The sequence below is a fragment of the Chenopodium album genome, chromosome 21, assembly GCF_948465745.1.
Source record: "Chenopodium album chromosome 21, dcCheAlbu1.1, whole genome shotgun sequence".
Taxonomy (NCBI): Eukaryota; Viridiplantae; Streptophyta; class Magnoliopsida; order Caryophyllales; family Amaranthaceae; genus Chenopodium; species Chenopodium album.
In genome coordinates, this window is record NC_137854.1 from 38,926,844 (window position 1) to 38,982,283 (window position 55,440).

Sequence of the window (55,440 nt, forward strand, 5' to 3'; positions counted from 1 at the left end):
AATACCTTTCATCAATAATTCAATATAAAGCTATATATGTTATGCTATATATTATATTATATTATATTATATATATATATATATATATATATATATATATATATATATATAGAGAGAGAGAGAGAGAGAGAGAGGGGAAGGCTCATGTAAGAACCCTCCTTTATATAAGAACCCAATTTTATATAAGAACCAATCTCAGTCCTTTATTAGTTTTGATCTAACCATCTAAAATGATCCTTAGTAATGGCATTTTTGTAATTTTGACAATTTCGTATTTAGAACGTAGAAAAAAAATTTAGAACATAGAAAAAAATTTAGAACATAAGCTGAAAAAATTTAGAACATAAGCAGAAAATTTTAGAACATAAGAAAAATAATTTAAAAGATAGCAAAAATTTAGAACATAAACAACTAAAATATTAGAACATAAGAAAAATAATTTAGAACATAAGTTGAAAAAATAATTTAGAACATAAGTTGAAAAATAATTTAGAACATAAGTTGAAAAAATAATTAATAACATAATCTGAAAAAAAATAATTTAGAACATAGGAAATATTTAGAACATAAGCTGAAAAAATAATTTAGAACATAGGAACAAATTTAGAACATTATTAAAAATAATTTAGAACATAAGTAGGAAAAATTTAGAAAATAGGAAAAACTTTAGAACATAAGCTGAAAAAATAATTTAGAACATAGAAAAAAAAAATTGAACATAAGCTGAAAAAAATAATTTAGAACATAATCTAAAAAAAAATTTAGAACATTATTGGAAAAAATTTGGAACATAAGTAAGAAAATTTTTAGAATATAGGAAAAACTTTAGAACAAAAAAATTTAGAACATAGGAAAAAGTTTAGAACATAATTAGTGTTCTTACATAAGAAACGGTTCTTAAACAAAAGTTCAAAAAATAAGTTTACGATGCACATGAATATATAATTATAAGGGAAAATTCTACTATGGTCCATTTCATTTGGACTACCACTATACTTAATTTTCATTGGTTGATTTTTTAAGCTTGGTCAAACCTTAAATTTGGAGATTTCCTTTTGTAAATCATTTTTTATTTTATAAAAATTAATTACCTAATTTACAAAAATCAATTTAATTTTATTTTCGAAATTTATTTGTTAAAAACATATTATAAGTAAATCAAATAATAAGATTAAATAAAAAAAACGATTAAATTAAAAATAAACAAAATCATAAAATTGTGTTCATCATGTTCTTTATAGTTCATCAATGTTCTTCAACTTTTTTCATCCATGGATGTGATTAAACATGAACCACATGATCTATGTCCATTACCATTCTCTCGCGCATCGAAAGCGATTTACAGTATGGCTCGATTTAAAAAGCAAATGCAAAATTAAAAATTTACAAAAAATTTGTCTTTGTTGCGATTATGGGATTCGATTGAAATCCCTGAATAATAGGTTTGGATTGTACAATAACAGTCAAAGTTTTCCAAAACGATGATTTATGTAATTGAAATCATAATTTTTAAGGTTTTACGGTAATCAGGGTTTGTCATGAAAATCTGAAAAAGAAACCGCATTATTCTTTGGTCGAAACGTTGTTTGATCGAAAAAACACGGAAAACGAATTCAAAATCTTGTTTGTGATAAATGTTTAACCCAAAAAATTAAGGATAGGACATTACCTGTTATTAAAATTGTAATTATTAACACATATGGCATTAGGTTCTTTTGGACATTACCAATTACTGATTTATAATTCACTAACATTTTGTAATGTTATTTATTGGTACGGAGTAGTAAATATGAATGTGGTTTTCACTGGACTACCACAGTATCATGATAACCAGGTTTGGTACAAATGGTAACTAATATATATTATTGTGGTTTGCTTTATGTATGCATATACTTCAATATTATATTAGATTAAAGACTTTTAGAGAAACTAACAATTTTTTTTATTTTGATTGTACTCCCTTGTTTGATCCCAAAAAACGTGGATTCAATATAGACCTTATTTATGGAAAAGGAATTCACCAAACATCAAATAGGGATTTACCTGCGAAAACAAATTAAATAATTATTGGATATGGTCATAGAATGTTTTGGACATTACCAATTCTTAGATTATAATTTTTGCTATATATCTTTGTAATAAAGTTAATGTGCTTGTTCAAAATTGAAATAAGTCCATTATTCTATTCCCTACTTAGGACATTACCAATTTTTAGATTATAATTTGCCCAAATGGGTAGTTGCTTGGTTGTTATTGAAATGAACCGTAGTTTATATTTGTTTTTTTTTTATTTTTATTTTTGAATAGCAACCGTAGTTTTTATTTATTCATACATGGTTTGGCCCAAATTGTCTTTTACTTGTAAAAATTAGTTTAAATACAAATAGGTAATGACAATTTAATAAATATGCTAAATCAGAAGTTTATTACATGTAAAGAGCTACGCGGTTAAATCATGAATTGAAATTTTCAAATTAATTGGAATTAAAAATTGAAAAATGCTCACATGTATGATTTTCGGTTGTTAGTTATAAAACTACAATTTATATCCTTGACCTAATTCTATAAACATAACCACAAAAAGGAAAAAATAAAAAAAAATATAAAAAAAACATTAAAAAAAAAATGGGGGATTCACTACACTCTGGAGGTTTATCATCAAGTTTTGGCGGATTCATGATGAAATGTAGATGTGGTGTTCTCTCTAAGATCCGAACAGTGACCAAGCGTAACCACAACAGGAAAGGAAATTTCGTGGATATGGAAAATTTCCGGTAAAATTTCTAAATCATGTCGTCATTTGTTAAATCGTATGGAGATTGGATAGTTATTTAAATAATTTATCTAATGAATATGAATACATGTAATATTTTGTTCATTAGGTTTCTAATTACGAATTAGGGTTTTTTAATTTGCATAAATCGCAGGATGCTGATTGTGGATTTTTGGCAAAGTTTTTAAGGAAGATTGCTTATGTTTTTTTTTTTTTAGTAATGATTGAATCATAATTGCTTTTTAAGAAATCTACTTTCCATAATTATTCACGTGATCTTGGCGAAATATTTTATTTTTTGACGAATCTTGTCAAAATAATATTAGAATTATTAGTTTATTACTATTTCACTTTGTATGGAGTATATGATAGAATGCTCACATGTATGATTTTCGGTTGTCAGTTACAAAACTACAATTTATATCCTTGACCTAATTCTATAAACATAACCACAAAAAGGAAAAAATTAAAAAAAAAAAATGGGGGATTCACTACACTCTGAAGGTTTATCATCAAGTTTTGGCGGATTCATGATGAAATGTAGATGTGGTGTTCTCTCTAAGATCCGAACAGTGACCAAGCGTAACCACAACAGGGGAAGGAAATTTCGTGGATGTGGCAAATTTCCGGTAAAATTTCTAAATCCTTTCGTCATTTGTTAAATCGTATGGAGATTGGATAGTTATTTAAATAATTTATCTAATGAATGTGAATACATGTAATATTTTGTTCATTAGGGTTCTAATTACAAATTAGGGTTTTTTAATATGCATAAATCGCAGGATGCTGATTGTGGATTTTTGGCAAAGTTTTTAAGGAAGATTGCTTATTTTTTTTTTTTAGTAATGATTGAATCATAATTGCTTTTTAAGAAATCTATTTTCCATAATTATTCACGTGATCTTGGCAAAATATTTTATTTTTTGACGAATCTTGTCAAAATAATATTAGAATTATTAGTTTATTACTATTTCACTTTGTACGGAGTATATGATAGAATGCTCACTTGTGGGTTGTTCATGGGCTCAACACTCCCCCTCACATGTGAAGTGTCCATAGTTTTTGGCCCAATATAAGGCCCTAATCGTGAGATCGTGGGCCTGGCTCTGATACCATGTTAAATACGGGTCTGGGCCACATACACCCGTCACGGGAGTGTACAAGTCCACCACTTTACAAGACCAAGGAGGTTCTACTTCAAAACCATATGGCAATGAGGGGAGTAGCCCTTAGCCTTATATTGTGGTGGTAACTCTTGAATTCTTTCAATGTGGGATTCCATTACCAGTACATTCCCCTATAGTGTTTTTTAGTGTGGGACAAGAGAATGCTCACATGTGGGTTGTTCATGGGTTCCACATAAAAAATTCTACTGTAAAATATTAATATTTTGAATTATATATGAAGTCAAATTAAACAAAATACTACCTTCGTTACAGGTTATGTGCAACGATTAGACATTTTCCCTCTCTAATTTATGTCAAATCGTTGCACATAACCTGTAACGGAGGTAGTATAATAATATGAGTTCACACTATACAATCAATATGTAATTAATTATGCGAACCTAAGTTTTTAAATATCTGCTCATTTTGAGATATAATAAGCAAATTTTGGGTACCTACAAAAGCTTTTTCCTCAAATTTCTCTTTCTTGAATCGGTTTACAACTTTACACTTATTTCGACTTTGCTAATAGCCTTGTAACGCTCATAGATTTAATGCTTCAGAAACGCGAAAAGCATCTATTGATTCTAAAATAAAATAGTGTAAGAGTTATTTTGCAACACTTCACCTTAGCCCTCTAAAACCCCAACTCTTAATTCTCATGTAATCCCCCCCCCCTTTTTTTTTCTTTTTTCTTTTGTACTATCCTCCAAATAACTTCCACCTCTCAGGGCGGAGCTACATTTTTGTATAGTGTGTGATTTTACAGTGCACTTGAAATTAATCCAAAGTTACAATATATAATCTGAATGATAGAGCATAAAACATAGAGGGCTGCCCAATTAATCTTCATGATTAACGGTTTTCGTCAATCTTTGCAGCCACGTCAACATGTTGGCTTTGAGGGAGTCCAGTCAGCAGTAATGTCAGCAGCCTAGTCACATGTTGAAGAATACACTTAGATGGATGTCGTTAACGACTCCGTCACTTCTTCTTTTTTTTCTTTTTTTTTTTAAATTGCTTAGTCTATAGATGCATTAATTGTTGGTAGGTGTATAATATTGACCATGCAAATATAAGGCTTTCACTCATATTTCTTCCCAACCAAGCAACATTTCTTGATTACAAAAATTAATTAACAAATAACTTGAGTGAGCGATTGAGAAAGGAAAGATGGTGAGGAAAATCAACATCTCAAGTCCGAACTAATGGTGCAATCGTTTGTTTAAAGTTATCTTGTAAGTTATGATTTAAATTTGTATTTTGATTGCATGTAATATGAATAAAAAAAAACCTATACTAAATGATTATTTGAAATATTTTGTAATCAATTATAATTAAAATGGAAAATATTGAGAAATTGAGATCGATGAAGTTTATAATATGTGTGGCAATTGGTCATTTATTTTATTGTGGGAAAATGCTAAATTAGATAGAAAATAGAAGTGATTGACTTGATTATCTTTTTTTGGCTTCAACACCAATATATAAAATACAAGGTAATCCTAATATGATAGGATTAGGAAACTAAAATAAGGAAAAGATATCAAAAATATTAACTAGGCTTAAAACAATTCCGTCTGTTTTTTTTGTAAAGAAACAAAAATGGGATTAAATTAATAGTTTAAATGGGACTAAATATATTTTAATGGGATTAAAAATAATCACAAAAATGGTAGCGCGGATGAAATAACTTCAAGTTAAATTAATTGTTTGTTGAATTTTAATATTAATTATTGTTAATAATTTGTACAATATAATTGATATGGTGTTATTATAGCTAAGAATTGGTTGATTGAAAGTTTGGAATTATAATTGCATTCTTTCGTGAAAAAGAATAATTAGTGTGAGCAATGAAATTTACTATAATATTCAAAATCTATTTTAATGAAAGTCAAGCAACATTTGCATGTTGATTTATACAAATAAAGAAAATAGATATACAAAGGGAATATGCCTCCTTCTTCCCAAATCATATTCTGCCATTTGTGGGGTAATTACATTTAAACAAATTTGCATGAATTAATGAACGATGAAGTTTTTAATATGTGAAAAGTTGGTTTTATATTTTGCTGTTTGGAAAACAATTTCGAGTGAATATCGTATTTAGATGGTGTAAATAAATATTTGTTGAATTTTAATATTATTTCTAAATTGTTGTACATTTACTTCTCTATCATTCTTGTGTTTATATGTTTTGCTACTTTGTTTGGATTCTAAGACCTGTTTTCTTGGTTGTTTTTGAGCATCTTGATGCTTGATCTTTTATTGTAATCTGCTTTAATTTGTATTATTTTGAACCTTGTTGTAATTTAAGTTTATGATTATTTAAACTCCTTATATAAAGAAATTTTAGCTTGAACATGCAAATAATGAGTATTACATTAGCAAAGTGTAAAAAATCAGGAAGGAAAATTTTTATTCAATCTATTGATGTAAGATGAATATATAAGAGGATTTTGCCATATGATTTAGAAGCCAAACGCGTTTAGATGGTTGGTCCAATTTCGCAATTGCCAGCTTAATTTCAAAAATACAACTGATAGGCGTGTCGTGTACCTAACAAAAATAAACCTAACTAGACCACTACTATGTAGACGGGCAAGCAAGGGTCGGATCCCAAGAGACTATGGTTCAACTAATTATATAGACTCAAGCAATTACTAAGCAAGTAAACAATTCAAATAAATGAGAATCAATAACTAAAGAACTAATTAAAACGATTAAACTAAATAATATGATAAATCAATGCTAAAAACATCCAAGATCAAGCATCACCACGAATACAATTAATGCAATAGTCGTTCTACCCCTAACATATAATTCAATTGATTAATGAGGAAAAGTAATCCCTATATAATACCAATGGTCTCTCCCGAGTTATCAATGGCTTCTCTAATTACAATCAAGCCTAGCTACTTCCGTGGAATCATGCAAATTAAAGACCTCGAGCACATTACTCTAACTTCCTAATCATCCGTTCAACTACTCCCGTGATGAACTTCAAACCCTTAATTGATTTTTTCAAACCCGTAAAAACCCAACTCCCGTTGTGATTAAAACAATGGATTAATAACAATACTAATTATCCCTAATCTAATATTGGCATGAGCACAATCAATTAAGCATATCAATTGCAATTATCATTAAAGAATTTAAAGAATTAAATCATGCATTAATCATATTCGGGTTCCGCTAGATCTTGGAATAAGGAAACTACTCACACATATTAATGAAAACAATAATGATAATCAATAAAGAAAACATAATTAACAATAATAAAATAAGAGAATTGAGAGAAGAAATCAATACTTGGAATTAATTATGAAATCTTGAATCTTGAAAGCAAAACCCTAGAAAATAATATGGAAGAATGTAATACCCAAAAAGAAGTCTAAAAATAATATCTGAAAAATGAATAAAAGTGATAAAATAAAAGATTATCTAAAACCTATTTATATCCTAGCATAAAACTAGGTATTTTTTTTTATCTAAATAGGACTCTCAAACGCCACCAAAACGAGCTGCCACAAGTGGGTTGTGGCACGAAGAAAACCGCCACAACCAGGCTGTGGAACGGGTTGTCCTTGCCTCTCCCTTGCTCCAATATCAACGCCCACAACCAGGTTGTGGCCAAGAGATTGCACGCCACAACTAAGTTGTGGAGCAGGCTGCCACAATGCTCCATTGATGCTCCATTGGTGCTAGAAACGCTCCATATAAAGAAATTTCTCGCGATTAAAATAAATTCCACGCAAATCGAGCCCTATTCCTATAAAAACAAAAGCAAACAAACCGAGAAGAGCAATATCGAAATAGGAAGAATAATAGCTCAAAAAGATTAGGAAAATGAAGAAAACACAATAAAATATGACCAAATATCACATATAAAATCATGTATAATATCATGTTATCAACAACCTGTTATATTTACCCCCTATTATCTTTCCTCATTAATGTTTCTAAAGTAAAGTGATGAAAATTGGTAGTATAAAGGAAAAGTCAGCAGCTCAACTTATTGTTAGTGATATTATTAAGTTAATTAGCACTTTTGATTTCTGTAGCTTTGTAAACTGCAACAAAGCAGCTCATATATATATATATATATATTTGAAGTATATATCTCAGTATATATCTACACATAATGGTCAAGGGTTCGATTCCTCCTTAGCCCCCCCCCCCCCTTCAAGGAACTTGTGCACAATAGCTCATTTGATTCAATTAGCTTTGTTGAATAAATTTCATTTTCATTTGATTCAAATAACTTATTTGAATGTGTTTGTTTTTCATTTGATTCATTTACCTTTGTTGATTGCAATTAACTTTCATTTGATTTAATTAGCTGTGTCGAATACATTTGACTTTTATTTGATTCAAAAAGATTTATTTAAATAAGTTTGACTAATGCATTGTTTTAATGTGTTTGACTTTAATTTTAATCAATTTTGGAGATTTATATTATGTCAATGGTCTCTTTCCTTAAGAAGGGATCAATGATACCCACACTTAAGGGTATCGAATCACTTGAATGTTTTTTTACTTTCATTGTATTCAATGTATTTGACTATGATCGACTTGATTCAATTAGATTCAATTAATTCAACTCAAGCATTTCAGTTTCAATTAATTTCAAAAGGCTTTATTTGCCTTTCATTTGATTCAATTAATTAATTTCGACAAAGCTTTGTTTGACTTTCATTTGATTTAATTAGCTTCATTGAGTGCCATTGACTTTCATTTGATTCAAAAGGCTTTGTTGAATGTGTTTGACTCTCATTTGACTTAATTACCTTTGTCGAATGCATTTGACTTTCATTTTACTCAAACAGCTTTGTTTGAATGAGTTTGACTTTTATTCAATTCATAATACATTGTTTAAATGTGTTTGACTTTCATTTGACTCAATTAGCTTTGTCAAATGCATTTGACTTTCATTTTATTCAAAAGTATGTTTGAATGAGTTTGACTTTTATTTGATTCAATTAGCTCTGTTTGTTAGGTTTTTGACATTCATTTGATTCAACTAGCTTTGTTGAATACATTTTACTTACATTTAATTTAAAAAGGTTTGTTTTAATGCATTTTACTTTCATCAAATTCAAGGAACTTGTGCACAATAGCTCATTAGATTCAATTAGCTTTGTTGAATGAATTTCATTTTTATTTGATTCAAATTACATTGAACCGTAACATAAGAAAATAATAAAAGTACCAAAACGTAATTAAAATAAATCAAATAAATATAACACCTTACAAATTTAACTACATTAATAACTTAGATGTTGATTAATATATTACGTTTTTTTTTTCTTTTAAAAAAAAATGATAAATATAACACCTTACAAATTTAACTACAATAATAACTTAGATGTTGATTAATATATAACATTTTTTTTTAAAAAAAAAATAACACCTTACAAATTTAACTACAATATTAATTTAGATGTTGATTTATACAAATAAAGAAAGTAACTATACTTTTGAAAGATGCCTCATTCTTCCCAAATAAACCAAATTACCATATTAAATTTTCTATAACACAAAAATAAATTTTACTGAAAGTCAATCAAAATTTGCATGTTGATTTAAATAAATGAAGAAAGTAAATATACAAAGGGAATATGCCTCCTTCTTTCAAAATCATATTCTGCCATTTGTGGGGTAATTACATGTCAACAAACTTGCATGAATTAATGAAGAGGATGTTTGACTAACGGAAGAATATGCTTGATGGAAGCCATGAATCCAACAAGGCGTGGGCATGTGCCGTTAAGTCCAACAAGGCGTAGGCTTACACATGCTGGAAGCTTAGTCATTGCAATTATATCCAATCAGCTGCTGGAATTAACAAGTTTATCCTCAACTAATGAAGGGGAAATACCATAAATACCCTTAGATTGACAAAAACTGTTTATCACGAAGATAAACTTGGAATTTCCCTAAAACATATTCCTGGGCCTCAACCATCAGCTTAAGCTTTTGGTTGAGTTGGTCCTCTAAAACTGAATGCTAAGTATATACAATGAGCAATTAAATAAATATTCAAGTATCTCTGTTTTTCAATCAACAAAAGGAGTCCCAAGTACTGTAATCAAAACTGTATCGAAAAGGAGTAAGAAGGTATCGTCACGTATTTATCAACCACAAGTCGGCTTCCTCAGGATTGTGAGTTAAGGTATGAAAGCTGAAAGCTGACCGGCCATGTACTCACTGTTACTCTGTTACATCAAGATATGTCCATATATAAGCAATTGTAAGTTGCAGAAACTACATTATTAGCAAGTTCCAGTAGCTCAAGGCTATCAGTCTTTAAGCATGAAGAAAGCTGTACCCTGTTAAAAGTAAAAACAGTAACTCCATACTAAGAACATATACTCCTACTCATTTGATCAGCATCAGGCACAAAACTTCATGTTGTCTAAAGAGATCTGAAGCAGTCATACATCCACTTTCATCCTTAATGGCTACTCCAAACAATATAATATGCTATGGCTGGACTGTTGCGCAGTTGCTCTGTTTGGTTTTACTCTACCTTATTGCAGGATTCCACTTCCACTTTGTTAATAAAAAAAATAAAATAAAATTTTCCATTTTTTTTTTTTTGAAAGAAAATTTTTCCAATATTATTATTACTTTTTTTTTTTGAAAGCATATTATTATTACTTCGTGTTATGTAACAAAGTGTACTTCTAATCCTTCCTCAAAAAAAAAAAAAAAAAAAAAAAAAATGCTCCCACGAGACCTTTGGTAAGCTAATCTAGCAAAATTACTCGATGGCTCGATGCAATTTCATTTGTGTTGGACAAATTTTGAATATTTGATGATCACTAACTCTTGATGATAGAACTAGTTCAAACAACATTTGGGATTAAAAAGTAAAAATATAACTTTCAAGTACTCCATATTATCGAAATTACATACTACATTTTCGTAAGAAAGTTGAAATAAACGACACTCCTCATTCAAACACTATCAACTTAATAGCTACTTTAGGGCAGAGGGAGTGTTACATATATAGTGTGCCATATATTATGGGGCAAGGAAAATGGATGACTACATTTTATTCATCATATATCATATGGATTGAAATACTCCATATAAGTACTAGTTATATGCAGTTGACTGAGTTTTGTGTCCTTAGATGGCCAAATATGCTCAAGGAGTAGTAATACCTGCAATAAAAATAAGAACAACTTTATTAATTGGCGTCTTCTGTACTTTAATTTATACTAAAAAAGAATAAAAGAGTTGTTTTTTACTAGGAAAACTAGTTGTCAACTAGTCTGTTACAACCTACTCCAAAACCTACAATATTAGATTTGACAACATCTAATTCGGTTCAAACGAAAGTAGTTTAACGAATTAAGAAAAATATAAATCGAGGAGAAAAAAAATTTACTTCCACATTTGAAATGACAAGGGACAGAACGACCATACTGTTGTACAAACCTAATAGCATAATTGACATCTATAAGAGGTGCAATTTTGGGGGTAATCTCTCTACGCACACACTCAACATGAGTAACCCTTAACCTTTGGCAACAAAAAGCACTTGGTGGAGCCCTAAACACCACTGGCTTACATGCCTTTATCAAAATATTTTTCTTTTCTAAAGAGCATTGAGCAGGGGTTAGGCCCCTACTTGCTTAACATTATAATCAACAATTAACACAACTACTAATCCTATTATTAACAAAATTAAGTTTCTTTTTGTGGTTCTATTCTCTTGATCATATCCATCTTACAAGAAATTATGGATTTTCTTTTATGGTTTGATATAATGAAAGAAACTCTCGTTCTTGTTTGTGCTTTGAAGATGTATTATTGATAGAGGTTCCCTTATAAAACATGGTTTATATAGAGGTTGATGAAATAGTTTTTTTGGTCATGTCATTTTCATTGTAATTTCTTCTAGCATAATTGTAGTGCCTCTTGAATGGTAAATTGGTAATCACACATTCGATCAACTACTACTTTTGTCCCATAAAGTTTCCCCAATTTCTTTATTTTTTTATTATCCATAAAAGATTGTCCTACACATGATCAGTATCACTCTTTCAAAACGTAAAAAAACTATGCACAATAGCACACCTTGTTTAATTGTTGAGAACTCATAATAAAATACGTAATTGATAGAGGCTTAGGCAAAATTGTGCAGATAGATTAGAACCGATGTGCAATTGTAGAGATAGAAAGAGAGAAAACAATAATAAGTAAAGAGTTATGAGGCAAACTAAGAACGTTTTAAATGGGACAAGATCATATTATTCACAAGGAGATACCGAGATTGTACACTTTATAAGTTAAAGTAGGTTTCATCTTAAAACCATGTAATAATAAGAGGGGGTAACAATTAGTCTTTTAAATAGTACATTTTATAAGTTCATTTCCATAATTTCTGCATAGTGCACAATTATGGCGGGTATGATTTTTATCCCCATCTCCACCCCCACCACCCACCAAACCAAGACCCATCCCCGCCCCACTGGGACGGGGATGAGGCGGGTCTCCTACTTGACCTGCCCCACTGACATCCCTAGTTATCATCTCAAACAAGTGGCTCGGCAAAAGCTAATATAATTTCTTTGTTTTTACTAAGATATGTGCAATACACGATTTGTTTGATATTTTTTTTTAAAATTTATAAAATTCCTAATATCTAAAGACAATATTTTATATTTAATTAATTTAAATTTTAAAATCTCATTTGCCAATTTTGCTTACGTGACATTTGAATTATTTAATTATAAAGATTATAATAATCCCTTATTTAATTGGCTACTACTATGATTTATAATTTTATGTGGCGCACTAAGAAAATTAGATCGCTTTCTAAAAACTCGGGAAAAAACTCCCCTTTATATATATACATATATACATATATACATACATACATATATATATACATACATATATATATATATACATATATATATATATATATATATATATATATATATATATATATATATATATATATATATATATATATATATATATATATATATATATATATATATATATATATATATATATATATATATATATATATATTAGATTTTTTTAGATTTTAAATAAAATACATTTATTATCATGAATTTTTTAATGTGTAAATACGTGTAAGTTGAATTTATATTGTTAAATCTTATTTATTAATTTAGCTTAGGTGTCGAATGAATTTTTTTAATTGTAAAAAAAAAAAACAAAAATTTAATTTTGTCATTAGTCGAAATAATATTTATCGTGCGGTAGATGTATGATTTTCTTAATAAATCATTTTATACATATATTTATGTGCTAAAATTGTTATATATTTAGATAAAATTCCTAATATCAAAAGATAATATATATTTAATTAATTTAAACTTGTAAATATCATTCGCAAATTTTGCTTACGTGTCATATAAACTATTAAATTCTAAAAAAATTAATAATTTCGTATTTAGTTGGCTACCACTAAAATTTATTATCCTACATGGTGCGCTGAAAAAATTAAATACTACATAGCTCTCTAAAACTTGGGAAAAAAACTCCCCTTCAAATATACTACGTATACTGTATATTAGATAGATTATAGATTTGACCTTGACCCACAGTACTGACACAAAATGAACGACCCGAACATGACTCGACCCGACGCAAAATGACCTAAACATATTTGACCCGAAATTAACTTGATCAGAAACCTAAATTGACCCGACCCAAACCCAACCCGAAATTTAGATGACCCAAAATTGACCCATCCAAAATTAACCCGACTTGTACACGACCCGAATGACCCATTTGCCACGTGTATCAAGGTGGGGCTTCCTCACAAGTTTGCCTAACCTTGTTCTTCTCTCACTCCTAGCTGCTTGTTCTCTCACATCATCAACAATGGCGGAATACAAAACCCTAAAAATCAACCCAATCAAACCAAATTCCTCCGTCTTCTACCTTTACCTCAATCGTCCATCCCATCGAAACGCCCTATCAAGAGACTTCTTCGACGAATTCCCAAAAGCCCTAAAATCCCTCGATCAAAACCCTAACGTCAATGCAATCATCCTCGCCGGCGCCGGCGATCACTTCTGCTCCGGCATCGACATCAACACCCTCACCTCCATCACCCAATCGGCGGATCGCGCTCGCACCAACGAGCGTTTTAGGCGAGAGATTAAGTACCTGCAAGCGGCGGTTACCGCACTGGAAGAATGCCGGAAACCGGTGATCGCTGGTATCCATGGAGCTTGTATTGGAGGTGGGATTGATATTATTACAGCCTGTGATATTAGGTATTGTACTGAGGATGCTTTCTTCTCTGTTAAGGAGGTTGATTTGGCAATTACTGCTGATTTAGGGACTCTTCAGAGGTTACCTGGAATTGTTGGGTTTGGAAATGCAATGGAATTGGCGTTGACGGCGAGGCGGTTTTCGGGTTTTGAGGCTAAGGAAATGGGTCTGGTTACTCGGGTTTTCGGTTCTAAAAATGATTTGGATGGTTTCGTGGCGCGCATTGCTGAGGGTATGCTGATTTTTAGCTTGGCTTTCTTAGTTCTTAGTTCTTGCTTTAAGCATTAGATTTGATAGTAGTGAATGAAAGAGAAAGGTGGCATATTTACTCATAATTTTATAGTTATATATTGGGATGAATTGTTTGAGTGACTGACTTTGATGTAAGGTTTTGTGTACATTGCTTTTAGTTTTTATGTTATGTTTAGCAAGAATCTTGTGATGTTTAGAATAAAGGTCCATTGTCAACTAATAAGCCTATACCAAATGAATAATCACTACATGGGACTGAGCAAAGCAGGATTACTTGATTAAGCACAGCACTACATGGCACTCATTAGTCCACTTTTTGTGGGTTTTGATGCGTATTATGTCCGGTGTTTTGTGAAATTCCCGTTATTCTCTAATTACTTCAGAAATCAATTTGGAAAGGTGTTGTTTGAATGACTTGTTGTGCTTTCAGATATTGTTTTGAGAGTTGAGAGTATAGGTATTCTTGTTTTTGTGTTAAAGGTATTGGGAAAGTGTAAACTTCTTGTTTGAGGCTCATTTTCAGTAGTTATATGTTATTAGTAGGCTTATCTTAAGAATGTTGAATGGTAAAAGGCATTTGGAAAGAGAATCAAGGAAATGTTAGTGATCTTGTGTACAAAGTATGAATTTTGTTATCGATGGTAGAAACTAGGAAGTAGCAAGGTTGGTTGATATAGTTCAATTAAATGCACTCTAATCATCTAGTTGCCAAAGGACTTGTTTCCAATAAAATGCTTCTTGTGCAATTCTAATATCATATTCTATGTTTCACAGAAATTGCAGCAAGATCTCCTCTAGCAATCACTGGTACTAAGGCAGTGTTACTAAAAAGTAAGGACTTCAGTTTAGACCAAGGGTTGGACTATGTAGCTACGTGGAATGCTGCAATGCTTTTATCTGATGACCTAAAAGAGGCAACCTCTGCCTTTTTCCAGAAAAGAAAGCCAGTTTTCTCAAAGCTTTGATCAGTTTCAGGGATTCAGGTCATGCTGTACTTCTTGGTTAAAGACAGTTGAATAAGCTTATTAAGCTCTAGCAGTCAGGTATACTATACTTTTAGTACCAGCTTGGAGGTCTATAATGAGATTTATGGTTGTACCAATTTGTCTTTCTGGTCCCTTGTATAGATCTTTTACATCTCATTTGTTGTAACAATCTCCTTATTGTTTGTGAGCCATTCTAAAATAAATTCCTTGCAGAATTTATAATATTTTGGGTTTTTGCTATGTATGTTCTTATATGTAGGTTTCATAGTTGATTGTTATCACTTATTAGAATTGCAGGCTGCGTACCTTGAGTCCTTTTTTCTTAATCAGCTTAAACATTGATATAGAACATATGATATGGGTGAATATCCTAGGGCCTTCTCTGTACTTGGTAACTAGTTGGTCCATAGGAATTCGGAACGTATTGATTAAACATAGCCTGCTTGGTTCTGGGAATTGCTACGCATTTAGGAAAGATTGGCCCAAGTATCTATGGGCCATGATCCAGGGCCACATGAACTCAGTCTTAGGCTCTTAGGTCATCTTCCTTTTTTTTTTTTTCCTTTTATCCCCCACCCCCACCCTGCCCCGTTTTTTCAAAGGTAGATTGGTGCTGATCAGCAAACTGAATGGTTTCCTAAAGATATGAGAGCTTAAGAAAGGGAGGATGTGTGACTCAAAGATTTATAAAAACAATACTACCTGTATGACATGGGTAGGGGTTTTCCATATATAGAACCTTACCTCTCTATAAGGCTTTTATTACAGAAAGTCAGAAATCTCTTTTGATTTTTTTTTCTTCTTTTATAAGATATGCATTGCGTGTGTCCTGCTTTCATGAGAAGTATACAATTAGTAGTAGAAGGTGGCTGCTGTGAGATTCATGACTTGCTATTGCATTTTCTTCTCAATTAGTTTGATCAGTTTCTTAAAAAAGAAATAACTTATAGTGGATTCTGTAATCATCGAACAAGAAAAAGGCATCAAATAGCTATAACTCCGTAGCAATTTGTTGCTAAGCACATATTATTTTTCTTCTCCTTCATTTTTTTTTTTTTTTTTTTTTGGGGTGAGAGGTGAGTAATTGTATATTCTTATTGATGTCTGAAATGAAGCCTGGTTGGGAAAGCTGAGGAGTTGTTATTGTCCAGCACTCGCTGCAATGAATCTGAAAGAGCTCTGTCAAATTTGAACACTGCCTGATGCATCACGGTTCCAAGTTTTGATGATCACAAAGGTTTTTCAGTAAGCACTACTATGAATGTCTGTTTACTGTATAGAGATCCGTAATCCTATCTATTGTTTTCCTTCTGCTTTACTTTGCTCTTGCATCTGCTACTGAAAAATAGGTTTTATTTTATGCTAAGAGTCCTGAAGCATACTAGACTTGTGGTCTTCTTATGCCATCTGTGGACATGTCAGTCATATGTGGAATCATCGCATTACTCGTATTTAAATGTGGAATTCCATATTGAGCAAGAGGTGAAACATTAGTAAATTATCATTTGTTTGGTACTTCGGTTAGAGGTTAAGACAGTAGTATGGCTTCACTGTTTTTGTGTTGTCTGAAGCATTCTAGGAATTTCTTCTGATTTCAAGTTAACCTGTTTGTCCAATGACTAATTACCCATTCCTGTACTATGATTAACGCCCTTCTAAATTGATAATCCAATATTTGAAGGTCGTCAGCTATGAAGGCTCATCTTGCAGAAAATGCTGTCTGAATTTGATTTGTTCATACGATTACTTCACAATGAGTGCAATTTGTACCATTAGCACAATGAGCAGAGAGACCCACCACGTTAACATTAATAACAAGTAAAAAGTGGAGAAAGTGCTTTTGTGTTCTTTTCCTTTTCCTTTCTATCTGTGTTGCTATTTTCTTACCTGTTCATTGAATTCACGTACGATTGGAATATCTTCTTTATCTGCATTTGTTGCTTTGAAGTATTTCTTTTGATCCTATTCATTGGTAGTGGTAGCCAACTAGCCACTTCATTCCTGTCATAAAAGTCTGAAAGCGAGTTGTGATTTTTTATGTGCACTTTTGTTATTGTATGATCTTATAAACTTCCTCTTCTTTTGCTTCAAGTGCTTGGTTCATTACTCGTTTTTTTGGTGGCCACATCAGCCTTGAAATTTCAGGATTTCGTGTCACCATTGAAAGTGAAATTTGATTTTGTTGTTACATTATGTTTAACACTAAATGAGTCATCTAAAGTAAAAGTGACCTAATTAGGAGGCTTTTGCAGGACAAAAAGAATATTATGTGTTGGGACTTATGTGGAAGCAGGTATGTATTGGCCATAGGCCTATATCATGCTGCTGCTTGTGTTTTGAAAGGTAGATTTCACTTGTCTATATTGGTTGGTTGGTTGCTTGCTTTAAGTTTTAACAGGGAAAACCATTAGGTCAGAAACATTTTTCGGACAACTGATTTCAAAATCAGAAAACCTTAATATATGTGTCCTAAATATGATATCTAACAGATGATAGACGGATTATAAATTGGAGTACTCCGTATCAGAAATCAGTTTGAAGGGTATAGATTGAGGCGTTCATGGTGAATGAAAATAGGTTATGGCACTCCAACTGCAGGTTATGTTTCGAAGAGCTTACTGATGAAATTAGCTAAAGATCTCTGAATATTGGTTTTTACTTGTTAGCAGGATGTAATAGTGGTAGGATTTGTTCAAAGTCACCCACTGTTGATAGTCTAGCAGAACATGCTTTTCTAAGGTATAAAATATGAATTTAGTTGGCCATTTTCGTAACGAATGGTTGTCATACTATGATGTAATTGATCAACAAAATTTGAGCAAAATGGCAAAATTACAAGTATTAAGTGCGGTATGTTTCAAGAGCTTAGAGTTGGTAGCTGACCACAATCAGTTAGACTCTAGAATTATCATTTAATTATATTGGACAACATATATAGGCACCACTTGTTATGGAGTAGTATCTAATATACATGGCAATTTTCTAGAATTTACGTGTTGAGTTTTCTATTTTTTTTGGATGGTTCTAAACCATTTTCCATAACAATCTAGAATATATGATGACACGTTAATATTCAAGTATATGTCACCTTAGGGTAAACTTAGGTCACTAGTTTCAATTGTTGTCTTTTATTGACAAAAATTACTTGAACATCAAACTCAATGAAATTTAAGTTCAGTTCGGGGAAAAAATAAGTTTTGATAAGTGAACATACGTGAAGAACAAGAGTGAGAAAATTTGGTAGAAATTAAGATATCATTTATTTCATTGTGAAGCTTTAATTACAGCCTTACAGGAGAGCAGAGGTATTATAAATGTAATAAATCAAGAATATGGATGTCAATGGAGCGGGGCGGGGCAGGGCGGATGTTGGCCTCCCCATCCCCACCTAACATTTTCATCCCCATCCCCACGGAGGGTCTAATATTCATCCCGATCCCCGCCCCGGCGGGGTACAACTTCAAAACCATCCCCACTCCACCCCCCACTTGGATATCCATCCCCACCAAATACCCGCCTAATCCCCACCCAAGACCCACCTAATCCCCGTCTCTCAAATACACAATCCTACATAATTAATAGGGATTATAATATTGAAAAAAAAAACATTCATAAAATATATAGAAGTATTATAATTAATACTTTATTACACGTAATTATTTTATAAAATTGTATAAAAGTATATAGATGTGGATAAGAAGTGGGGCGGGTACAACTTAAAATCCACCCTCGCCCTATCACCCATGGCGGGTATGGTTTTTATCCCATCCCCGCCCCACCACCCGCCAAACCGAGACCCATCCTCGCCCCACTGGGCAGGGATGGGGCGGGTCTCCTACTTGACCCGCCCCACTTACATCCCTAATCTAACATGCCACATCAGCATAAGGACTAAAATGTGATATCAACAATAAGGGTTATTAATGTTTAATTACAACTAAAATAAGTTCAGATAAGTAAAAATCAGTGAACAAAATATGTATTATTAAAACAAATTTGATGACACTAAAGTATGAAGTACTCGTTTTTATTACTCGTTTTTATTACGGTCAAGGTTCCTTGTAAGTAGACATAAACTCGAGAAACATAATTAAAAAGGTGCAGCGAATCGATGATCCATCTAAAGATCTAACCATTTGTAAATTGTAAATACAACCATTAAGGAATTGATATTAAAAAATTTAGAGAGATTCTATCTTGAGTTATTAGCTGACAGAGTTGTGGAAACTGTGGAGCCCGTTTGTTATGGAATATTTTGTGGTCCGATGGCAGGATTCAGCGGTGTTTAGGGAAGGTCAACCCGACAATTTTGTGATCAAAGGTCAACGATAATGTTGCTCCTCTTTAGTTTTTACTTTTGGTAAGTAGGATTGATCTTATGGAACCGAAAAACCTTAGTGGTTAACCCTAAATTGTCATTAGTGGGAGGTAAATCGAAGGTGGTTGCTCTTTAATGGATTATTTCCGTAAGTCGTAACATATGCTTCGTATGACCGTGATAAAAACTTATTGCAATTTTACAAGTACAAGCATATAATCAGCAAGCAAAACTTGATCTAGTGACTAGTGATAAGGTTTGTATCTCCCAGCCTTGAAATTATGGAATCAAACCTCGCTAGATACACTTTGGGGTGCCTTTACCCTTCCCTACACTCCCAAAGTGTCTAGTCTGCTAACCTCCGGCCCGATAAGGTCTTTCTTCCTACTAACAAAAAAAAAAGTACAAGCATATCAATCATATTTAGACAAAAAAATACTGTACACATCATTACATCAAATACATTGAGCGGAGAAAAAATTCGCTAAAAAAGAAAGAAAAAAGATAAAGAAGAAGAAAAGAATAATAAGGGAATATTCGTTAATAAAAATTCGTACAAGTATATATAAGCTGTAAACCCCTGTTTAGATTAAAAAGAGTAGCCTAAAATATCGTTATTCTGCAATAGACATTACTCCTATAAAAAATATAGTCGTGAGATATTAATCTGATAATCTCCCAAAATCTTCATCTTTCTCCATCTTCACATTTCCAATGGCTCTCAAAGCAATTCATGTCGCTAACTTACCAAATTTCGATCACACCAATTATATCCCAGAAAATGCCACCATTTTTTCTCCTACTTCTTTTTCTTCTGGTATTTTTCTTTATTTTTTTGATTCATTCTTTAATTAAAATAATTATAGATAAAAATATGAATGATTATAATTATAACTATGATTAATTTATTGTTGCAGTTCATACAGAATGTTTGGTGGAAGAGGAAAAAGAAGGGAAGAAGAAGAAATCATATAAATTTGGGAAATTTGTTGTAATGGGACATAGAGGAAGTAGTATGAATATTCTACAGTCTTCAGATCCTAAAATGAAAAATTTTAAGGAGAATTCTATTCTCTCTTTTAATCATGCTGCTCAATTTGATATCGACTTCATTGAGTTTGATGTTCAGGTAATTTTTTTTTATTAATTTCAAGTTCTTGGTGTTTTTTCTTTGCTTAGGATACGTCAAAAATATGTTACAAGTACGGTATTAATTTGGGAATGTATGACATAATTACGCGTTATTGGTGTTATTAATGTTTGATTATATGCTTATGGAGCATTGTAATTGTTGTTTGGGAGGGTTGGAAATGGGATTACGGAAAAGTGGTGAATTTGACGAATGGCAAAACTTGGGGAAAGAGTCACAGGATGTTCGCCGCGATTTCTAGCTGTTTACCCAGATGCATGGAAAATATTACACGTGTCTCTTTGTTTTACTTTTTTTTTTAATGTCTGTTTAAAATAATAATGGGCTGGACTTTTGTTTGGGCTTATCCAAAAAGATTATAAGTGTCTACTTGGATCATGGATGGGGCTTAAGACTTTTCATTTTCCTTAATGATCCAAAGATTTACATTTCTTACTAGTTGGACCAAACTTGCAATATTGCAATAAATACATACCTAGCCCAGCTAGTACAGTAGTGTATAGAGAAGGAAATCGAGCTGCAGATTGACATTTTTCAGGGCCTCGCCCTACGTTCGTGTATAAAAAAAAGCGACAGAGATTACATACCCCTATACACATTGACATACAAAGTCATTGCTTATATTACATACCACTTTACATATTGACATACAAAATCTTGTTAGGGAACCACGTAAATATATATCGTTTTTGTTGTTGTTTGTTTGTTCTTTCTTTCCTATTTAACTGCTTTGTACATTCGTTATAAACTTGTAGCGGACATTTATGGATAGAGACTACAGGATGTTGTAATTGTGACAGTACTACTATGAAATACAGTAAAGATTGTTGTAATTGAAGTACCTTAATCACAAATCACTGTTTCATTAAGATAGTTTCTTCATCTCATGATGAATTAGGATAGCCATTTTGATGTTGCGTTAGAAATAGTTCAATTCTCCAATTTAGAACGTCGTTATAGCTACAAATAAAGGTACTGATTTGGTTTAATTCTGTGTGGTTTGCAAAATTCTTTCTTTTCTTATTAGTATTGGGTGCATGAGAGATGATCCTCATTAGGATCTGTAAACCAAAAACCTATGTTTGTAGGTCACCAGAGATGACTGCCCTGTCATTTTCCATGACATACATATCCTTACCCAAGACGAGGTTAGTTCACGATTCTATTTTTCCAGCCGGTTGTTTTACCTTCGCATATGATGTTATTAACCACTTGAACTAATGATTGCTGATCTCTCAATCGATGTCGAATGACCTTAGGGAGTCATTATAGAGAAAAGAGTGACAGAAATTAGCTTGGAAGAATTTCTGAGTTATGGACCTCAAAAGGAGCCAGGAAAGGTATACCTCTTTGCCCTGGAAAAGTTGAATAATTTTACCAAGCAGGTGCATTTTTGGAAATATAAGCATTTTGTTATGTAAATTGTCTATTTCAGGTTGGAAAGCCTATGCTTAGAAAAGCAAAAGATGGGAGTATATTCGAGTGGAAAGTTGAGAATGACGCTCCTTTATGCACATTGCAAGAGGCTTTTGAAAATGTTGATAGATCCTTGGGTTTTAATATTGAGTTGAAACTTGATGATAGCAAAACTTATGATGAAGTGGAGCTCAAACGTATCCTTCAATCAGTTCTAAAGGTATTTAAAAGCATAACTTGATGAAATTTCATATAACTCAGTTTTATTCTCATGCATAGGCTTGTTGTTTTAATTGTTCTGATTTGCTTAACATGTGATACTGCAGATTGTCGATAATCATGCTGATCAAGGGAGGCCCATACTTTTTTCAAGCTTTCAACCTGATGCTGTGCAGCTGATGAGGAAACTGCAGGATAATCACCCTGTAATCTCACTATATTCCTATTCTTTATGTTCTCTAAAAATCCTGCATTTTGTGTAATATTTTTGACGAGATTATGTATGATTGATTCAGGTTTTCTTTCTTACCAATGGAGGATGTGAAATATATGCTGATCCTAGAAGGAATTCTCTAGAGGAAGCCATCAAGCTTTGTCTTGAAGCTGGCTTACAAGGGATTGTCTCTCAAGTAAGGGCGATTTTTAGACATCCTGCAATGGTTGCTAGGATCAAAGAATCCAAGCTCTCCCTTATTTCTTATGGCCAATTAAAGTAAGCCTTAATTTGATACGTTTTCAGGAAAAAAATTATAAGTCTTGAATAATCTGCTATATTGCATTGGTTAATTTGTTATCTTGATCATACTAATCGAAATTAATTCTTTGTTTTTACATGATCAGTAACGTGCCAGAGGCAGTATACATGCAGCATCTAATGGGTGTTGAAGGTGTGATCGTTGACTATGTTCAAGAGATAAAAGAAGCAGTATCAGATTTTAGCGAGACATCTGCTGAGGAGACTGAAGAAGAAAATTCCTCCATTGACAGTGAAGATATGGAAGAAAAGAGAGAGAGGTCACCCGTAAAGTTCTCAGATCGTGAGCTCTCTTTTCTTCTGAAGCTCATACCGGAATTGGTACAAACTTGAATGCTCGTAATACATTTAATTTTCTGTTGTAATTTCTGTTCAAATGTACTTCATACCATGGTTGGTTGGTTTATATTGTGTAACCTTCTCAGAAGAATTCAAGTCTCCCAATCAGTCATCTTAGATTTATATACGAAGTGTGAAGTATATATCATGATTGATTTAGGGTATAATATGATTTCATTCGCGTCTTTGGACACTGTATGTCTGTATCTTTATTAGCCTTGACTGATTTTGGGTAAGGCTTTGCACAGTTAAAGTCTTACACATAGCTAATTTTAGAATTTTGATTAATTGGTTGTTGTTGACCTTGTTGTGTACCCATTCTAGTAATAAGTATGTCAATCTTTCTACTAACTACTGTATTAAGGAGCAATTAGAAAATCGCTAATGATGTTCAACTGCTAGTGGTACATGATCACTTCCATTCTTTGAAATAAAAAACAACACCAATGATGATTATCACTTTGGTTACTTGAACTTTGCCTAACTTTACTTTAGAGCCATGTTCTCATGTATATTTATTAATTCAAATGGATTATGAATCAGCCGCCGCAGAGATGGAGATAGAGATGGAGGTGGGAATAGGATTAACATTCGTCTCACCCGCCCCATTGACATCCTTAATAAAAGATAATGTGATTGTATTTTATAACATTTAAAAGAGAAAAGGTCAAAGGATGAAGAAATTATAGAGACAATGAACACTTTTGCTCACCCATAGTAAAAAAACACTAACCAATTTTAAATTAGTCTTAATGCGACTTTGCGAGGAAGTGGGAAGGAAATTATTATATTTGATTACTAACTGTGTTGCTGAAATTTCAAAGTAATGCAATTTCATATTGTAATTCCCAGGCTACGAAATCACTTGTGTCAAACTAAATTGTATGCATTCTAAAGCTTTTGCAAAAAGGCTTTCTCATGATGCTGAATGATGTACTGCTGTTTCCTGGTTTCATTAGGAAAATCTTGCCTTTGATATTCTGCCTTTTGAACATCCTCTTCTTTAGTATCACTGCTGATATTACCCTGTTAGCTGATAGATGTGACAGTAAAGGCGACTTTGGTAAGGTAATTGCTGATAGTGGATACGCTGAAAATGTCAATAAGTTATTGTCTGATCTGTCCTTGAAAGCCTCAGATGTCAAGTTTTATAATTCCACGGTTGGAGATACGCCTAACCAAGTTCATGGCCTGTTTCAATGCCGGGAGGACCTGAGCCTACAAGTTTGCAGTGAATGCGTTGATGCTGCAGCTAAGTATGTAAATGAAAAGTGTCCTCTTTATGAATCTGTTAATTTGTGGTATATGGAATGCTCTGTATGGCTTTGCAACAGTTCCATATCTTTAGAGGATGTAACAAAACATACTTTGTTTTGGGGCTCATCAGTGGAGATTGCGAATCCAAGTCAGGTTAATGCAGTACTGACGAAAACATTTGATTCTATGATCAAGGATGCTGCTAATGATTCATCTCCCGCTCATATTGCTATGAAGGAAGCAACCTTTCCATCGTCGTCTGCTAGACTTTACTGTCTTACACAGTGTGCTCGTATTCTAGATGGATCTGACTGTGCTTTCTGCCTCAAACAAGCTCTTAATATCTCTGCAAATCAATTCAATAGATCAGCTCAAGCAATCTTTCTTCCAGGTTGTCGATTGATGTATAACACAAGTTTATTCTATAACGTGAGTTACCTGTCGTCACCTTCCCCAAGCTCAATCTCACTACCTTCAATAAAAAATAAATCCAGAGGTTTATTATACACTCTTTACATTTTGAATTTGATTATAAACTATTTTAGTATGCTAAAATCATCTTATGAATTGTTATAATCTTTGGCTCCAGGGAGGCCATTGGTTGCCTTTTATATTGGTGGAATAGCAGCAAGCTCTGCAATCGGAGCAATAATATTTCTTTCTGCTACTTGGTTTTGTTTGCGAAGGAGGAGGATGAAAATGAGATTTCAGGACATGCTTAAAGAAACATCCAATATTAAAACGTTTTACGGTAACATTTCAGTCAATTAAAACTTTATTTTTGTTCTGGTAGGTTAGTTTAATCAAGAAATTTTATTCATACACTTGTTACTTTAAATTTGTAGGTTATCTTCCCCAATTTTTATTTCCTATGTAGTTGTTATTGTTGTTACTAGTTATTTGGCAACGGTATTTCTTGCTTGTTGTTAGCTATTGTTGTCTAAAGCGGTTCCTAAAGGCTGATACTTTGGACCTTTTAAGTAGTTTTTCACAAGTATTCCACAGGTAATGCTTTACTTCAGAAGTCAGTTTTCTTATAATTGTGTTTGCAGATGATATGGAAGACATTAGGAACATAGAATCATTACGATATGAGTTCAGCACAATAAAAACTGCAACTGACAACTTCTCCAAGGATAGCAAACTTGGAATGGGTGGATTTGGCGAAGTCTATAAGGTAACCGTGAACTGTAACAATCTTATCAGTCTCAGTGATCCAAGCCAAATAGATGTGAACGCAACTACAAACTACTATGTTAATTATTATTAGCATATTCACAGTTTCATAAAAGAGCTAAAAACAGAAAGTTCACTAAAACAATATTGTTACTTATTTACAGTTACATGAAAGAGCTAAAACTAAAAATTCACAACAAATAATTTTTTTGAAAAAGGCCTTAGAACATTCAGCAAACAGTAGGTCTTCTATTGTTGTAATGGTTGATTAGGCAGTATATTGTAAGATAATTCTTAATGGATCTTGTATCTTTATCAGGGAAGGCTCGAAAATGGGAAAGAAATAGCTGTGAAGAGACTCTCAGAATCTTCTGAACAGGGCAACTTAGAGTTCAAGAATGAAGTTCTTTTAGTTGCTAAGCTTCAACATCGAAACCTGGTTAAATTACTGGGATTCTGCTTATCAGAAAAGGAAAAGATACTGATCTATGAGTTCTTACCTAATTTGAGTCTTGATCGCTTCTTATATGGTACATCATAAGCATTTTATTTGTTATTTCATTTAAATAGCTCTAAATATAATGAATGTTATTATCCCTCTCTACTGCATGTATTTGACACATTAGTCTTACACAGACCCATTGAAGCGTGCATCATTGGATTGGAAAACAAGGTTTAAAATTATCATAGGAATAGCAAGGGGGCTATTATATCTTCATGAAGACTCGCGACTGAAAATAATACATCGGGATCTGAAATCCAGTAACGTACTACTTGACAAGGCAATGGATGCAAAGATTTCTGACTTTGGCCTTGCTAAGCTTTTCAGAGTGGATCAAACCCAAGGGGACACCAAGAGAATTATAGGAACATAGTAAGTACTAGCACCAATTAAGTACTTTTGTGAAGTACTAAATCCTCATGAACCATATCTATACATACATTTTATTAATGTTTTAGCTATGCTGATGCAGTGGATATATGGCTCCAGAATATGCAATAGCAGGTCAATTTTCTGTAAAATCCGATGTTTATAGTTTTGGGGTCATAGTCTTGGAGGTGGTCACTGGCCAGAGGAATAATATGCTCCGTCAACAAAATGAAGAGGGTTTACAACACCGAGTAAGTTTCATATAAATTAAATCATTTAACATCTTCCTTCTAGGAATTAAGATACTAGCAAAAGTTGTTTAGTATAAAACAGAAAACGTTGCTTGCATGCTTATTAGTACCCCATGACAAGTTTCTGCATCTCTTAAGGATGATAAAACTACTAGGGAACTGCAAATTTAATCATGGGAAACGTAATTTTCTGTATCCAAACATAAAGTAATTACATAAAATTTTGAAATGTAAGCCATAAACATGCCAAAATCATTACACAGGCATGGAGGCTTTGGAACGAGAAGGCTGTGCTAGAGCTGGTAGACCCTTCATTAGAGAACAACTTTTCGGTTGAAGAAGTGAAAATGTGCATCCACATAGGTCTACTCTGCATCCAAGAAGATGCAACTAAAAGGCCTGGAATGACCTCGGTTGTTGCTGCACTAAACGGGCAGTCTGTTACTCTACCTTTGCCTAGCACTCCCCACTTTCTCACAGCTAATGTTGACACTGATGAAGACCAACCACTCTTTGATAATCATATTAGTAATGAATATACAGGAACCAGGAATATCACAGAATTCTGTCCCAGATAATAAAACAAAATGCAGTATTTATCAATTCTTATCACCTTGCAAATATTATATCTATTGATGTGGAGCTAGCAAGACACAAATTGTTAAGGATGATACCTTGTTTCCTATGATTAATGAATATTGATCTCTTGTTCATTTACTCCTGTTATATATAGTTTTCACCTCTTTACTTGAAACAGGATTGCCAATGAAATGTCCACCAATTTCTTATTTTGTTTTCAAATAATTTGACATTTGATTATTTTAATTAACGATTTGAATTTGTGTAAAGGGTTTAATGTTCTCATTTGAAAAAACCAGTTAAGCGTGTCAGTTTCGGGTTGAATTGGAGTATCTAACCCAAATTAAAGAGATAAGGTCTAGCAAATTACAAACAAATTGCAATATAGTAGACTTGTTCACTTAATTCCTTACTAAAGCAAGTTGGTAAAGTATACACTACCATATAATTAAGGCCATTGATATGTCCAAAGTACAAATTTGAGGACGTTTTAATGTGGATCATCACTGTATCTAAGAAGGAATCAGAACACTATTGATAGAGAATACGCGGGAAATTTTGATAGAGAATACGCGGATATGTTGATAGAGAACTTGGAAATGTAACTCTTGATAGAGAATATGCGGGAAATGTCTATAGACTATTGTCTAATCTTTCTTCAAAAGCCTCAGATGTCAAGTTTTACAGATCTACAGTTGGTGAAACACCTAACAAAGTATATGGGATGTTTCAATGCCGGGAGAATTTAAGCCAGCAAGTTTGCAGCAAATGCGTTTCTCGAAAAGTGGTCAAGTTTGGGTCAAGTAAATCTATACTGCTACAAAGAAGGGCAATGCTAACTTTTTTTTTTTCTTTTTTTTTCAACTCATCCTGGCCGAGAACAAATGTAAATTACGCGCTTACATAGATCAATTCTTTTGTAAAGTATTTTGGATACGAGCATAAGACTTTTCTTTTCATTTCTTACAATTTAAAGATATTATTCCGTATTTCTAATTATTTTCGAGAAAAATAAGTCATCTTGAGTACTGTACTTAATTTCAGCCGTAAGTGACGGAGTCAAGACTTGCTAATGGGTTAGTCAAGTTATATGCGTGTAGTGACTGAGTCAAAACTCAGTGGCTGAGTCAAGTTAATTAATGCTTCTTAGGTTGTTCTTAAATCTGAAGTCCAAGTAGGGCGGACTCAAATAGGAAAGATATGCATGGGTCAAATTTTTTTTTGGACACTTGGGCATGCATGTACAACAAATTTAAAATATATATGCTTGTCAAAAACAAAAAATGAAAAATATTTGATGGTGTATGAATTACGATGATCATGAGAGGTAATATTGGTGATCTAACGTTTATTTCAGTGCGACGTACGCTAAAGGTTGTAAGTAAAGGTGGGGCACGCATGTCACCACGTCGCGTAGACCCAAGTGATATGCCAACGTATTTGATGTTGAAGTGGACTATGTTTAGCAGTTTAGAATAGTGACAGATCTTGGGTTGAAAAGTTTGGGGGCCAACTGACCAAGATTTTCATGATCCTTCAACCTTCTGCTAAAAAATAACAAACTAATATGTCACAACTTTTTAAATGTAATTATTAGGCATTATATTACTTATAACTCACAACTTAAACAAAAAAATAATAATAAATAAATAAGTAAATAAATTTAGGGAGCTATGCCTCCAACCCGTCGTAACAAAGGTCCGCCCCTGATCTAGAACATATTCCCTCCTTTTAGTGTTACAATTATTATGAAATGGAGGGAGTAACAAAGTATAATTACATTATGGCAACTTCTTTAGAAAAAATTGCCTTCGTATTGTGTTGGACCTTTCAAAATCGAAGTCCATGCACGACCCAACCCATGTGTCGTGCTGAGCTTGTGATGGCTCATGTTGGGTCAGTCATTCTTGTACCATGCCTAGCCGGCATTCGTGCTAGCCTGACCTATATCCATCTGATCTCTTAACTAGTCATTACATAAGGCAACAAAATAAAAAGTTACTCGTATTACCTTTGGTTAATGTGCATCTATTTTTGGTGCCACATTGCCGCATGATTGGTTGTGGAGCCATAGAAGAGTTTCTGAAACATGAGAAGTAGATCGGGTGCTTAACCAAGACTCCAAGAGATTTGCTTGAATCGGAATTAAAATGTTGGAAATAAGTTATGTCAATTATGGTGAATTATTTTTTTTTTATTGTTTTTTGAAAGATTAGTTACAATATAGTAATTATATCAATTTGTATCTAGTTCTATTTGCATAAGATACAAGTATATTTTTGTGCTTATTTATAAATTATAGGCACATACACGTGTGCTATGGGACATTGATTTTTTTTTTTTTAGTACAATGATACTTGGTAAAGTAGTAGAGCTTTTATTTTTGTTATACATAATAATTTCAAAAGGGATCAACAAAAGCAACAAAAATAACCCTTAGAATTATTTTATTAAAACCACTTTTCTAAATAATTTAAGTTCCGTAGATAATTTCAATTTAGTAAAATTATCTAAGTTTTGAAAAAATAATTTCAGTTCAGGTAGAAATAAGGTAAGACCCTAGTCTTAATCGCAAGGAAGCGGGGAGAAAATTATTATATTCTTCCTAACTGTCAATTATTGCTGAAATTTCAAAGTAATGCAATTTCTTAGGACATTCCCAAGCTACGAAATCACATAGAATAGGGGTCAATATTTTAAGCTGATTTGTCAAACAAAATTTTATGCATTCTTAATCTCTTACAAAAGGCTTTCAAATGATGCTGAGTGATATCCTGCTGCATCCAGGCTTCATTAGAGAAATCTTGCCTTTGATATTCTGCTTTTTGAACATCCACTTCTTTAGCATCACTGCTGATGTTACCCTGCTAGCTGATAAATGTGTCAGTAACGGTGAATCTGGTAAGGTTGTTGATGGAGGATACACCGAAAATGTCAATAAGCTACTGTCTGATCTGTCCTTAAAAGCCTCAGATGTCAAGTTTTATAATTCCACGGTGGGAGATACGCCTACCAAAGTACGTGGCCTGTTTCAATGCCGGGAGGACCTAAGCCCACAAGTTTGCAGTGAATGCGTTAATACTGCAGCTAAGTATATAAATGAAAAATGTCCTCTTTTTGAATCCACTAATTTGTGGTATATGGAATGCTCTTTATGGCTTTGCAATGGTTCCATATCTTTAGAGGACGTAAGTAAACATACTTTCTTTTGGGGCTCATCAGTGGAGATTGCGAATCCAATTCAAGTTAATACAGTACTTACAAAAACATTTGAATCCATGATCAAGGTTGCGGCTAATGATTCATCTTTTGCTCATATTGCTATGAAGGAAGCAACCTTTCCATCATCGTCTGCTAGACTTTACTGTCTTGCACAGTGTGCGCGTACCTTAAATGGATCTGAGTGTGCTTTCTGCCTAAAACAAGCACTTAATACCTCTGCACATCAATTCAATAGATCAGCTCAAGCAATCTTTCTTCCAGGTTGTCGATTAATGTATAACACAACTTTATTCTATAATGTGAGTTACCTGTCATCGCCATCCCCTAACTCAGCCTCACTACCTTCAATCAAGTCCAGAGGTTTATTTTACACTCTTTACATATTGACTCTGATTAGTAACTAGCTTAGTATCTACAATTTTCTTACGTTTTTTTTTATTGTAATCTTTGGTTTCAGGGAAGCCGTTGGCTGCCTCATATATTGGTGGAATAGCAGGAAGCTCTGGAATCGTGGCAATAATATTTATTTCCGCTACTTGGTTTTGTTTGCGAAGGAGGAAGATGAAAATGAGATTTCAGGACATGCTTAGAGAAACATACAATATTAAAACAATTTGTGGTAACATTTTAATCAATTATAACTTCTTTTTTTTTGTTCTAGCAGGTTTGTTTAATCAAGATATTTTTTTTTTCATACACATGTTACCTTGTTAGTTTAGATGAACTACTACAAGAGGGGGGGTGAATGGTAGTAGGTTCCAATCGCGGAACTTATGCGGAAATAAACAATTAAAACGTAAAGGAAATTAAAGCACACAGCAAGTTTTACGAGGAAACCATCCAGTGCCCAACTGGAAGTAAAACCTCGGCCCTATTGGGACTTATAAACAAATTCCACTATAATAGGCAACTCTCCTAGTACAACCTATTACACAGACCTTTGCTTTGCAAGTTCCACCACGGACACTTGACTCTATGATAGGACACTTCCTACCAGACCTAAGACACTTCTTAGGACCCTTTTTCTCCCCTTACCCAGGACACTTCCTAGGTGACCCAAGACACTTCTCAGGTTCCTTTCACTCACTGTGCACTCACAGCTACCACTCGAATTTTACGAGATTTCAAACTCATCACTTGCGTGAATTTAAGAGAATTCACAATCTCACCCCAAAATACAAAACACTCAAAAACCCTTTTTCCCATTACAAGATCTCATTGAATATCCCTAAATACATATCTATGAATGAAGAGATAAAACTAATATGTTGGACACTCGAAATCTATCTGGAACTCACTGGACGTACTGTAACCAAAACCTGATAGGAACTTTGACCAGGAGGACTTACTTAGCTTCGTGGTGAAGGATAAAACCATTAAGCAAGACCACTACACTTCGCCAGCCTCAACTTTGAATGAATACATATGAGCATATTTATAGTACACTCGAATTATTCATTTCATCTTGAAAAAGATAGATTTCTGAAAAGATAAGTTTAAAAGATATTTTCTAAAAATAAGTTTTCTGAAAATATATCTTTTGTTAAGAATAAAATCTGTCAATAATAATAAGATAAACTTAACATAAAATCAGATTTAATTCCAATCTTATCTTTTAGTTTAAAAATACTTTTTAAACAAAATTTATCTTTTTCCAAAAGGGATTTATTAGAAGATAAATATCTTTATTCAGTAAAACCAAATCCCTAAAAGATATGCACGTATTAGATAAATATATGTATCATTAAAACCGATTAACGACGTGCATACTTAAGTTCCTATTAGGTTCCTGAACTCTGACAGTCTCTGAGTTCCTGACAAGTCAGTTACTCTAATTTCATTGACTGTTTGGAGTTCACCTAGGTTCTATATAGACTTGTTCCAGACCGACTTTTATGTCCAACATACTTACATGAATCCTAGAGCAATATACTTCTATTTCTCTGTCTTCATGTTGCTTCTCTGAAACTCTTGTTCTGGAATCCTGTAGTCTTGATATATTCTGGATCTTAGGGTTTGCCCCAGCATTACACCGGAACCAGGTCGTTACAACCCGTTTCGAAGTTCCTGTTAAGAAACTTCTGGAAGTTCCATTTCTGGAACTCTTCTTCTAACTTTACTTGTATCCTCATGGATCTTCTAAAGTTCCTCTGTTTCAGTTCCTACTTCAGCCCTCAACGCTTACTGAACCTGCAAACATCACAACACTAGAAAATCCTTATTAAATGGAAGTTTGCTCAATTCTTAACATCATCATCAAAACCTCATAAGGGTCAACAAGTTGCCCCTTTTTAATGATGACAAACTGAGCAAACTTCTGAGGATAACAAAGTAACTCAGAAGGTTAGTTTTTTCATTTATAAAAACAGTAAAGAAAACTAAACTAAATTAAAAGACTCCTACACATACATGACCTATATATGTATAGGATACTTACCTTATGAAGCTAACATATGCAAACACATGTTTACATAGTTACCTTCATGGTTCCTTAGCCATCATCATGCTTATCAACCGTAACACTTATCATTGTTCTTGTTCCTCTATTGCTTATCCTATATTGCTCAAGTTCCTTATATATATACTTGACATTGCTCAGGTTCCTTGTACCCTGTTCCAAACATAACTTGTTCTTTCTATGCACAACTTAACATGCACGTTAGATAGATAATCATCATTAGTTTATAATCATCAAAACCTAATTGCTCAACATACCTGTAACTTTGTAAGTTATATAATGCAATTTGAATTTCCAATATTATTGTTGTTGTTACCTGTTATTTGTCAACGGTGTTGTTGTTAGCTAGACACGATACATTTCCAGTAGCTCCTTAAGACTAATACTTTGAAGCGTAGAAGTAAATTTTTAATTATATATGTGTTTGCAGATGATATGGAAGACATTAGGAACATAGAATCGTTGCAATATGAGTTCAGCACTATAAAATTTGCAACTGACAACTTCTCCAAGGATAATAAACTTGGAAAGGGTGGATTTGGCGAAGTCTATAAGGTAACCGTGAAGGCGTGAACTGTAACAATTTTTATCAGTCTTATGTTGATTCATGACAATTGGATGTGAGCACAACTACAAACTACTATGTTAATTCGAAACGTTACAAACAAAATTGTTACTACATATTTACAGTTTTAAGTCCTAAAACAATTCACAACAATAACGAACGAGCCTAATTTTTTTTATAAATGGCCTTGGATGTTAGCACATTCAGCAAACAGTAGGTCTTGTAGTGCTTTTATTGTTGATTAGGTAGTTTATTGTAAGATAATTCTTACAAGAATGTAGTTCACTTGTATTTCTATTAGGGAAGGCTCGAAAATAGGAAAGAGATAGCTGTCAAGAGGCTCTCAGAATATTCTGAACAGGGCACCTTAGAGTTCAAGAATGAGGTTCTTTTGGTTGCAAAGCTCCAACATCGAAACTTGGTTAAATTACTGGGATTCTGCTTATCAGAAAAGGAAAAGATACTGATCTACGAGTTCTTACCTAATTCGAGTCTTGATCGCTTCTTACATGGTACAGTACATCATAAGCAGCCTTAAAATACTACTCCCCCAGTCCCATAATTAGATGCTTACTTCTCTTTATTATGTGAGTAATAAATGCTAGAAACATGCATATAATAAAGAGACGGAGGGAGTACTATGAATGTTATTATTCCTCTATGCATTTGACATAGTATGCACTCACAGACCCACTGAAGCGTGCATCATTGGATTGGAAAACAAGGTTTAGCATCATCACCGGAATAGCAAGGGGGCTATTATATCTACATGAAGACTCACGACTGAAGATAATACATCGGGATCTAAAATCCAGTAACGTACTCATTGATGAGGCAATGAATCCAAAAATTGCTGACTTTGGCCTTGCTAAGCTTTTCAGCGTGGATCAAACCCAAGGGGACACCAAGAGAATTGTAGGAACATAGTAAGTAGTAATACCAATTTAGTACTTTTGTACGTCAAGAATTGGACACCATTTTTTTTTAACAATGTCCTAGTTATGATGATGCAGTGGATATATGGCTCCAGAGTACGCATTGGCAGGTCAATTTTCAGTAAAATCTGATGTTTATAGTTTCGGGGTCATCGTCTTGGAGGTGATCTGTGGCCAGAGGAACAATTTCTTCCGTCGACAACAACATGAAGAGGGTTTTCTACACCGTGTAAGTTTCAAATAAAATCAGTTAACATCTTCCTTTAAAGAATTACTCCTGAGATACTAGCAGTAGCAGGAGTTGTTTAGTACTTTGGTTATGATCACAAAACGGAAAAAGTAGCTTGCATGCTTAATTGCTTAGTCCCCCAGGACAAGTGGAACTTCTCAGAGGAAGTCACTCTTCCTATAGTTAACCAAAACGCTTTCGTCTTCTCTAGGAGATGATTTTACTACTTGGGAATTGCAAATTATGGGAATTGTAACTTTCTATATATATATCCAACTAAACATCAATTATGCCATGTTCACTTCACCATAAAAATTATATAAAGTAAACATAAGTTCATTTCAGTAAAATTCAATAAGGCACCGTTTATTTCACCTTATTTTTGCTAAACTTAAATTATTTTTGCTGAACTAGAATAACTTTTGCTGAAGTAAAATTATTTTTATTGATTTTCTGTTATATTTCTTCTTTATGGAAACTGAATTTTACTGAACTGAACTTATTTTTACTAAACTAAACTTCTTTTTACCGAACTGAAATTATTTTACTGCATAGAACTTGTTGAAATTATTTTTACTTAATATTATTTTTTTAAAGTGAAATGAATATGGCCTAACCTATAAAGAAGAAATATAATAAAAAAAAAAACTAGTAAACATAATTTCAGTTCAGTAAAAATAATTTCAATTCAGCAAAAATAAGGTGAAGTGAACGGAGCAACACAATTTTGTATAACAATATTGTCATAAACGTGCCAAAATCATTACACAGGCGTGGAGGCTTTGGAATGAGAATGCTGCACTAGAGCTGGTAGACCCGTTATTAAAGAACAACTTCTCCATTCAAGAGGTGCAAATCTGCATCCACATAGGTCTACTCTGCATCCAAGAAGATGCAACAAAAAGGCCTCGAATGACCTCAGTTGTTGCTGCACTGAACGGGCAGTCTGTTACTCTATCTTTGCCTAGCTCTCCCCACTTTCTCTCAACTAATGTTAACACTGATGAAGATCAACCAATTCTTCATGTTCATAGCGTTGATGTATACACAGGACCTGAGAATATTACAGAACTATGTCCTAGATAAAGCCACAAAATACAGTATTTATCAATCTTGTGAAACTTAAAGAACACAAATTGTATAACACAGTACTTTGTTTTCGTATTATTAATGACAAATTAGCTTTTTTTTCTATATAATTGTCTTCACCTCTTTCGACTAATTACATTTCTGATTTTCATGCATTTAACTCTATACAAGAAGAGTGAACAATTGGCTTAAATCATGTAGAACCTGTTGTGAAAAATGATCACTTTCAACTTCTCCAAAAATTTATGCATGATTAAACCTTCCTTCACAGAAGTAGTACGTACATACATAACGAGCTACTTCGATAATTAGAAGTATTGACTAACAAATAAATCAGAGAAATGACAGTGTTGACTAATTAGAAGTAGTTTTCCAACTTTTCTTACAGCAGAAGTAGACTAGTACTACTGTACTAGTACATTCACTTATCAATGCTTATCTTGTATACCAAATTTTCACCTCAACAAAATTGTCAATGAAATGTCCAATTTTTCGTTGTTTTGTCAAACAATTTGATGTTTGATTGTTTTATTGAAGATTTGAGTTTGTTTAGTCAACTTTATCTTTTGAATAAACCTGTTAAGCGTGTTGGTTTTGAATTGAAAATATCCCATCTAAAACTAAAATTCTAACATAGACCTGATTATGGTGCGGGCAGGGTTGGACCTTGGCAAAACAAAGTTGGCCTATTGCAGGACAGAGCTTAGGATTAAGCCTAAGTTTGACCCACTATTTTGGGCCATATAAAAAACTTGGCTTTCCAGGCAATTTTCAGGCTGGGCCTATGTTAAAACTAAAAAAACAAATTAGGCTGTTCAAAACTAAAAAAATAAAAAAAAAAAGAAAAAAACAAGTCGTGAAGTCCCTCGTGTAGGGTGTGCGAAAGTCCTGAGTTAAGATTTTTTGTTCGTTCACAAGTTAGTTTTTCTATCAGTTTCATCAATCTCATTAATATTCCTATCAAATTCCTTTGCACTCTATCAAATGCGGTGGATGATCATCCATTGAAGATGGAATAAACTTAAACTCACTGATGAAGAGGCTACAGTCATTGGAGGCGAATTTGAGGAATCTTGTGACGAGAATGCGAAGACTCAAATTTCCCTTACTCTAGTTGGTAAGTTGCTTACTGAGTTATATACAATTGAAGGTACTAATGTTTGCCAAAAGTTGCAGGGAAGGTATTAACGTTTCAAAAGTTGCAGATAGAGTACTCAACTGAAAATTAACCTTCTACAACAGGTTACCCAAAGTAAAAAAAAAAAAAAAAAAAAAAAAAAAAAAAAAAAAAAAGGAAAATTAAATTTCTGTCATAAAGTCAGAAGGTACTAATGTTTGCTCCATTTTTCCACTCAAAAAAACCTTATAATCTTCTTCCAAAACCTTCAACACTCAATCATGGATTCCCCACAATTCTAAAATACCCCATCAAATCAAAATCATCAATAAAATAAGCTCAAACCAATTCATCAGTGGTGAATTTATCAATAATGGACTTATTCTTGCAATGCTCATTAGATGATTTAATCAAAGGAATTCGACTTCATTCCCCAAAATCATCAACACCCCTTTCATCTTTCCTCTCAAAAGCCGTTGAAGAAATTCGTCGCGAAATCAAATCAACAGACCCACAAATGAAATCCACTGCACTTCTCAAATTAACTTATCTTCATTTAATTTATGGGTTTGAAATTTCTTGGGATGCTTTTCATGTAGTAGAAGTAATCGGTTACCCTCAATTCAATCTCAAAATAATTGGGTATTTAGCTGCTTGTGCTACTTTTAATGAATCTACTGAAGTTCTTCTTCTTGTTACCAATCAATTCAGGAATGTTAGCATTTGAATTAAATAAATAAATAAATTGTTGCTTCTAATTTTTTTTTTTATTTGCTGCTTCTAAATTGGAGGTTTTCTAAGGAGAGAGAAAATAGAGAAAATGAAGGATTTTTGTTGCAGTAATGGAGGAGAGAGAAAGTTGAGAGTTGGTGAATGGTGATGAAGGAAATGAAGCTTTTTTTTAAAAAAAAAGAATATAACAGGAGGAAACCGGTTGGAGCAAGTTACCATTTGGAGTTTTTACCTGGTATAATAAGTTGAGTACTCTAAATGCAACTTCTCAAACTTTAATACCTTTTATGCAACTTTTGTCAAACTTTAGTACCTTCAATTGTATATAACTCGTTGCTTACTAGTAAACTCAAATTATAGGAACATAGTAAGTACTAGCACCAATTAAGTACTTTTGTGAAGTATTAAATCCTAATGAACCATATCTATACATGCATTTTATTAATGTGTTAGTTATGCTGATGCAGTGGATATATGGCTCCAGAATATGCAATAGCAGGTCAATTTTCTGTAAAATCCGATGTTTATAGTTTTGGGGTCATAGTCTTGGAGGTTGGCCAGAGGAATAATATGTTCCGGCAGCAGCATGAAGAGGGTTTACAACACCGAGTAAGTTTCATATATATATTTAAATCATTTAACATCTTTCTTTTAGGAATTAAGACACTAGCAATGGTTGTTTAGTACAAAACAGAGAAAGTTGCTTCCATGCTTAGTACCCACGACTAGTTTCCGCATCTTCTTAAGAAATGATAGTACTAGTACCGAATTGCAAATTAAATTATGGGAAACACAACTTTTTATATCCAAACACCAAGTAATTAAATATTATTTTGGAACTCAAGTCATAAACGTCCCAAAAATATTACACAAACATGGTCGCATGGAGGCTTTGGAACGAGAAGGCTGTGCTAGAGCTGGTAGACCCTTCATTAGAGAACAACATTTCGGTTGAAGAAGTGAAAATGTGCATCCACATAGGTCTACTCTGCATACAAGAAGATGCAACTAAAAGGCCTGGAACGACCTCGGTTGTTGCTGCATTGAACGGACAGTCTGTTACTCTACCTTTGCCTAGCACTCCCCACTTCCTCGCAGCTAATGTTGACACTGATGAAGACCAGAAAATCCTTCATGATCATACTGTTAATGTATATACAGGATCCGCGAAGATCACAGAACTCTGTCCTAGATAGTGCCAGTTTTTATCAATAGTGTGGAAGTTGCACAACACAAATTGTTAAAGACAATACCTTATTTTGTATGATTAATGACAAATGAGCTTTTATTCTGTATAGTTGTCTTCACCACTTTCGACTAACCACATTTCTGATTATCATGCATTAAACTCTATACAAGAAGAGTGAACAATTGTGTTATAAATTTATAATCATGTTGCGAAAAATGATTACTTTCAACTTCTCCCATGATTAAACCTTCCTTCAGAAGTAGTACATACGAAGTACATCACTAGCTACTTCAATAATTAGAAGTATTGACTAATTAATTAACGGAGAAATGACAATGTTGACTAATTAGAACTAGAAGTAGTTTCTAACTTTTCTTACAGCAGTAGTAGACTAGTACAAGTACGAGTACCATTTATTATGCCTATCTTGTCTACCAAATTACCTGAACAGAATTGTCAATAAAATGTCCACCAATTCTTTATCTTGATTTTCAAACAATTTGATGTTTGATTATATAGTTATGTTATTGAAGATTTGAAATTGTATAGCAGGTCAACTTCACCATTTGAATAAACGAGTTAAGCATGTTGGTTTGGAGTTGAAAATATCCTATCAAAAACTAAAATTTTTTAGTAGGACAAAGTTTAGGATCAAGCCCAAGTTTGGGCCGAAATCTTTGTGCCCAACCCTGCTATATTGGGCCATATAAAAAAAAGAACTTGGTTTTCCAGGCAATTTTCAGGCTGGTTCAAAGTTAAAACTAATAGAACAAATATTAGGCTGTTCAAAACTTAAAAAAAAAAAAAATACTTCGTACTCCCACCGTTTTTAAATACTTGCTCCACTTTTCATTTGCGGCCGTTTTTAAATACTTACTCTATTTCCTTATTTGAAAAGTTTTTACAATATTTAATTAATTTCTCACATCTAGTGGACTCAATCTATATTCTCTCCATTACTTTTGCCTGTTATATTTTTTAATTCTTCCACCAACCTCATTATCTCCATATTTTATTACATTCTCCAATTTCTCCTAAAACTCCGCACATGGAGAAATGTAGCAAGTATTTAAAAACGGAGGGAGTATAAAATATGAATTCAAAGTCCTATAAGACCAACACTTAATTTAAGGACCTAGCTCTTTGGTGTGGTTATATTGTGTTCGGGCCAAGCCTATGGATCAGCCTAATAAAAAAGCATCAGTAATTTATTACATTAGTTTCTGCAAATATGATATGGATAATTGGATATTGGTTCATTTTCCTATTTTAGGTTATGATTCAGAAAATATTCATGCATCGGAAAAGCTCGAAACTCCAAATGTGTTCAGTTTCTTTAATCATATGTTACTCGAATTTGTACATACCAAATATAAATATCCCAAAAATAACATAAGCTTTGTGCCCAATTTAATTTTTTTTTTTTTATAGACAAAATTAATTAAAATAACCCACTAGTAATATACCATTTCGAGATGGAAACAAAGAATGTCGGCATGCAATGCAAGCATGAGATAAAAGTTGCAATCGGTCAAATATTAGGAATTCTAGCTTAATTAACAGCAACATGCATTAGCAAATCTCATTTAATTAGTTGGTAAAGTGTTAAATAAATTGTACTTTATCATAGACTTACGCTCAAATTAGACCATTTTCATGTCTAGTCTAACTGTCTAAGTTACTCGAGACAAATTAAACTGTCACGCAATGTTGTTCTTTTGTTCCACTTGTATAAGGAAAGTCAAACAAATCTAGATGCAGCAAATGACCGCAGCCCGCTGAGTAGGTAGCAATCGTAGAGCATTAATATAAGTTTATAAACCCGTAATATGCAGGGGTGCAAATGAATTAATACGTTTACGAATCAATTGCTGTCCAAAATTGAATGTGAAGCTATTAAACAAGCTTGAACGAAATCTTAAGCTTGCTAAGTACATGAGGAAAGCATGAACAAAAATTCATGTTCAACTCAATAAGAAAATGAGCTAAGCTTAAAGAACTCGTCTATTAATCCTTCCATTATTATAAATACCATTATATAGTGCCTAATAGTCATTTGATGTTTGGTATTATAAAACCTTTTAATAATACAGAAAAATATCTAAATTGTACAACTATCACAAGTAGTAAAGGCTTTTCGATACAAAATAATATGAGTACACCTCAAACTCTAAGACGGACTAAAATTGGCCAAATTAAAACAACCTCAAGAGTCAAGACACACTTTTGAAAAGATGTGAAATAATCCATCAAACATAAGTCTTCCAAGATTACGACTACATCTAAATTTGGAAAGCAATAATTAAAATTAATTAGTAATATCACATTTATATGTATCTTGAGGTTTAAGACTCAACTACAAAGACCAAAATTTACCAAATTCACATTGAATAAAAATGTGTTCCCATAATTCTGCCAGCTACACTATAGTTCTAATTCCTAAACCTTAATAATTACTGGCCGTACTTATCTAGCTGTTGAGTCTAAACACACCATTGTCACGTCTAAAATTTGTTAGGGTCAAAAGAAAAATTGAGTGGTAATTTTTCTTTTAGAATTCAAAGGAGATTGTGTAACAGAAGGAAGTGAGGATTTTAAGGGAAAATCCTTACCTTTTACCTTTAAAGCAAGCGAAAATATGACATTTTTCGGCGGAACAGTTAACTTTCACACTTCACATGCCCAATTTTGCAAAGCTACTTCTTGTGTTTGGGTTGTCATTTGTTGAATTTATGACCCTTTATAAACAAGTTCCCGATTACACAAGCATTCTAGATACCCCCTTGTCCGTCACAACTTACTTGTTTCGTAACTACTTACACGTGATTTATGTAAACGTGATTTATGTAAGTGAAAAAAGTAGAGTTTAATTAAATGGATAAATACGAGACCCAACTCAATTGAAAGAGTAAAAAATTATTTTTGGAATCTCTAATCTTAAAAAATGAGACATGTACTTATATTTAAAAACGGCGAAAGTACATAGTTTAACTTTTTATTTTTTAAGAATACCTTCCCTAATCTCCCCATGAAATAATATAATGCATGGGTAATTTGGAAGGATGACATACAATTATACAAAGGTACAATTGTACGTACAAATATTTTTTCTATACGTACAAGCATAGAAAGCTTGTCTTTGGTGGTCACGAAAGTATATAGAAGCAAAGGATTGGTCTTATTAGGGGTGTCCATAATTCGGATAAAAACCGAAATCCAATCCAATCCAAACCGAATTATCAATTCGGATCGGATCCGAACTTTAAATCGGATCGGATCGGATTGAGATTTTTTGGAAATTCGGATTTTTGGATTGGATCGGATTGACCCTAATTGGATCCAATCCAAACCAAAAACCGAATTGTAAAATTAAGCTTGTATATTTTGTATATTTTGAAGTTTAGCTCAAATACATAATACTACATAAAATAAATTAGAGAGACTTTGTATTAATTAATTGATGACTTAACGTTGAACTGTGTATTTTAATCATGATTTTGAAGACTTTTATTTATAGTAAAACTTTATTTTTATAATTGTATTAGGCGCTAAAAAAATAATGTATTATAATTCGGATTTTCGGATCGGATCCAAATAACCGAATTTTAATTTGGATTGGATCGGATTGGATCAAGAGAGAAATTCGGATCGGATCGGATTGGAAAATTGAAAACCGAATTATATTTCGGATTGGATCGGATTTGGACTAAATCCAAACCGAAAACCGAACGGACACCCCTAGGTCTTATACAGTTATACTATGAGTTACATGACTTATATCTCAACGGAGAGTTTGTTGGTATCCCATATTCAACAATACGCTTTGTCATAACTCATATGTACGTTACCTTGTACGGAGTATCATAATAACTAGCATGCATAAAGTATAATTTTGGGTTGTCATATACTACCTCTGTTTTATATTATTTGCAATAATTAAACATTTTTTCTCTCTACTTTATATCAAATCATTGCAAATAATATATAATGGAGGTAGTATACATACAACTAAAGATTTACATTCAAAGTAAAGTTAGATGATAATCTTGTATTTACTCGGTTTACAATATTTGACAAACATTAATATAATGCATTTTATACATATTAATATACAATCGCTTACATTATTGTATATAATTTAAATTATCTAAGGAAAACTAATTTTGTGGTTATTTATACGTCTATACCTTAACCATTTCTCGTATTATTTTGTATTTAAATATAAGAGGACATTTTCGTTCTAAATGAGAAAAATTATATCATAACAGATAAAAATTTTATTGAAAATGTATATATATACTAATAATATGTCGCTATTTCCATTTTAATCTACTAACGGGGTATCAATTATAATCTTATTTCTCTTCCAAGTTCCAATCATTATTATTTCATTAATTTGCATTAAAAAAAACTATTTCATTAATCAACCTATTAATATGTTCACTTTTATATTAGGTTAACAATCTTAATATCATACTACATATTACAATGACATGGAAGGCTGTATGGTGTGACTGGTGTCACCTGAGCTAATTAATAAAAAATAAAAAATAAAATAAATAAAATAAATAAAAAAAGTCTCTCTTATTCAAAATATGCTAAACTCATCCTGATGAATGCAACTTTTAAGTGATGGTAAATGCACGTAATAGCATTAATCAATTGCCTTATTGGTTTAGCACTCTAACATTTCATTGCATTCAAGCTGACAAAAATGACATAAAATTTGGTAGCTTAAAAGAAACATTAAAGTAAGTATAATTAGATTTGCAGTGATATACGTTAGTGTATAGGAAATAATAATCTACCACAAAAACATAGGTTGCCAAAGAGTAACGAAAACAACACGTATGTAGTTGCTATTCTGATCTTTCTGTCCATCAAGTAATTTCTATCTTCACAAATGCAAGTACATAGTCCTACATATAATACTCCGTAGTAATCCTGACCGAACCTCAACCCTCACGGTTTTTTTAATCCGATATTTGCGGGTCAGACGCTTTGAGATCGAGGGGGGTAAGAAATCCCCACCCTCAAAGTACCTCTAATGGGGATTGAACCCCCAACCTCTTGGTTGGAAGGTGCAATCTTTCCCACTAGACCAAGCTAAGCTTGGTTACGTTAATTAATTGATGTCTTTCTTTATTGTACTAATTTAATGTCGAGATAAATTCAAGATGTAAATGTCATAACTACCTTGCGAATTTACACAAACATTCCCCGCACGACCTCTCTCCACCCCAGGCAACACTTCTTAAAAAAGACTGAAGTATAATTATACGGAGTAAGACTTTTTGTCAAAAATGTACCTTGTGTGCTCAAAATTTCGTATAAAAATACCTTATATATACGAAGTACAACTTTGTGCAAAATCACTTTATATCTAAACATTGTTTTATAATTTGGTACCAAGACTACCAACTGCGTATCAAAAAAGAAATTTATTAGTACCAACAAAACCTAAATTCAATAGATAAAGTGGTACAGTATATAGCTTAGTGCATACTAATGTTCATTTCAACTTAATTTTAGTTCAGTTCAGCTCCAATCAATTCAATTCAGCTCATTTCAGTTCAGTAAATGTGAACAGGTCCTAAGTACTACTTCGTATTTAATTTCAAAGAAGAGTAGTGCTTACATATGTCGAAATAAATTATGTTATGGTATAAGTTGTTTTTTTTCACAAAACTATCCATATAAGGCTTTTTGAATAATAATTAAGGTATATTTTTGACAAATAATCCATGATAACATATTACCTCTTATGTTTTGAAAATGGAATTAGACATTACCTTTTTCAGCTCGCCATTATAAAATTTTGAGCATTAAGGCTCTTCACTTCACCTTGTTTTTAATTGAAATAATTTTTTTACCAAACTGAAATTATTTTGTAGAACTGAAATTATTTTTACTAATTCTCCTCTATTATTTTCTTCTTTAAATTACCGATTTTTACTTAAGTGGTCTTATTTTTACTGAATACTATTTTTGTAAGGTGAAGTGAACGAGGCCTAATATAATATTTTATATGTTTAGGTAGTACTCTGTTGAATGAGTGATTATAAACAAATTATAGTTAGTTCAAGACTATGCGAATCTTGTAAACACATTTTATATCAATAGCCTCGTTTATACATTTCTCATCTCTTAAAAAAAGCCTCATTTATGCATGGTCACTATCCCATGTATACCTTATGATTGCTGCAATCTCATGGTGTATTCAATTTACTTGATTTTCACTTATCTGAACTTATCTAAACTTTATTAGATCGTATAAAAACTTATTTTAGTTGTTATTTGTACTTAGGTAACTCCTATCAAAACTTATATTTTCCTAAGCTGATCTGAATTTAACTTATATATGAACTTATTACACCTGAAAAATGTGAAAAATAAGGAGAACAGAACATGTCCTCATTAGAAACAGTACGTTCATTGCTTATTCAACACCTCATTTATATGCATAATTGAAATTAAAAGAAGATGTTGCAACTAAAATAAGACCTTAAAAAGAAATAATATCTACGTAGCAAATACAATAATACTGGTGAATGGTATTATGGGAGTGAAGTAGTGAACAATAAGCTTGATTACTTGGCCTATAGCTTACACAATTACACTTCCTCCATTTCCCATAAGATTGCTTCACTATACAAGTATTTTTTAGGATCAAAGTTTAAAATTTCTACTATGATTTCTCATTTTTGTATTTAAAATGATACATTGTGTAAATTTTTTTTGAATTCCTCCATTTCCCATAAGATTGCTTCACTATACAAGTATTTTTTTAGGATCAAAGTTTAAAATTTCTACTATGATTTCTCATTTTTGTATTTAAAATGATACATTGTGTAAATTTTTTTTGAATTTTTTTCAATGTACGTACAATATTTTGAAAATATCAATTTTTAAAAATTGTATGAGCTTAAAAATATTGATATATATAGTTTTAAGCATGTGTTAAAATCTCTAAAAAAATCAAATAGAACGAGAGGAAAGATTAACATATGGTAGCTAGATTTGAATTTTGAACCAGCCCATAAGGCAATGCAATAAAATAATGGTGAAGCTTTATTTGGTTTATAATTTGGAGGCCGGTGAACAAGCATAAGAACAACTTGATTGAGGAACCGATTACCTTGGTCGTGCCCATCTTTACCATTATTAAATATAAAGTGGTCAACTATACAATCATGCATATTTTTGAGCAATTATTCACCCATCAATCCATCATCATTTCTCAATTTATTTTTCTATGTTTATTTTGATTGTTTGTTTCTTGTTCAGCTTTCTACGTAATTACAAATGGATCCATCCTTGCTTGTTAACTCAAAATATCAATCACTTTATATTATAAACTAGATCAATTTGTTTTGATACATTGAACAATGTTTCATTATTGAAAAAATAAACACCACGTTAATCTTTTTTTGTCTTTTATAGGTTTGTTTCAATTCTATTTCTCTGAATTGGACAAGTTAAATTCATGTATCTTTTTTTTATAGTGTCAAATTAAATTCGTGGCTTTTCAGATGGATTAATGTTCAAGCTACTTCACACACAAAAAAATTATGAATTGAACCAAATTTATTGAAACTCATGGGAATATAAGGAATACTCGTAATGTTTTGTTTGTGCATGTCAATTTTGAAAATTCGTCACTTACAAGTTATAACCTTTGTATAGATAAAATGTGATGTAATTACAACATAACCTTATTAAAAAAAAAAAAAAAAAAAAAATTATTGCATTTGACACCTTTTTGCATATTTATTTCTGTGTGATTTGAATAAGTGAATTCATTGATGATGTTATTAATGCTATCAAGTTAATGAGTTACATAACAAAAACACCGACAATAACTTAATTTATTAAAGAGTACAAAATCGACCATCGAAAATCGTCAAAAGATGTTTAAATCAAATAATTTTGTTTATAAAAGTGGTACACTAGTAATTTATATATATATTTTTGAAGGTTTTAAATTTCAATCTAATATTTTTATGTCAATGTCATAATCATGACCATGTAAACTTGTCTGCGCTACTCTAAGCATAAAATAAATGAAAAAGATAATCGCAAATTAGGAAACGATTCCTTAACATGTAGGGCACTTGTTCTTAAATGATTGACATACTCCGTAATGTATGTGAAGGATTTATAAATACAATGATTTGCACTCATATCCAACTTCCTGTTCCTTGATTAAACCATATTAATGTATAAAGAAAAGACATTTATAATGATTAACATACTTATATTTATATTAAAATATACTAATAATGCTAATCACGTTTGGTTACCATTTCCTTAAGCTGATGAAATATGAGTATATGACACTATGCCAGCTACATACTCAATTGGAATAAAAGTTGATACAATCAACATTTATTCTTCTCGTAAGTAAGCTTTACAGTTCCTTCTACTCTTCACTAGTTGATTTAATTATCATTACTTGAATTGGTAGAAATGCAATTTCAAGTTAAATTACTAATTATCCGACAAGCTAGAGATATGACTCGTTTGAAATAAAATTGTACTTGTACATAAAGTAAATATAATAAAATATCTATTTCTAGATATCGTTGATAAAAGTATTGTAGTGGTATCTATGATATGAGATCAACATATACATACATATAAAATGAATCTTACAACTTTAACCTATATAAGAGCATAGTACAAGGGAGGGACCGAGGCACGACTCTGGAGAGTCTCCCCAACCGATCGAAAGAGAGAAGAAGGATTGAATAACCGAATTTCCAACTATATTTCTCAAGTAATAATAAATAAGGTTATGTAGATGTATCATTTATACTTGGTACTAAATATTGAGAGAGAGTAACAGGTACGTTTAGTTAAACCAAATAACCAACAAAAAATTAAGAAGCTCTTATAATAAAGTCATTTTGGAGTCCCTTAGAATAAATAATAGTATTGGTAAGTCATATTCAAGTCTTTTCAGAGAGAGAATGATATAAATAAGAATAATGAATAGAAAAAAAAACAGTTGGAGAAGAGAAATGAGTTTTCCCTTCTGAATACGGAAGCAAGAAAGAGTAGCTTGAATAATTGTTTTTGTCAATATTTGAGGCTTCCTGTTTAACTACAAGCTCAACCATCTTCCCACGTTAGCCCCACACTCTCTTTTTTTTTTTTTTTTTTTTTTTTTGGATAAAGGAAGTTATTTGGAGGTTATTGAAAAAAAAATAATAAAAGAGTGCACAAAATTGCAGGATTGGAGTTTTGAAGGAATTTGGTAAGAAGTTAGAAAACAACTGTTAAATTATATTATACTACTTGGTTTTACACAAATCTCTCTTATATAGCCAATATAGGCAATAAAGGTTAATTAATTAAGGTAATTAATTAAGGTTTTACACAACTGTTAAACCCATGATGTGAGTTTGTGAGTTGTGACCACTTCAAATATAAGGTAATTAATTAAGCAATAAAGGTTACTATAATGAGCAAATGAAGTTACTCTAGTGGATAAGGTTATTCTAACAAATAAATAAAATTATTCTTTTATTAGTTAATAGGGTTACTCAAACATACAAACGAACTTACTTTTTTATAATTAATTGGTATTATTCATATGAAGTATATAATAAAATTTACGTTACTTTTATGAACAGATTGGGGTTATTCTTACGAATACCTCAGGTTACTCATAGTCTCATACAAATAAACAAAAAATTTAATTTCTTACAAAGCATTAAATTATGTATTCCGTACTTTGATTACAATTAAAAAAAAAGTTACTCTCCCTCTGACCGTTTCTTTTTAGCGTTTTCTTTCTCGAGTTACATCTAATGTAAATGGTAATCTTACATACTTACCCTTATATACTTTTAAAGTTCTTATAATGCAACTATTCTCATTTACCTAATCCTAAAGCAACCAAGGTATGGAGAATTCTCATTACAATTCTTTAAGGACTTATTCACTTCAGCTTAATTTTAGTTCAGTTCAGTTCAGTTCTTAATTTTCTTCTCTCATAAACAGTTTAGTTCAATTTAACTCAGTTAAATTCAATAAATGTGAAACAGGCCCTAAGTCTCTTCAAGACTGCCTTTACTCTTTGCCAACAATCCTATATGTAGCAAAGGATTCACACACTGCACCTTACCGACACTGTATAATGTCTTATGACTCTGCGAATATTTACCTACTCACAAAGCATATATTCTCATTTACCAATATATTTACCTACTCCAAAAACAATATTCTCATTTTGCTTATTCATATCTTAGCGGAAAAAAAAGAGAGAAAAAAGTAACTTAAAACTCCGTTGTTTTAGGAAAAAACTGTAATATGTCGAAAGTTTTGCCAAAAATAAGAAATTGTTTATTAGGGCTTGTTTTGATTTATTGAGCTGAGCTGAGCTGAACTGAACTAAACTGAACTGTTTATAAGAGAAGAAAATTGAAAGCTGAACTGAACTGAACTGAAATTAAGCTGAAGAGAATAGAATCTTATACTCCAATAATAAATATACTATTTTTGTCTCTATTTAGTTATATTTCTATGTCAACTATCATCAACAATTTTCCATGTATTTTCTCACTACTAATTAAATAAAAAGATACGATACTCCTCATGTTGATTAACTAGATTTATTCAATTATTAACAAGATTTATTCCATGTAGTTTCAAAAAAAGTTTTAATTAAATATAAGTATTACGCGCTTATTTTTCAATTAATCTATAAGATTTTAGTAACTACGGTTATTAATATTTGGCTCTAGAGAGAGTGCATCCTTGACATGGGATCCATTACTCATTAATAAACATGATAATTGGGAATGATAGTGGTGTACCAAAAACATTTGCAAACTGTTAATTTGGATAAGTTTCTTAAGTTACGTTCAAGCTTGTGTATGTGGCCCCAGAAACAAACGTCTTAGTCTCTTATTAGATGATCATTAATGCACGTTTCTGCTTAACCTTTCTTTTGATTACTTCTTAATTATGCTTGATTAATTTAGTCTACTATTTACATATTAATTTATGTAAGAAAATGCGTATACTTCAAAGAGTTTGGAGCTTGCTGTTTTAAGAATTTAACCTAGTGTAAGCAATTGGGTATATCTGTTGCATTGCATTGACCTAGTAGCCCAATATTTGCTAGCCAAAGTCAGCAATTTTTTTATGAAGAAATATGTTGACTGCGGAATATGAAGTATGTTGTAAGCTATTTTAATTTTTTAATAAATTTCTTCATACTATTATTTATTTTTTTGATTTTATTTTTTTATTTATTTATTTTTTTCACAGTGTATTATCTATTCATAGTCATTTTTACAACATTTATCCACAACACTCTAAATCTACCTATTTCACTCTTTCTTTTCTTTTTCTTTCTTTTTTTTTCAAAATTTTTTTTTTTTTTTTTTTTTTTTTTTTTTTTGAGAAATCATAATATTTAAGAGTGTGTTTAATTCATCTAATTTTCACTTATATGATTTTATCAGATTAACCGAACTTATTGTACTTTTAAAAACTATATTAGTTGTAATTTGAGCTTGAATATCACTTATCAAAAACTTATTTTTCAAGAACTTATCTATAATCTTAACTTAACTGAACTTATTGAAATAAAATAAGTGTAAATTAGGTAAATAAAAAGTCCTGAAATTGCTTTTCGTAAGATTGTTTTTCGTCGTAAGAATATATTTTGTACATTAGCATGGTTAAGTTCTAGTAATTTAGAACTTGAGAGATCAAATTTCAATATGTTAATCATTAATAATCCCAAATGGGAAATGATATTATTGTCTTAGGTTTTAGGGGTCTGTTCACATTTACTGAACTGGTTGGAGCTAAGCTGAACTGAACTGAATATATAGAGCTGAAATAAATATTTCATGAGATAAGGAAATTAAGAGCTGAACTAATCAGAACTAAATTAAACTGATTGGAGCTGAAATGAACTGAACTGATTGGAGCTTAACTATACTGAATTAAACAGAATTAAAATTAAGATGAAGTGAACAGACCCTTAGTATCACACCCTCCACAACTTTAATCAACTCAACGAGTTAGGGATTACTTGCATATTGCAAAACCTTTACATATGATAAGAAAATGAATACAATCCATTCATATATGAGTATACTCCTTTTGTCCGCTTTAAATTAACGTGCCTCATATAGGTTTTTTTTTTTTTTTTTTTTGACAAGAGAAATATAAGTAGAGCCATATATAGTGAATATGAGAATAAAATAGTCATATTGTTTAACAGTATTGTAGCCATGTAGAGCAATCAGCAAAAATAAAAAGGGACAAACCAAAAAGAAAACCGAGGCAAACTAAATCGAAGGTAGTAATAAGCTCTTTAGGAAGTACTCTATATATCTACCGATGTACGTGCTAAAAGGGAGAATACATAATTCAAAGAAATGAAAAGAGTAAAAAGGAAGGGAAGTCGAACTATGAAAAGCACCAAAAATGTCAACGCACATCGTTATAAACTTTATAAGAAGGGGCTATGTTAGTCATTTTCAAAGAGAAGGCGAACCTTTAAATGATTTCTTACAAATTGCTATCTGATCCAAATTAGTGAGACAACAAGATCGTAAGAAATCTTTAAATGGGGCATCACCTTGAATGTGCCCTTTTTTGTCACTTACCCCTTCAATCCGACGTGATTGCCTGTCGTTTTGAAGCCCTTTTGTAGGTCCCTCACTCTTTTCTTTTTCAACTTGAGGCCCCTCATAGTATAAAATGACCATTTTACCCTTTAAATTTTCTTTGTAACTATATATATGCTCCCAATGTACGAAGTATTCTTCTTTTTCACTAAAAAAAAATTAAAGGTTAAGAAAGAAGGCTTTTTCCTAATTAAAGTGTGGGAAAAAAGAATCACCATTGCATAGTCAATTTCTAAAGAGAAAAGGTCCCTTCTCTTAAAGCCTACTTTCTTGATGCTTCTTAGTCTTCACTCTTCCTTCTCATCCTAATTAATTTTGTTATTTTTTTCATCGTCATTGAGTGTAATATTATTATACATTTTTCGTATTGTGGCCTCAATGAACAATTTTTTAGTAAGCAACAGGATGACCAATATTAATTATTGTTTCCATGTTTATTTGATTCTTATAAAAAAGACAATAAAGACTTAAATGTAACGTATAACCATGTGTTTTAAGGGCGTGTATCGAATTTGTTCCACAGGTATTGAAAATTCCCAAGAATATTAAGAACGACAAGATTGTGACCTTTGAACATTACATCATTGTGTGAAAAAGATATATTAAAACAATAGGCGAGCTTAGCAAGATACTTGTATTTAATATCGACATTAAAATCCAAATAGATTTTTATCTCACCTTAAGATTACATTATGTAAGTTTTATCAAATGATGAAGATTATATTATGTTACTATAAGGGATTGTACATTATTCTTTATATCCATACATATCCAAACCTTTATACATTCTTTACATGCATAAATATCCAAACCTTTGTTATTAAGGAAATATAGTGTGATATATGCATATATTTGTTACATAGAGTAGCCACTTTGAGCATTATTTCTATAAATATTGACTATAAATTTAAGACATTCATTGAAGATGAGAAGATCCAAAAAAAAAAAAAAAAAAAAATCATGTTAGCACCATTTGAATAGGACAGACGGCTAGAAATGGATATTAGATTTTGTAAACATGTTAAAGCATATGATACCGACAATATAGTAGTTATATTAATTTAAACCTATCTATTATCTGAGTTGTGCAACTAAATACTCCAACAACATATCAAGATCATATCCATATTACCATACATCTTACACGCAAAGTATAAATAGATTGTTTATGACCGTACGTTATTTTAAAAACCCTAGGTATACAAGAAAGCATGAAGAAATACACGTGTTTGAAACTCTGAAAAAAAGATTGTTCCGCCAAATTTGGAGTAAAGTCAAGTCGAGGAAAGTATGATAAGACCTAAATCGAGCTTAGATTGGAGTAGGTAAAGAAAACTAAAAAAACCTAGGTATACGACAACAACACGAGGGAAAAAAAAACGTGTCTGAAACTCCGAAAAATCTTGCTCCGCCAAATTTGGAGTAAAGATAACTAGGAAAAAGTATGATAATTTGACCTAAATACAGCTTAGATTGGAGTAGGTAAAGAAAACTAAAAACTCTAGATTTACATTAATAGCACGAGGAAAAAAAAAACCCATCTGAAACTCCGAAAAATCTTGCTCCGTCAAATTTGGAGTAAAGATAAGTCGGAAAAAGTATGATAATTTGACCTAAATCCAGCTTAGATTGGATTAGGTAAAGAAAACTAAAAACCCTAAATATACATTAACTGCACAAGGAAAAACACGTGTTTGAAACTCCGAAAAATCTTGCTCCGCCAAATTTGGAGTAAAGATAAGTTAGAAAAAGTAGATAATTTGACCTAAATCCAGTTTAGATTGGTGTAAATAAAGAAAACTAAAAACCCTAGATGTACATTAACAGCACGAGGAAAAACACGTGTCTGAAACATCTAAAAGATCTTGCTCCGTCAAATTTGGAGTGAAGATAAGTCGGGAAAAGTGTGATAAATTGACAAAAATCGAGCTAAGATTGGAGTAGGTATAGAAAACTTTAAAATCCTTCAATCATGTTAAATACCTTTTCAATAACAAAAAGAATGATAAACTACATAAACCCAATCAAATTGATGCAACCTCCCCATTAACAGCCTCAAAGTTTATCAAATGATAGTGTAGATGCACCAACAAAAGCACTGCCAAAATATAAATATGTGACCTTTTTATAAGCCATATATTTAGGGAAATATTATTATTCATGTATTATATGTAGAGCTGTCAGTTTCTGACCCGAATCGTTAAACCCGACTGTTTCGAACTGATCCGAAAGGGAACTGAACTGTTAAAAATCCGTTTTTTGAAAATCGAAAACCAGTCCGATCCGATTGTTTCAAACCCATAACTGAACTGAACTGAATAGTTGCAAACCGTTAATGCCCAAACCTGTTATCAAATCGAACTGTTATAACTCGAAACCGAGAGCAACCTGAACCGATTACGTCCGAACCCGATAATAACCCAACCAAATTTAAACCGAAACTGGCTAAACCCGACTAAAATCCGTTGTGACCGAACCGCTTATAACCCGTTACTCGTTGTGACCGAACTGTTTACAACCCGAAACCCGTTGTGACCGAACTGTTTACAACCCGAAACCCGTTGTAACCGAACTGTTTACAACTCGTAACCCGTTCTGACCGAACCGCTCACAACCTAGTATCCGTAATAACCGAACCGTTATAATCTAGAACCCGTTATGATTGAACCGTTTACAACCTGTTATGACCGAATTGTTTACAGCCTGTTATGACCAAATCAAAGATAGTGTACTTGGGTTATTATTTATTAATGAAATGTATAAAATATCAACTAAAACATTTTTGGGGTTAGAAGGCCATTAAAGTTGCTATGTGAAACAATCTATGTAATGGCCATTAAAAGGATTTTACTATATATATTTAAATATGTTGACAATAACAAGTTTAATAAAATAGACACAAAACTAAGTATTTACGGACTACAACAATTTTTCGAAATTAAAATTATTGCGTGGGATAATTAAAGCAATGGATAATACATTAATACCTAAAAACACTTATATCATAACTAGGAGAAAATCAGATCATTTCATACAAGTATACGACCAAAAGCATCTCTTATGATACATAATTAAGTTTAAAATGCAACCATAGAGGAAATAGCTCAATATCAATTACAAAAGCCACCAGTAGGGGTAGACACTAGACAGAAAGTCCAAAAACCAAAGATAAATTAGTTATTTACTATTTAGTTAGTCACCATTCAAAATGCTCTATGTACTTTTGAGCTCAACAACAAAGCCTAAGCCTAAAACATACGGCTTTTTAATAGATACAAAATGTGACCATAATCCCATGTTGAAGTAGCAGCAACGAACAACGAATGCGCCCCCTGTACTTGTAAAAATGTCCTATAAATATGAAAAAATAGCAATTAAATATTAATAAGAACTGAAAGCAAGAACATAATAACAATAAGAAATGAAAAAACAGCAAGTAACTATTAATAAGAAATTTGGAAAAAAAAAAGAGAGAGAAAAATTGTCTAAAAGACTACCTCAAGTAGATGATGTACAACTTTCAGTTACTTCTTCCTTACCGATTAAAAGAACATCTTCATCAATTTCGGTATCATAACCGAGACACCAGTTCTGGGTGGTAACTAACATCTCAACATTTTTAGGAAGAAGAGCACCCCTATACTTGGTCAAAATACGACCACCCATGCTAAATGATGATTCAGAGGCA

At 32.1% G+C, this 55,440-nt stretch overlaps 5 protein-coding genes across 5 annotated transcripts; all 5 read left to right on the top strand.

Moving 5' to 3' along the window:
* Positions 1-13,774: 13,774 nt before the first annotated feature.
* Positions 13,775-15,666, top strand: LOC145602385 (delta(3,5)-Delta(2,4)-dienoyl-CoA isomerase, peroxisomal-like). Its single transcript, XM_081658579.1, has 2 exons — positions 13,775-14,443; positions 15,238-15,666. The coding sequence occupies exons 1-2, from the start codon at positions 13,816-13,818 to the stop codon at positions 15,426-15,428; spliced, it is 819 nt and encodes a 272-aa protein (XP_081514705.1). The 5' UTR covers positions 13,775-13,815; the 3' UTR covers positions 15,429-15,666.
* Positions 15,667-20,376: 4,710 nt separating this feature from the next.
* Positions 20,377-23,702, top strand: LOC145601670 (glycerophosphodiester phosphodiesterase GDPD1, chloroplastic-like). Its single transcript, XM_081657726.1, has 8 exons — positions 20,377-20,584; positions 20,685-20,896; positions 22,006-22,065; positions 22,177-22,257; positions 22,353-22,553; positions 22,660-22,758; positions 22,849-23,045; positions 23,174-23,702. Exons 1-8 carry the CDS (start codon positions 20,482-20,484, stop codon positions 23,418-23,420), a joined length of 1,200 nt encoding a protein of 399 aa, XP_081513852.1. The 5' UTR covers positions 20,377-20,481; the 3' UTR covers positions 23,421-23,702.
* Positions 23,703-24,347: 645 nt separating this feature from the next.
* On the top strand, positions 24,348-27,618 carry LOC145600796 (cysteine-rich receptor-like protein kinase 25). Its single transcript, XM_081656659.1, has 7 exons — positions 24,348-25,074; positions 25,273-25,434; positions 25,736-25,860; positions 26,179-26,389; positions 26,496-26,733; positions 26,834-26,981; positions 27,245-27,618. Exons 1-7 carry the CDS (start codon positions 24,348-24,350, stop codon positions 27,557-27,559), a joined length of 1,926 nt encoding a protein of 641 aa, XP_081512785.1. The 3' UTR covers positions 27,560-27,618.
* A 404-nt stretch (positions 27,619-28,022) lies between these two features.
* On the top strand, positions 28,023-30,756 carry LOC145600797 (putative cysteine-rich repeat secretory protein 5). The gene is made up of 4 exons (XM_081656660.1): positions 28,023-28,031; positions 28,126-28,363; positions 30,348-30,651; positions 30,744-30,756. The coding sequence occupies exons 1-4, from the start codon at positions 28,023-28,025 to the stop codon at positions 30,754-30,756; spliced, it is 564 nt and encodes a 187-aa protein (XP_081512786.1).
* A 2,919-nt stretch (positions 30,757-33,675) lies between these two features.
* LOC145600798 (cysteine-rich receptor-like protein kinase 8) lies at positions 33,676-36,055 on the top strand. The gene is made up of 5 exons (XM_081656661.1): positions 33,676-33,795; positions 34,107-34,317; positions 34,494-34,731; positions 34,819-34,969; positions 35,741-36,055. The coding sequence occupies exons 1-5, from the start codon at positions 33,676-33,678 to the stop codon at positions 36,053-36,055; spliced, it is 1,035 nt and encodes a 344-aa protein (XP_081512787.1).
* The last annotated feature ends 19,385 nt before the right edge of the window (positions 36,056-55,440 follow it).

What these genes read in the sequence shown, in the direction of transcription:
- LOC145602385 (XM_081658579.1), top strand. Translation starts at nt 13,816, where the DNA reads ATGGCGGAATACAAAACCCTAAAAATCAACCCAATCAAACCAAATTCC. An exon ending in CGTGGCGCGCATTGCTGAGG is followed by an intron (nt 14,444 to 15,237) that starts GTATGCTGATTT and finishes TATGTTTCACAG; the next exon opens with AAATTGCAGCAAGATCTCCT.
- LOC145601670 (XM_081657726.1), top strand. Translation starts at nt 20,482, where the DNA reads ATGGCTCTCAAAGCAATTCATGTCGCTAACTTACCAAATTTCGATCAC. An exon ending in TCCTACTTCTTTTTCTTCTG is followed by an intron (nt 20,585 to 20,684) that starts GTATTTTTCTTT and finishes TTATTGTTGCAG; the next exon opens with TTCATACAGAATGTTTGGTG. An exon ending in ATTTCTTATGGCCAATTAAA is followed by an intron (nt 23,046 to 23,173) that starts GTAAGCCTTAAT and finishes TTACATGATCAG; the next exon opens with TAACGTGCCAGAGGCAGTAT.
- LOC145600796 (XM_081656659.1), top strand. Translation starts at nt 24,348, where the DNA reads ATGCTGAATGATGTACTGCTGTTTCCTGGTTTCATTAGGAAAATCTTG. An exon ending in TCAAGCAATCTTTCTTCCAG is followed by an intron (nt 25,075 to 25,272) that starts GTTGTCGATTGA and finishes CTTTGGCTCCAG; the next exon opens with GGAGGCCATTGGTTGCCTTT. An exon ending in AAGAGAATTATAGGAACATA is followed by an intron (nt 26,734 to 26,833) that starts GTAAGTACTAGC and finishes ATGCTGATGCAG; the next exon opens with TGGATATATGGCTCCAGAAT.
- LOC145600797 (XM_081656660.1), top strand. An exon ending in AGTGGTCAAGTTTGGGTCAA is followed by an intron (nt 28,364 to 30,347) that starts GTAAATCTATAC and finishes TGCTGCATCCAG; the next exon opens with GCTTCATTAGAGAAATCTTG.
- LOC145600798 (XM_081656661.1), top strand. Translation starts at nt 33,676, where the DNA reads ATGGAAGACATTAGGAACATAGAATCGTTGCAATATGAGTTCAGCACT. An exon ending in GATTTGGCGAAGTCTATAAG is followed by an intron (nt 33,796 to 34,106) that starts GTAACCGTGAAG and finishes TATTTCTATTAG; the next exon opens with GGAAGGCTCGAAAATAGGAA. An exon ending in TCTTGATCGCTTCTTACATG is followed by an intron (nt 34,318 to 34,493) that starts GTACAGTACATC and finishes ATGCACTCACAG; the next exon opens with ACCCACTGAAGCGTGCATCA.